General features: G+C 40.2%; 1 protein-coding gene and 1 non-coding gene across 2 annotated transcripts; one reads left to right on the top strand and one right to left on the bottom strand.

Moving 5' to 3' along the window:
* Positions 1–33,437: 33,437 nt before the first annotated feature.
* On the bottom strand, positions 33,438–34,040 carry LOC111890450 (uncharacterized). Its single transcript, XM_023886568.2, has one exon. It carries the CDS (start codon positions 34,038–34,040, stop codon positions 33,438–33,440), a length of 603 nt encoding a protein of 200 aa, XP_023742336.1.
* A 946-nt stretch (positions 34,041–34,986) lies between these two features.
* LOC111890484 (small nucleolar RNA R71) lies at positions 34,987–35,093 on the top strand. Its single transcript, XR_002849885.1, has one exon. It is a non-coding gene; the product is annotated as a small nucleolar RNA R71 (small nucleolar RNA).
* Positions 35,094–72,089: the final 36,996 nt, after the last annotated feature.

A 72,089-nucleotide genomic window follows, 5' to 3' on the forward strand; every position in this document is an offset into this window, starting at 1 on the left:
CCCCTTAGAGACATGGGCCATGGGCGACCGCCCGTGTTGCCCACCGTCTGGACCGAGCTTACGGGAGTATTATTGACATTACATTTAGCTAGAAAGGGTTTCACCAAGTCAGTGTCATTCACGGGGGGCGAAGAGGCAAACGAGGACAATTGCAGACACTGATTTACATAATGGCCATTGGTACAAAATAGTTGCCAATAAGGGGGAATGACGCCCATGGCCATGCCCACTGCGAGCGCCGCCACCAGGAGAAGCCCCACGACCTCGCCCAACAGCCGATGAGTTGCACCTGGGAAGAGTTTCGGCAGCGATAGCAACGGGAGGCGGCGACGAACCATGAAGCGAGGTAAGAAACATTTCATGCCCCTCTGCTTGGGCAAGCAAATCACGGAAAAAGTGAGCATGACGGGACGCACGGATCGCCACAGAAAAGGATTCAAAAGAGCCACCAAGACCACATAAAAACCAATGGCACTTGTCCGATTCATCCACTGTGTGACCAATGGCTACTAGTTGATCTCAAATAGCCTTAAAACGACGACCATAATTTGAACAGAAGTGGTACCTTTAGAAAGGAGACGGAGTTGATCACGAAGATTTTGAACACCCGCTCCATAGAAGAGTTTTCGTAGGAGGACTCGAGAGCCGTCCAAACAGCACGGGCGGTGGAGAGACCCACCACCTCAGAAAATGTCTCTTCGGTGAGAGATGCTTGAAGCAAAATGAGGGCACATTGGTCTGCGGCTTGCCGCTCCGCAAACTCCGGGTTCACGGTGGTCTTGTTATCAGTCGTAATAGATGATGGCGGGGCATTAGAAGAGCAGTCAACATGGCCAATAAGTTGTTGATAGGAGAGGAGTGAGGTCATTTGATTCATCCATAGAAGGTAATTAGTGGAGGAGAGGCGGATTGTGATGATGTGAATGATGGTGTTCATGGGAACGGTGGTATCATTGGGGTTGGATATTGGCATGATGAGGCGACGGTGGTGATGGAGTTCCAGTGAGAGGGGAAGAAGAAAACCGAAAAGAAGAGAAGAGGAGAGGAGGAATCAAAAGTTTAATGAGGGAGAGGAAGTGAGCGATTGGCTCTAGATACCATGTGTAAATAAATCTCCATATCAAAAGACATGGGGTTATGAGATAATTACATATAACCCTCACAATGAATATAAAGAGACATACAATAATTGCATATAACCTACACAAAAAATACAAAGAGACATACAAATAAATGTAGTCTAATAATGTTTACGCAGAACAAAACATTAACAATGGTTATTCATTTTGAACAAAACATAGTACATTTTACTTCTCCGAGAATGATTACTGAGTTCGTGAGAATAGTTTCCAACAAAATACAGTACAAACAATAGTTCAATGGTTTTATCATGTGAATGGTTACTAAATTCACGATAATCATATTAAACAAAATGCAATACGAACAATGGTCTTTGTTTGCAACAAAACACAATAGGAGTGCTTCAATCATCCACAAATGATTAACAAATTTGTGAGAACCATTTTAAACAAAAATACAATACGAACATTGAGTTTTTTTTTAGAATAAAAGACGATACAAACATTTTAATCTACGATATGTTATATACTTGTTATAATGTCATATCTCCCAAAAACACCAAATTATCTGATTATTCATCGGGGCTTAGAGGGGGGCAAAGTGGACAGTTGGGTCTAATTTTTTTGATTATATGTTTTTATTTAAAAATACAAAATTATAATAAAGATAAGGCTCTTTTTTTCTTGTTCGTCCTGAGTCTTTAAGAATATTTCATTTTTTAGGACGTGACTGTGATTATTCATAATCTATGTGTTGTATCTTCTTCTTAACATTGAAAGAAAAATGAAAGAATTAGTTAGTGAATATAAGGGACTGCGTTGGGAACGTCAATCATAGATTCACGATTAGTATTTCATGGAATAAGTGGTCATTTGGTTGTAGCTTTTAGAAAGTGAAAATTAAAAATAAAAAAACAAAATAAAATAAAATAAAATAAAACTCATAACTGATATTTTAGGTGATAACTCTTGAAATTATCCCACGTGTTACTTAACTAAAAAAATTAATAATAATAATAATAATAATAATAATAATAATAATAATAATAAAAGAGGTATCCACCAAAATAAATAACTAATCATAATTACGTAATTAACTGATAAAATACAATGGATTAATAATCACGTTTTAAAATCACTATCTTATAACTTAATACAAAACTCCAACATTACTTGCATAAACTTCGTCAACGGTCTTTTCAGTTTTGAATTATGTTTTCGAAATATAATTGGATTGGTTTCACATTGATAAGGTATTGTTTAAATAATCTCGAGATCTCTACGATTTGCAACTTTTTTATTCGGGTTCTTCCAGAAAACAATTGTATTTTTTGAAAACGTGTCAATTTAGGTTTAATTTTTACAAATATTTAAAATTTTAATTAAATCAATTAATTAAGGGAATACATTTTTACTTGACATAGTTATTTACTAGCAAACAAACCCCATCTACCCCACATATAACATATCAACTACTACCACATGAAGCATCCGCCACAACCTAGCTAGCTGACGATGCCCATGTTGAGGGGCACATCCTCATGTTCTAATCATAATCCTACCTAATAAATGAAAATACTTTTGTCATTTGTCATTTTCTTCTTTATTTTGACAAATATCATTTTATAGGATTTTTAAAATTGTGATTTTCCACTTGTCATATTTTTAGGGATTTTAATTTTTTTAAAATAAATTTCCAAAAAATTCTAATGGGTTATATATATATATATATATATATATATATATATATATATATATATATATATATATATATATATATATATATGTTAGGTTATCATTTTATTAATTTGATAATAAATTCTCATAAATTCTCCAAAAAATTTGATTTCTTTCATAAATGCTCTAAAAGATTACATTTTGTTATTGAGAAATATTATTTTATTAAATATTTAATGTTTATATATTCATATTAAATTTTTATTTTTAATAAACTCGTGTAATAGATGGATGTTACACCTAATATGTACAATATATTTCTATGTAACCCAATTTTTGTAAAAATAAACTTTGATTCAGTGATTGTCACCATTCAATGCATATCATGTTATGGGGTATGCGCTATAAATTTACGTTTTCTTAGAAAACAAAAAAACATATTTTATGTTTACATATGTGCATTGCGTTTGCGTCTATGCCAGAAAATATGTTTTTCTATTTACCATCGAACTCGTTAACTCCACGCAACAATATATGAGTGGTGCTAGAAAGCTTGATTGCTTAAAGTAACACAAATCGCATAGCATTTACTCTATTACCAATATTATGATTTATTTGTAAGACACTAAGGCCTTATGGTATACTTATAACGAGTATGTTCGTGGTCTATGTGGCCACGAACAAAAAATGTGAACACCATCTCATACTCTTAGTGGTGGCTAATGGTGTAAAAATTCGTGGTCAAATTTGATGGGGAGAACGGACAACAACATCCAATCAATTTTTTTCTCTCTCCATGTCTCTCTATCTCTCTCTACCTCTCTCTACATTTTAATTAATTAAAAAATATATATATTTTTTAATTTAAAAATAAAAAAATAAGAAGCATATAATGGTGGGTATCCCATAGGTTTAGTGGTTGAATGTGGTGATGAGGTGGCACCCACCACTACAGTGGTTAGTGGTGGGTATAACGGATGGCCTAATAATATCACTAGATGACATGCATCTGTCATTTGAACCCTATAGGGGGGGGGGGGGGGGCTATGGCCCCCTAATTTTTTTTATTTATATAGTCCACAACTATTAAAAATGTTACATATTATGTCGAAAACTATAAAATTTGATTTTGGCCTCCCTGTTTTTCAATTTTTATACGTATTCTATTTTTGGCTGCCAAATAATAACTTAAAGCTTTATACATCCACCAATAAATACACGATATACAACTTATTTTTAATAGACAAAACTCATTAAATTAAAATCTATTTATTCATAATCACCATTTTATAACTCCACTCCATGTCATACTTATTAAATCCTAATCATCATCTCACCATCAAATTCACCTTGTATCCCACTTGCATTATATGCCCTAAATAGAAACTTTGGCATCCACTAATCCGGTTTTTACTTGTTGTAATTTTCTTTCAGGCGATAAATTATCGGCAGATAATATCCGTTTGACAAAAGAGTATTATACAGTTAGCTATGCAATATTTGTCATTAAGTTGTCGAAAATAGTCTTATAATAAAATAAAAAAATTTGTGAGATTAGTGTGTGACGGATGTTTTGCCACGTAAAAAAAATTCCGTTAGTTAATAATAATAATAATAATAATAATAATAATAATAATAAATAAATAAAAACTGTTACTAATTTTTGCCAAGATGCATATTGCTATTTAAACATCATTGGTGTCCTTTAATAACATGGCTTTTAATAACATGGCTGTTATCTTTGTACGCATTTAGTAATGAATTTCCGTTGCTAATACTATAGCTATTTAGTTCCGATGGAACTTGCTAATTCTACTACTATTTTATTGTTATAATTGATGAATTTAAATCGATATTTTAACATCATGATAGATGGAAACACTATGAGAAATTTGAGTATTAGCGATTTCAGCCCATAGGTAATGTGATGCGGAAGCTATGTACCAACAAAATATGACATATAGTTCTTTTTAGAGATGGAAATAGGGCGGGTTGACCATTCTTATCCCAATCCACGAGTGTCTAACCTCGTCTCCATCCCCATCCCCATCCCCAAGAGATGCGGGGAATCAAATCTCCTTCCCTTTGTATTTTGGGCTTTTCCCCAGCCCATCCCCAACCCATCCTTAATCTATCGACATAATAAATTCAACTTACAAAAAAAGTTTAAGAAGTGATTAAAACCATATGCCATAATCAGATTCTATTTACATCAATCATACAGTTTAACAAGCATCAAGACGAAACGTAACAATTTGGTATATAGATCGTCGAAGAAAGTGACGATTGATGAACTCTTAGAATTGGGAACATAATTTGATATATGGACTCTATCTCTGATGGTCTAATATAGATCAATTCCTTTTAGTGGACTTAATTCAAATTCAATAAATAATCGATATACTAATATATATATATATATATATATATATATATATATATATATATATATATATATATATATATATATATATATATATATATATATATATATACACACACACACACACACACACACACACACATCAAAGCGGGGGCGGGGCGGGTTAGGGATTGTTATACCCGACCCCTGTCACACCCCCAAACCGGAACGACGGAAACGTTCGGGGGCGGATGACTTCATGTGGTAACGTAACAAATGAATACATAGTAAAGAAAGCAATACAACCATCATATATATAATTGAAAGTTTACATTTGTCAAAAGTTACATGTTCAAAACCAATTACAATATGATGTCAAAATATGAGATTAAACTGGCGCCGCAGCATCCCTTCTTCAAAAGCATATTAGTACCTGAAATTACTGAATCCCTGGGACATACAAGTAATTTTGAAAGAGTAGATCAACATTTAAGCTGGTGAGTTTCATAAGTATTAAATAACAATGTTTGTATGAAATGAAATGTTTTGTTCTTGTTTGTTTGCTTCTAGAAAATCCTATATTTTCTACTAGTATAAATGTAGCCTTCTCTCAAGACCAATGTTTGTTTCTAGAAAATGTATGTAAGTATAAAATTTCCAATACGTCTAAAAAACCCCGTAAATCAATGTGTTTTCAATACTCCATGTGAGTTTTATAACCATGCTATTGACTAGAAATGCCTATACACAACGTTCTTCAGGCGTTGGAATGTTCTGATGTTTGTCACCCCAAATGGTGGACTGTAGCTAACAGTCAGGGCGCGGGTTGTCAAGCCCGTATAGATCTATACACAAACACCATGCTCCCCCTCCAAGGGATTTTGGTATATAATATAGGACTTGAAATGCGTACTCGAACGTACGTGAAGTTGATGTTTCACAAAACTTAGTATAAAACAGATTTACGTGTGAAAATGTTCGTTTAAATGATCATCCCCTAAGAATGGGATAGCTATGAAAAACGACATGAAATTTTTAGATATGCATTTGACAATTTTTACCCTTTGCTCAACAGGATACAGATGGAGTAGAGTTTCGTAAACTATATATGTATATTTTTGATGTAGAAGACAAGTTTGTAAACAAAACATATATATATATATATATATATATATATATATATATATATATATATATATATATATATATATATGTATATTTTCGATGTAGAAGACAAGTTTGTAAACAAAACATATATATATATGTATATGGTTATATATATGTATCAATTTTAAAAGATGATTTGGTATGTTTCGTAATTGTTGTTCATATTCTTACGTTTTTATTAGAAACTTTGCATGAAATAATCCTTAAGTTTGATACTAAAGACCTTTTTGTACTTATCACTTTTGTAACAACTGTAATTAAACATATTTAAATGATTGTGTTTTAACTTCCTCAATGTATAAACATTGCTCAAAAATGTTAGAAGGTGTTAATAAATCTATAAACCACTTTTGACAGTTTTACCCTTTACTGTCCCTGTTTTTAGAAAACTCATAGAAAAATCATCGTAAGAAAAAAACTAAATCCGTCACCTCTGAGAGTTTATAAAATGAGTCTACTTTGTTCCTAATTTTTATTATGATTTTTAGTGGTCTCAAACTAGTGTGAAAATGAACATTTTCACAGACTGGTCCGAAATCACTTCTGAAATGACAGACAGTTTTATAAAAATCGCCATAAATTGTAGAAAAATCATATGAATGCGTACGAGTAGTCCTTAGAAAGGTATAAACTTGAACTATTTTCATATTGTACAGTTTTGAAAGATATTAAGTTTAAGATGGTCAAAAAGTCCGTGAACAGGACTCAACTTTTCTGTAGAAAGCTGTCATTTAAATTTAAGTTATGTTTAGTGTTCTAACTTGTTTCCCCCCCCCCCCCCCCCCTTAAAACTTGAAGAAAACATGAAAATGTAGGGGTATGAACTCACCTTATGTGAATACTTGAAGAATGGAAGGTTGAAGATGAACTTTTGGTTGTTGGTTTGATGCTCCAAAACAGCCACTCTTTTGGCTATGTTGCTGTCACGAAAATTTCACAGCAAAAGAGCAAGAAAAGGGGTAGTTTACTCACTGTTTTGAATCAATAATTTTGAGTATCAAAACAAGTAACTTCCAGGGGTATTTGGTGCTAAAAATATCAAGCAAAAGGAAGGTGTAGATTGGTGAAATGGTGGCTGAAACACAAAAGGGACAACAGCCCTTTAGTTCATGGTTTTGATGGCTTTGGAAGGAAGTTCTTGTGCTTGAAAATGAGATGAAGGTTGAGAGTAATTCCCTGGAGTATTTGCTGGTCAAATGAGGGTAAAATGAAGATGAAATTTCGTGATTATGAAGGAGAAAAGAGTGGAAGAGGATAAGGGGACAAAACCTAGACTAGCTTGTGATGGGATGTGAGTTTAAGTGATGTGATCTTGTCTAGCCACTTGCTTGGGTGGTTGTTTAGAGATAGAGTTAGTTAACTAACTAACTACTAGTTATTTAGTTAGTTAGGAGTTCTAGTTAAGGAGAGGGAAGGTCTTAATCTCGAAAATTAGAAGAGGGATTAATAAGCATTCTTAGTAAAATGTCTTAAGTGATTAAGCACTTATTAGTTAAGTTGGCACTTATCTCCACCAATTCTCTTATCTTAATTGATTTAGAAATCATATTCCTTACATGAAATCACTTTAATTCATGACCCATAACTAGTCATTCACTAGATAATAATACATATATACAAATACATACATGTATATTTAGTATAAAATAACAATGTAGTTTTTGTGTATTTGAACTTTAATGTTTATGTTTTATTCTTTTTATTCAAAAACACTTAAATACATTTTAATTATACCTTATAATAATTCATTTTATATTTTAATTTATTTAAATATAAAATTTATTGAGCAATGTATAATTTCGTGACATTTAACCGGTTAACCATATCGTTAAACACGTTTTGTCACTTTGGTTCGTATATTTGTCAAATTTAGATCCTTCACATCTATTAAACAAACGTTTTACATAGAACCTAACTTACTTATCAACTAGAGACATGTTGATACAAAAATTAAGTTTGTTGCGTTTAAATGATGTTATATGCTAATTTCACAAACCGGTGATGGTTCGTAGTCATACATCATAACGAAATTATCATTAGTTACTTGTTTTATATTTCACAAGAACTTATTTAAATAAAAGAGGTTAAATTCTTTCAACCATTCTTGATAAAATACTCATATTGTTTAATAATCAAAACATAGCATCGTACGATGGTTCCTATTTTTACCAATTGTTACAGCCCCGAACCCATCCCCGGTTTTAGCATAATGAGGATCCTCAGCCCCGTACCCAGTACCCGTTTTGGCGAGGAATACGCGTCCCCGATTGGGGCGGATCAACCGGGTTCCCCATCGGATCGGGTGAAATTTTCATCCCTAGTCCTTTGGAAGTTTGACTACGTTGCAACTTTAGCGATTGATGATGTATTTGCGACAATAGCGATTTTATTTTTTAACAACTTAATGATTTTATAAAACAAAAAGAACCAACATTAGCAAAGAGCTAGTGGTAAAACATTTATTTGTTTATTTGTATTGTGTATATATTCTCATAACAAAGGGGTCCTTTATGTATAAGTTTTGTATTGGTTGTATAATATAAGGGCATGGAATACAATAGAAACCCTAATCAGTATTTTCACTACCAAACATGGTATCAAGCTACGTATGTCTTAACCCTACTAACACATATGCTCTCCCTTCTTTTTCGACGTAGCCTTCCAGTCAGTGTTGATCTCCTCCACGCAACAACGGGGATTTTGTTTCTTCAGCTGGAAGTCACTCCAACTTGTTTTATTGGTTGTGTCGATCCTCGAATGCATGTTGTCGCCCCCCCTCCTATACACCCCTCTCCGCTGCAATCGGTCTCCATCAAGGGTTTACAATATCGTATTCTTTGCTACAATCTGTCTGCCTACGGTAAGTGTTATAATATTATTCTCGATTTTTTCTCACTTGTGTTTTGATTTTCCGAAATTATGTCCATTCCTACCACCTCCTCATCCGTCGTTCCCACTGCTAAACAACTTGTATATACGCTTAAAAATGTTTACAATCAATTCGGCTTCAAGCTAACCATGAGCAGGTACAAGTACAAGTTATGGTGCATGATTTTTCAGGATATTTGCAAGAGTGCTAAGGTTATTGGTCATATTAATGGCAAATCAAAGCCCATTAGTGAAGATGATGAAGATTGGAAATCCATTGATTCCTATGTCAACTCTTGGTTTTATTCCCCTTATGACCCGTATCTACTACAAATAATTTCAAATGACAATTGCACTACCAAGGATATATGGGAAATGCATCGGTCTCCTTTATCCGGGATCTTCTCCACAACAATCGAACTTTTTTTTGTGGACATGCATCGGTCCCTAAGCTCCTTAGAAGCCAATGGATTTAGCTTCTGTTTTCCAAGCCATGTTGGTTCAACCGCCTCTAGACAATCAGTTTTACATGGACATGGGTGGAGCTCTAACATGTCTTTTAACCATGGTATAATGTCTTCCCTTACTCCGTGTAATTCTATGTCTATTATGGTTGTTAACAATATTATTATTACAATTACTTAGATTGGTCATTTCTCTCTCCTTTCTGTTAAATCTAATTTTGTCTTAAATAATATTCTCGTTTCAAATCGTATGGTCAAAAATTTAGTTTATGTTTATAAATTTACTCATGATAACTGTCTCTATAGCATTGACCTATTTGATTTTCCATAAAGGGTCTTGATTTGGGAAAGCTTCTTTAGCGTTGCAACAGTGTTGGTTATCTTTACCCATTTAATCCGCCTTCACTCCTCACTCTCTACTCAGAACCTTGTTCAGGTGACACTTCCCACATGGCATCGGTGTCTTGGTCAACCCATCTCGTCTGTTATACATTTATGTATTCTCGTAATTTTTTTCTAGCTCGTCAAATAAATTACCAATTTTTCATGCTTGTCAAACTAGAAAAATATTGCCGTTTACCTTTTTCTTTATCCTCTACAAAAATTTCTTGTGTGTTTAAACTTATTCACTTTGACTTATGGAATTCACATGTTACAAGTACGAGTGGTTTTAGATATTACATCTTATTTCTTAATGAATTTTCTCATTTCTTGTGGGTTTTTATGCTACGTGCTAAATCCAAAGTTTACTCGGTTTTTTTCAATTTTCATATTTATGTCAAAAAAACCAATTCAAAACTAACATTCAGTCTCTTTAGTGTGATAATAGACGTGAATTCAACAACCATCATCTCCTCTTTTATCTTCATTCTAATGGAATTATTATTCGCTTCTCTTGTCCATACACATCCAACTAAATGGCAAAGTCGCACGATCCATTCACATAATTAATAATGGCATGCACAATATCCTCTTTCAAAACTCCTTACCCATTAAATTTTATCTTGAATCTCTACCCACTTCTTTTCACACCCTCAATTTCCTCCTTGTACGACTTTGTCATACACAACACCATTTTAAGTTTTATTTGTCTTTTTTTCCCACTTATGATCACCTTGATATTTTTAAGTGCCTCTATTACCCAAACATTATCTCAACCACCCCACATAAGCTCGATCATCGCTCCTCGGTATACACATATTTAGGCCCTAATCCTGATCACAAAAGTCAGAAGTTGCTTTATCTCATCACTCAGCATGTAATTATCTCCTGACATATAGATGAACATCATTTTGTATATTCTGATTTTCACTATCCTCTATCTTTTTCTGATTATGATTCGCATGTGTCTCCACATGAAATCAATCCTTCTCTCATTCCTCCCTCCTTAACCGTCAGTACATCTACTAATGTCTTTACACCTCCCCACTCCCCTCGTTCTAGTGCTTTAGGTTCTACTTCTTCATGATCTTTTCCTTCGAGCGATTCTTCTTCTCCTCACCTCCTAGGATTATTGGTCATCTTGTGGTTAGTCATTCCAGAACTAGTAACTTACAACCCTATAATCTTATGAACCTCTCTGCCATTACTGACGTCTCTCCCATTCCTATATCCACGCCTCAAGACAACATGATACTAATTATAAACTATCCATGTATATTGAGATGTTTTCTCTCAATTCCAACCATACTTGGAATGTGTTTCCTTATCCCCTTCTGCAATATAGTTTGGCTGTCGTTGGCTATATTGGTACAAGTTTGACTCTCACGGGAAACTCGATCACTACAAAGGACATCTTCTTGTGTAGGGTTTCTCTCAATGACAGGGATTGGACTTTGATGAAACATTTATCCTAGTTTTCAAACCCATAACCATCTGTATTGTTCTTAACATTGCTATCTCTCGGTGATGTCCCATCCATCAACTTGATGTTAAGAATGCTTTCCTTCATCGCAATCTTACTGAAGACGTTTACATGAAACAAACTCCTAGTATGTTTACCATAATCATCATGAATACGTTTCTCACTTGCGAAAGGCCCTCTACGGTATCAAAGAAGCACCTCATGCCTGGTACCATTAAATCGCCCATTTACATCTCTTATAATGGTTTCTAGAGTAGAAGATCTTACACCTCTCTCTTTACTTACCATAATCATTCGGAGACTATATATCTTCTCTTATACATTGATGACATCATTCTCATGGCCTTCGGTTCTTTTTTGATTCAATGAGTCATTACTCGTCTATCTTTAGAGCTCTATATGATGGATATAGGCCCTCTATCTTTCCTTCTCAACATTAACGCTACTTGCATCACTCATGGTCTGTTCATTTCCATGACTGTGTTCACTAAGGAGATTATATCGTAGGCCAATATGACCTCCTGTAATCCTTGTAGCACTCCGACGGAAACCAAATAAAAACTCTCCCTCTTTTGAGAAATTGGATAGTAATCTAACTCTTTGTGAAAGTCTTGTTGGAGCCATGCAATATCTGACATTCACCCATCCAGATGTTTCTTATATTATTCAACGAGTTTTTCTCATCATGCATGACCCTTGTAAACCGTTTTTTTTATCTAAAATGTATCATATGTTTTCTCAAGGGAACTCTTGATCATGACCTTTTTCCTCGTGTGTCTCATACCGATTGTTTGGGTTTTTATTCTAATTCTGATTGGGCTTGGTATCCTTAAAGATGTTGTTCTACCTCTATGTTTTATGTCTATCTTTGTGATAATCCCATCTCTTGGTCCTCCAAACATCAAGATGCCGTTTCTAGGTCTAGTGTCAAAGAGGAGTATAGGGGATAGCTAATATTTTTATTGGAGCTACTTAGCTTCACAATCTTCTTCTTCAACTCTCTTTCCCCGTAATTCAAACTATCATAATGTTATGTGACAATGTGAGTGCTATATACCTAGCTTCTTATCTAGTTTATCACCAAAGAGCCAAACATTGGAAAATAGACTTACACGTTGTTAGGGAAAGTTTTTCCATTGGTCAGGATCATGTTTTACATGTTCCATCCGCTCACCAGGTTGTTGACATTACCAAAGGACTTCCCACTCAGTTACTTCTTGATTTTAGAGACATTTGAAGCATATGTGAACCTCCTGCTCAAAGTAATGAGTGAAAAACATTTTTTTTTATTTGTATTGCTTATTCTCATAGTATAGGGGTCCTTTGTGCATATGTCTTATATTGGTTGTATTATAATAAGGAATGAAATACAATAAAAACCCTAAAGGGTATTTTCACTACCAAACAACTTGCAATAAATTCTGAAATATTTAAAGTGTTTTGGAGCCAATTGACCCATTTGACACTAACTTTACAGTTCCTATTAGTAAACCATAAAAATGTAAAACCAACTATGGAATCACAAATCCCCTCTTGTTTCTATTTGCTATTAAACATGGTATTATTTTAGAATTCCCAATGTACCCAATAAGTTGTTATGACAATAACTATAATCACATCCTTCTTGATCCATGATACTTGTAGCGGATCCACTAAATCTATAATATGTAAAACACTATCATGCCTAGTGAAATCAGGCACGAGCCATCTGAATAAGACATGCCATGTCCTTGAAGTGATCTCACACATACCAAACTAATGTAATAAGGATTTGATTTATAGTGAACATAATAGAAAAATGACCAAAGAGACATCAATTCTCTTTGATGCCAAGTTTGTTCTAAGCGAAAGCCTATTTAAAAAATATGCCAAAAGAAGATATTGAACTTACTCGGGACAAACATGTTCCACCTCGTTTTCTACTTCCCCCGAAAATAAAAAGTCTTATATTTTCTTTCTATTATCCCTTACTATAAAGACACCATCAGTACTCAAATCATACCAGTAAGTGTATTCTTGAAAATATAATAAAAAATCTGCCCAAAGAGTCATCAAATCATAAAATTGATCTTAATCAACACAATTTCTAACCTTAAGGATCCACCTCCAAACCCACCATTCTCAATTCCACTGATCTTTGATAACACAATCCTTATTAACATCAAGGAAAAAAGAGTCAGAGCGCACACCAAAAGTGAGATATTCCAAACCCAAACGTCCATTCAAAAAAGAGATACCTCACCCTTCCTACATGTCTATAAAAAGAAGATTGGGGAACAACTCTATTCTTATACATTTTGCTAGTCAAGAGCGTGATCCTACCCCAAACCCCACTCGATTTCCATCAACCACCATCCAAAAAACCAACATTCTTTCCATGCATAAGTTTAATAATGTTATTATTAAGCCTCAATTTTCGTTTACAAACCTTCACTTCCACTTTTGTAACAAAACATATTTTAACCATTCATGTAGCATCCCAAAATTCAAGGACAAAAATTTCATTTTTAAATAAGTTATTACATAAAACCATCAGTATAAAAACATTCATTATAATATCTCGTGACAAACCAAAGTATCGGTAATCAAAACATATTATCATAAAACCATATTAGAGTGTAATCCCAAAGATCTCATGTGCGGAAAACATAGTGTGATGCGCTGCGATCGAGCCGACTCCTTTCCTTGAAAACAAAATCCCTGAAGCCAAAACTGAAAGCCGTAAGCACGAAGCTTAGTGAGTTCCCCAGATACCACATACCATACAAACCAACTGATCCATACATGCCATACATAGCCAAGAGCCATACATAACCAACATATCCATAATCAAGTAAGGTGCTATGTGCCAAACATAGTCTTGTGGTTATGCCACGGGCCGCACGTGGTCTTCCTGGTCAAGCCTGGGGCCACTCTATGGGTCTTACAAACAAGTGCCAAGGGCCACCCCCCGGTCTTTCATGCAACTATCACAAAGACAACTATACATACTACTCTACTAGGCTACTTCCCATATAGTGTGCCAGGAACCACCTCCTGGTCTTCCGTACACAATAGCATACAGTGCGCCAGGAGCCACCTCCTGGTCTTCCTATCATATTGCCTAGGGCTAACCCCAGGGTCTTCCTATCATACATTATAAAATATTGTGTGTTAGGAGCCGCCTCCGGGTCTTTCATGCATAATGCCTAGGGCTAACCCCCGGGTCTTCCTATCATACAACACTACATGGGCCGACATTGTGGCCGTAGACCCATACAACAAGTGAGGAGACTCACCTCGCACTGTTGAACTTTGCTGATAAACCTCTGGTTGCTGACCGACAACTATGTGAACCGCTGCCCCACTAGCTCCTCAAGCTACTAATATCAATATAACACTTAGTTTCAAACTGAACTCTAGAAGTCAAACTAAGTCAACTCTGGTCAAAGTCAAAGTCCTGATCAAATTCAACCTTCCAGGTCAACCCTACTCGCCGAGTCTGCCTACTGACTCGCCGAGTTCATACGCTCAGAATCCTTTCCTTCGCGACTCGACTCGTCGAGTCAGCCTGTGACTCACCGAGTCTACCGATTTCCGAGTCCTGTCCTGTCCAACTCACTGAGTCCCCACTCAACTCACTGATCTGAGTCTTAACTCGAAGGGTTTGGGGGTTCACGACTTCACTCGCCGAGTCCAAGAACAGACTCGCCGAGTCCAAGGCAATCTTCAACAGACTTTCCGAGTTGTTCATCCAACTCGTCGAGTTCATCCCCATACTACTCGCCGAGTCGCTTAAGCTCTTAATCCATACAGTGGCTTTTCGAGCCATGCTGGGGCTCCAAACTGTAGATCAATTCTTCCCAAGCCTATTCCTCACGTAAAGTTGCAAACTTTACATGAAACCAAGGAGATATGGGCTTAAAACACTCTAGGGCTAGGGCTTGGGGCAATGTTTCTTTACCAACACACCAAAAACTGATACTTTATGGGTCTCTAGGCCAAGACACACCTAGAGCTGAAGGGATCCATCTTGAGGACGTCCAAATCCCAAAATGCATCATACTTGGTCCAAAATCTCATAAAGATGGACATGAAGAGATCTAACAAATAACAAGACAAGGAGGAAACTTGGTTACCAAAATGAGCAGCAAAAGAGATGAATCTTCTGGATCCACAACCTTCCTCTTGAACCCTCAACCCCTTCTTCTCCTTCTAGGCTTCAAGAACACTCAAAATCCTTCAATATTGGCTCATACACTCAAAGCGAGCACTAGGGTTTCGTGGGATAACTTCTGGACAATGTGAAACGACCCAAAAATACGACCCAAAAATTTTGTTTTTAATATAATCAAAACTGCAATCAGAGTATCATATAATAAAAACCATACGTGATGTATTCCCAATCATAATAAAATACTGTGCGGAAAAACTATATCATACTACATCAGATCAAACATCTAAATCAATCCCAGGCTAAATCTGAGGCGGTGGTGTGTGCGATGCCGTCATCCAGAGCTCCTCCCTTTGCTTGCGGAACTACCTGAAACCAAAACTGAAACTGTAAGCACGAAGCTTAGTGAGCTCCCCCAAATTACCACATACCATACAATAACACATAAACACATATTGGGCCTTGCCCTCTGCATCGGGCCGAGGCCCGGAAACTGCATCGGACCAAAGTCTGGAACTGACTGGGACCTTGTCCCCTGCATCGGACCGAAGTCCGGAACTATCTGCATCGGACCAAAGTCCGGAACTGACTGGGACCTTGTCCCCTGCATCGGACCGAAGTCCGGAACTAACTGCATCGGACCAAAGTCCGGAACTGACTGGGACCTTGTCCCCTGCATCGGACCGAAGTCCGGAACTAACTGCATCAGACCAAAGTCCGGAACTGACTGCATATAGCATAGCATATCATAACCATTTATACTGCATACTGCATCGGGCCGTGGCCCGGAACATAAACACATACACATAGCACATAAAACATGTCTGAACCACGAAGGCATCAAACATACGAACTACTATATCGGACCAAGGTCCGGAAACTACTATTAACTGAACGGGCCGGCATTGTGGCCTTAGACCCGTCCCTACTGGGAGGAAACTCACCTCGTAAGCTAGCGGATGAGTGTGTGGCTCGGAAAGCTAACGGCTGCTGCTCCTGAATCTCCTTGGCTACAAATCCATAAACACACTCGATCAATCACTAACACTACACTCAGGGTAAAATGACTCTTTTACCCTTGGTCAAAGTCAACTTACTCAGGGCTGACTCGCCGAGTCGGGATACCCAACTCGCCGAGTCCTAGACTCTCCGCTCAACTCCTACACGCTGATACTCGTCGAGTGTGGCATCGACTCGACGAGTACCCTCTGGATCCAAGAACTCAGATGATCTTCATCCGACTCGCCGAGTCGGATGAACAGACTCGACGAGTTGTTCTTGATCCCCAAGAAGATTGCCTTGGACTCGCCGAGTCGTATGAACAACTCGCCGAGTCCCTCCATCACTGAGTCTACCCTCAACTCGCTGAGTCCACTCTCTAACTCACTGAATTCACTCGACACTGATCAAAATGAAGGACTCGGGAACTCGCGGCCCAACTCGCCGAGTCGTTGTTCCCGACTCGCCGAGTTGCCACCATGCAACTGATTTTTACTCGATTTTGTTTGAATCCAACACATGCAATTGATAGATCTGAGTCCAATAAGCTGATTTACCACGTAAAGTTTCCAACTTTACGTGCACAACCTCATGAATAAGGGAAATAAGGCTAAAAGATACATAAAATGGGTAGATCTATGATTTATATGCAAAGTAACTCCAAAAAGACAGTAGATCTGGGCTCTACAACTCCCCATCATTCAGATCTAAAGATATCACGACTTATTAAGGCATTCATGCAAACATAAGGCTTGGAACAAGCATCAACTAGCTCTTAGAAGAGCCCTAATGGAAGTTTAAGGCATATAACAAGAGGGGAACTCCGAAAATACCTCAAATAACTCGGATTTGCCCTTGGATCTTTGCACTACAACTCTTTTCCTTGCTTCTTTCTTCTTCTCCTTCTTCACACCTTCACAAAATGGCACCAAAACACTTATAAGCTCTCAAGGGAAGATTAGGGTTTTCTCACTGAGTTCTCAGGGTGAGGGAGGCGAGAATGGGGCTATAAGGTGGTTTAAATAGTGGGCAACCCGGGGATTTAGGGTTTCACCCAGACGGATGGACTCGCCGAGTCCAGGATATGGACTCGCCGAGTCCCCGGCTCACGCGTGCTCACAGGCACGACCCTACTCGGCGAGTCAGGCTATGAACTCGCCGAGTCCCCCTTGCAAAACTTACAACAATTACAAATAAATTAACATACCGGGAACGGGTCGTTACAATTCTCCCCCACTTGTCTTAGACTTCGTCCTCGAAGTCTGCTACGGCTGGGTCTGCAAATAACTCCGGGTAGTGCGCTCTCATTTCCTCCTCAGTCTCCCACGTCCATTCAGACCCCTTCCGGTGCTGCCACTGCACCTTCACTAGCTGAACTACCTTGTTCCTCAAGGTCTTGATCTTCCGATCCAGAATCGCGACCGGCATCTCGATATAATTTAGGCCACTATTGACCTGAATGTCCTCTAGGGGAACAACTGCTGATTCATCCACCAAACACTTCCTCAACTGAGACACATGGAAAGTGTTGTGGATCTGACTAAGCTCTTCAGGGAGATCTAATCGATAAGCAACCCGACCCACCCGGGCCAAAACCCTGAAAGGACCAATAAATCTGGGGCCCAATTTGCCCCTCTTCCGGAACCTGATGACACCTTTCCAAGGTGAGACTTTCAGAAGAACCATGTCTCCCACCTGGAACTCCAAGTCTGAACGCCTCCTGTCGGCGTAGCTCTTCTGCCGACTCTGCGCAGTCTGCAGTCTACTACGGACCTGCTGGATCAGTTCCGTCGTCTTGAGCACCACTTCGGTGCTCCCCATGACCCGCTGACCGACCTCGCCCCAACAAATCGGGGTCCTGCACTTCCTGCCATACAACATCTCAAAAGGAGGTCGATCAATGCTCGCATGATAGCTGTTGTTATACGAGAATTCCGCTAAGGGAAGATACGTATCCCAACAGCCCCCAAAATCCAGAACACATGCCCTAAGCATGTCCTCGAGAGTCTGGATCGTCCTCTCGCTCTGCCCGTCAGTCTGAGGATGAAAAGCGGTGCTGAAATGGAGACGAGTACCCATCTCGTCGTGGAACCGCTTCCAGAATCTGGACGTGAAGCGAACATCTCGGTCCGACACTACCGATACCGGCACTCCATGACGTGCCACAATCTCTCGCACATAGATATCGGCTAACCTTTCCGCCGATATACTCTCCTGGATCGGAATAAAATGGGCACTCTTCGTCAGCCGATCCACCACTACCCATATCGAATCTACTCCACGTGCGGTCCTGGGAAGCTTGGTGATGAAATCCATGGTGATGTCCTCCCATTTCCACACGGGAATATCCAACGGCTGCATCTTGCCGTGAGGTCTCTGGTGCTCCGCCTTGACCTTCCGGCAGGTCAAGCACCTCTCAACGTACCAAGCGACGTCCCGCTTCATGCAGGGCCACCAATAATCAGGTCGAAGATCTCGATACATCTTCGTTGCCCCTGGATGGATAGAAAATCGAGACTTATGAGCCTCGTCCATCAATACTTGCCGTACCCCACCCCAGTACGGTACCCACACCCTTCCATGAAGCGTCATCAAACCCCGACTGTCGTAGTCGAACGAAGCTACTCGACCCACTATCCTCTCGCACTTCTGCCTCTCCTCCTTGAGACCCTCCATCTGAGCCTCCTTGATCCGCTCCAACAAAGGAGTGATTACCGTCATCCTCATACACAAATCCCTGATAGGGGCCGCCGACACCTTGCGGCTCAGGGCATCGGCCACCACGTTGGCCTTCCCGGGATGATACAGGATCTCACAGTCATAGTCCTTCAGCACGTCCAACCATCTCCTCTGTCTCATATTCAAACTCGGCTGATCCATAAGGTATCGTAAACTCTTGTGGTCCGTGTAGATAGTACAGCGGACCCCATACAGGTAATGCCTCCAAATCTTGAGGGCAAATACAACTGCCCCCAGCTCCAAATCGTGGGTAGGATAATTAGCCTCGTGAGGCTTCAACTGTCTCGAAGCATAAGCCACCACATGGCCTCGCTGCATCAACACTGCTCCCATACCTGTGATCGAAGCATCACAATAGACCACGAAATCCTCAACGCCCTCTGGCAAGGTAAGGATCGGAGCCTCGCACAATCTCTGCCTGAGAGTCTCGAACGCCGCCTGCTGCTCAGGCCCCCAACGAAAAACTACCGACTTCTTGGTTAGTCGGGTGAGCGGCACTGCTATCTTGGAGAAATCCTGAATAAACCTCCGATAATACCCTGCCAATCCTAGGAAGCTCCGAATCTCAGATGGAGACCTCGGGACCTCCCACTGCATCACGGCCTCAATCTTGGCCGGGTCAACCAAAATACCCTTCTGGTTAACGAGATGCCCAAGAAACTGCACCTCGCGTAACCAGAACTCGCACTTGGAGAACTTAGCGAACAGTCTCTCCCTCCTCAAAGTCTCCAACACTTCCCGCAGATGCTCCTCGTGCTGACCCTGCGTCTTAGAATACACCAAGATGTCATCGATGAACACTATCACTGACCGATCCAGCATCGGTCTACACACGCGGTTCATGAGATCCATGAACGCGGCTGGGGCATTGGTGAGCCCAAATGGCATCACCACAAACTCATAATGACCATACCGGGTCCTGAAAGCAGTCTTCTGTACATCCTCATCCCTGACCCTCATCTGGTGGTAACCGGAGCGTAGGTCGATCTTGGAGAACCAAGACGCTCCCTGGAGCTGATCAAACAAGTCATCTATCCTCGGAAGTGGGTAACGGTTCTTCACCGTTACCTTGTTCAACTCCCGGTAATCAATACACATCCGATGCGACCCGTCTTTCTTCCTCACAAATAAGATCGGCGATCCCCAAGGCGAACTGCCCGGTCGAATGAAACCCTTGTCTAACAGCTCCTGAAGCTGTGTAGACAACTCCTGCATCTCAGGGGGAGCAAGTCGATATGGTGCTTTGGCTATCGGAGCCGCACCAGGAACCAGGTCGATCCTGAACTCAACCTGCCTCTCAGGAGGTATCCCCGGCAAATCCTCGGGAAACACATCCGGGTAATCTCGAACAATAGGAACATCATCGATTGTCGTCTTGCCCTTATCCCGGGCATCCAAGACGTAGGCTACGTAACCGGCGCAACCCTGCTGAACGTAGCGTCTCGCCCTAGCGGCAGAGCAGAAGGTCAATCCTCGCTGGGGCCTCTCGCCCTGAATCACTATCTCTCCCCCACTGGGAGTGCGAACCCTCACTAGCTGAAGTTCACAATCAATCACTGCTCCATTGGGGCTCAACCAATCCATGCCCATAATGACTTTATTCCCGCGCAGGGGAATCGGAACCAAATCCACTGGAAACTGCTCCTCAAATATCTGAAGGGAACATCCTCTGCATACTCTGTCGACCCTCACGGTCCTATCATCTGCTATCTCAACCACTAATGGACAATCCAGCTCCCCTGGAGCTATGCTAAATCTCTTGCTTAGCGCAAGCGATACAAATGATCGGGTGGCCCCCGAGTCAAACAATACCAAAGCAGGGATGCCGTTCACCGAGAACGACCCTAAATAAAACGTACCATCAAATAATACTCAATCGATATATTAATATTTAAAAGATGAAAGAAATACACATACCCGTCACCACATCAGGAGTCGCTCGCGCCTCCTCTGCCGTCATCTGAAATGCCCTGCTCTTCGCCACTGGCGCATCAGTTCGGCCCTGACGGCCATCCGTGATCCTCAAAGTGGCAGGGGCGGGTGCATGCACCTTCCCTGCTGCAGCTAAACTGGGACACTGGGACCTTTTGTGTCCCCTCTGATTGCACTGGAAGCAAATCAGATCCGATGCTGTAACCGTAGTGGCAGGGGCCGTACAATCCCTACTCATATGCCCGGTCCGACCGCACTTGTAGCAGCCGGAACTCCCTGCCTTGCACGCCCCCTCGTGCAACCTCCCACACTTGCCACACCGACCGTGGCTCTGCTGACCCCTGGACCTGTGATCTGAAACCTTGGGCTTTTTGCCCACACTGCCTGTACCCGGAGCCGCCTCCGGTTTCCTCTTCCTCTCCATCTCGAGATCAATTTCCCTCTCTCTGGCTCTAGCAATCATATCGTCCAGTGTTTTGCAACTGGACCGGCTCACGAACATACGAATGTCGCTCCGCAACATCTCGTGATAACGGGCCTTCTTCATCTCCTCATCTGCTGCATACTGTGGAACAAGAAGGGCCCGCTCCCTGAACTTGGCGGTGATCTCCGCCACTGTCTCGGTAGTCTGGGTAAGATCCTGGAACTCCCTGGCTAACTGTTGCACCTCAATGACCGGTGCGAACTCCGCTCTGAACCTGGTAGAAAAATCAGCCCAGGTCATGGCATCCAATGCCGCATCATCCCCGATGGTATGTCCTACCTCCTCCCACCAGTCACGTGCCCTGTCCTTCAGGAGGCAGGACGCCAATCTGACCTTGTCCCCCTCGGGACATCTGCTAGTGCGGAATGCGTTGGCCACATCCGCCAACCACCTGGTACTTGCTATGGGGTCCCGTGCCCCGTGGTAGTCAGGAGCCCCGCACGCCCTGAACTCCCTGAAAGTGAGTGTGCGCGACCCCATCACGGCCGCCATCTCAGTACGGAAAGTACTCAGTCTCTCATCCATCATCTCCAAAATGCCCTCCTTGATCGAACCGAAGATCACAGGAGTCTGCTCAAGTATGATGCGAGTAATCTCAGAGGAAAGGAACTCTCTGGTCTGCTCATCCATCTGTCCGACCTCCGGGTCGGATCCCGATCCTGATCCTCCTCCGGCATCTGAACTGCCGGCTGCTGGCCTCGGACGCAAAACTACCATTCTGACACATATCATAACAATATCAGAACATTGAAATATTTTCAAGGGGTCATAATACGACTACTAGCTTCCTGGTCTAATCTTGGCCTTCCTTGATTCAAGTACGGATCCTCTGTTTCCAGTAGTATGGGCCCCTACTACCTTCCACATCTATCCGTACTTTCCTCAAGAACTGCCTCGACTTCCCCAAGTCACTTCTACCGCTGCTATTTTCTGCTACTCTCACCCTAGGCTTGCCCTAGAGAAAACTCGAGCTCAATACGACTGGTCCTCAGCTGCTGTAGGCCTCCTTGCACTGCCAGTTGGCCATTACCTGAACACCATCACATGTGATGAGGGTCGGATAATCCTTCAAGTAAAAGATCCGTCCCTACAACGGTTGGACTCAAACAAGAGCTGCGCAGTAGGGCCAGTTCCAGCACTCTGGGATTATTCAAACCTGATTACATGTGGTGTGACGTGTCCACCTAATGGCTAACTCCCATTACTCGGAGTCCCACAAAGCACAAAGCAAGCAGCATTCGGATAAAGGAGACATACTCAGGCAAAACTATTCTCATAACGAGAAACTACACTAGCATACAATGCTAAGCTCGTGCTACCAGGCATAACCTAAACAGGCTATCCTACTGCTGTCTACTCAATACTAGCATGCAATTCTCATAAAACTGAACACATAAAGCAGGCACATAAGGCATTATCTTAGATCCTTAGTCCTATTCTAGCATGCTGTTCTACTGAACTGAAATTGAACAAATAACTTGTATGGGTAATTTGGGAGTACTTACTTGAGCTCGGTTGACCGCATGCACACACCTCTATCTTAAAACAATTCTTTTCCTTCTAAGTGTTTTCAAAATTCTTTTGTAAAAACATTTTATTAAAAAATCTTTTATTTCCCCTTAGTTTGAGTTCAGATACACCCGAGAGTGTATCCGAATCCCTCAAACCAGGGCTCTGATACCAACTTGAAACGACCCAAAAATACGACCCAAAAATTTTGTTTTTAATATAATCAAAACTGCAATCAGAGTATCATATAATAAAAACCATACGTGATGTATTCCCAATCATAATAAAATACTGTGCGGAAAAACTATATCATACTACATCAGATCAAACATCTAAATCAATCCCAGGCTAAATCTGAGGCGGTGGTGTGTGCGATGCCGTCATCCAGAGCTCCTCCCTTTGCTTGCGGAACTACCTGAAACCAAAACTGAAACTGTAAGCACGAAGCTTAGTGAGCTCCCCCAAATTACCACATACCATACAATAACACATAAACACATATTGGGCCTTGCCCTCTGCATCGGGCCGAGGCCCGGAAACTGCATCGGACCAAAGTCCGGAACTGACTGGGACCTTGTCCCCTGCATCGGACCGAAGTCCGGAACTATCTGCATCGGACCAAAGTCCGGAACTGACTGGGACCTTGTCCCCTGCATCGGACCGAAGTCCGGAACTAACTGCATCGGACCAAAGTCCGGAACTGACTGGGACCTTGTCCCCTGCATCGGACCGAAGTCCGGAACTAACTGCATCGGACCAAAGTCCGGAACTGACTGCATATAGCATAGCATATCATAACCATTTATACTGCATACTGCATCGGGCCGTGGCCCGGAACATAAACACATACACATAGCACATAAAACATGTCTGAACCACGAAGGCATCAAACATACGAACTACTATATCGGACCAAGGTCCGGAAACTACTATTAACTGAACGGGCCGGCATTGTGGCCTTAGACCCGTCCCTACTGGGAGGAAACTCACCTCGTAAGCTAGCGGATGAGTGTGTGGCTCGGAAAGCTAACGGCTGCTGCTCCTGAATCTCCTTGGCTACAAATCCATAAACACACTCGATCAATCACTAACACTACACTCAGGGTAAAATGACTCTTTTACCCTTGGTCAAAGTCAACTTACTCAGGGCTGACTCGCCGAGTCGGGATACCCAACTCGCCGAGTCCTAGACTCTCCGCTCAACTCCTACACGCTGATACTCGTCGAGTGTGGCATCGACTCGACGAGTACCCTCTGGATCCAAGAACTCAGATGATCTTCATCCGACTCGCCGAGTCGGATGAACAGACTCGACGAGTTGTTCTTGATCCCCAAGAAGATTGCCTTGGACTCGCCGAGTCGTATGAACAACTCGCCGAGTCCCTCCATCACTGAGTCTACCCTCAACTCGCTGAGTCCACTCTCTAACTCACTGAATTCACTCGACACTGATCAAAATGAAGGACTCGGGAACTCGCGGCCCAACTCGCCGAGTCGTTGTTCCCGACTCGCCGAGTTGCCACCATGCAACTGATTTTTACTCGATTTTGTTTGAATCCAACACATGCAATTGATAGATCTGAGTCCAATAAGCTGATTTACCACGTAAAGTTTCCAACTTTACGTGCACAACCTCATGAATAAGGGAAATAAGGCTAAAAGATACATAAAATGGGTAGATCTATGATTTATATGCAAAGTAACTCCAAAAAGACAGTAGATCTGGGCTCTACAACTCCCCATCATTCAGATCTAAAGATATCACGACTTATTAAGGCATTCATGCAAACATAAGGCTTGGAACAAGCATCAACTAGCTCTTAGAAGAGCCCTAATGGAAGTTTAAGGCATATAACAAGAGGGGAACTCCGAAAATACCTCAAATAACTCGGATTTGCCCTTGGATCTTTGCACTACAACTCTTTTCCTTGCTTCTTTCTTCTTCTCCTTCTTCACACCTTCACAAAATGGCACCAAAACACTTATAAGCTCTCAAGGGAAGATTAGGGTTTTCTCACTGAGTTCTCAGGGTGAGGGAGGCGAGAATGGGGCTATAAGGTGGTTTAAATAGTGGGCAACCCGGGGATTTAGGGTTTCACCCAGACGGATGGACTCGCCGAGTCCAGGATATGGACTCGCCGAGTCCCCGGCTCACGCGTGCTCACAGGCACGACCCTACTCGGCGAGTCAGGCTATGAACTCGCCGAGTCCCCCTTGCAAAACTTACAACAATTACAAATAAATTAACATACCGGGAACGGGTCGTTACACAATGGGGGCTACAAATGAGGCTGATAGAAGAGGAATCAGATGCTTAAATTGGGTACAAGTCCCGGAACTAGGTTTTTTCCAACCCAGACCATACTCGCATAGTCAGTCTCCCCGACTCGCCGAGTCGGTCACTTAAGCCGCGACACGGATCACGCTCTGACTCGTCGAGTTCCTCCTTGGACTCGACGAGTTAACCCCTTGACTTAGGGTATTCCTTCCTTTCTTGGTCTTTCTGATTATGGGCGTTACAATTCAAGTATTCAAATGTCAATCCTATATTTTTCTTTTGAAGAAATAACCTAATCCCAACTCACCTAATGTATTATTCGCAAACCCCATTTTTCACCAAATTTGTTTTAGTTCTAAAAGCGTCCAATCTATTTTTAATCTGAATTGGTATAAGGAAAAAAATCAAGAATTAAAGAGAAAAACATGGATCTAATTACTATAGAAAGCATATTTACTTTCCAATTTAAAAGTTTCTTTTAAAATCTATGAACTTATTTACCAACGTTGAAACCTGGCCATGTTCCACCCAATCAGGATACCAAGGTATGTAAAAGGAAATTTGTTGGGAGAGCACCTTATAGTTTTGCATATTACTTTGATTCCTTGAAATCCACCCCTACCCCCATACAAATTAGAATTGGTAATGTTCAACCTCTGACTAGAAACTAACTAGAAACAATTCAAAGAGGCCACATAACCCTAGTCAACTAGATTCCCTCCAAGAGGTCTGTCTCTAGTTCACCTAATATTGAACATATCCCTCCGCGAGGTATGTCACGGTCTTGACCACTTCCCTCCAACAGGTCTTTCATGGCCTTGCATCATTTTAGTTTAACTAGATTCCCCGTGAAAGGTCTATCTCTAGCTGTTATACACATATTACATAGTATATATAATACGTAAGTTCATGAGAATTCACTTGATTGGAAGAAAATAAGGTAATATAATCCACAACTCAAGCTAGAGGCATCAAGTCTTCCCCTAAAACTACGCGTTAATTAACCCGAATTCAATAATTAAGGCAAACACATAATTCACATTTCCTTAACAAGTCTTCGTCTAATAAAAGATAATGTAGGAGTAAATCTGTCTTTAGAACTTCCACATGGTACAGGTGGCACTGGAGTATATCTTCCGAACTTTGGTCCTCCAAACAATTGTGCCACTGAAGAAATCATTTATGAGACATACGGACATGACTCGAATCAAGCTAACTCATTTTGGGCATCCCTTGATAGTGATTTTGATGAAGTAATTAGATGTAATGATGATGCGTAATGCAAACCCTTATTGTTTGTGAAGGCGTTGCCATACTCATCAATGGACATGTTTCCCTTTTTCAATGTCAGAAACTGGTTCTCCAGCTCCATCATGTTTTGGGCTGAGCAGAACTTGCATTTAAAGTGTACCAAGAATTCTGCCCATGTCAGTTGTAGTGGCTCATTGGATTTTATGATCTTTCCCAAGGTGTTCCACCAACGAACTGCCCCAACCCTTAGCTGACGCACAACATAAGTGGTTTTTGTAGCATGCCCTTACAACCACATGTTATGAAAGCTCGCTCCATTTTAGAGATCCAGTCCATAACTCTGATTGAATCTTATTTCCTAGTAAAATTTGATGGTTTGCAAGTTGTGAAGTGCTTGTACGTGCATCCATTTCTTTCAATCCCTTTGTCTTGCAAATTTCTTTTAACCACTGGCGGTTAATCTTGGTGAACGGTTCTACAATAGTTTCCTTCTTCTGGATAACCCTCATTTAGTTCAGGCTATAAAATGGGTACAACATGTATATCGCTATTCAGCAACATTTGCCTCATATCCTCCCTTTATTCGGCCATTATAGCGTGAATCATTTCTTCGACTACTGCTATTGATGTGTGCAAACTCACTTTGTTTTACACCTACTTTTAATTATAAAATAAACACACAAAGGCAGTGGACCTATCAATTGTGGTATAGTTAAACAAGTAGGGTATCGAACACAGGGAACGGTAAATTAAAACTAAAAACTAATTTTATCTAAATTAATTAATAAGTAGGAGGTTTTCTCTAGTTTTACAAGACTAGAAACTTACTAACTATTACTTAATCTAAAAACTAGAAAACAAAGAATTGACTAGATTCAATAATGGGAAGGAACTTCTGTTGAGTTCAATTCAATTGATCCTATGGTTGATTTCAAGGTAGTGGTGCAATGGATTAATTCTTTTGTTGGTTACCGATTCAAGTGACTAGATTCGCGTTCACAACACTAATCCTTAGCAAATAAACTAACTTAAACAATGGCCAGTTGTCTAATTTAATTGAATTCACTAGATTAATTATTCAGGTTAATTTAGACTTGCAATAGTTAACTAATTTGGTCCTTTAATTAACTTCTTGTTGATGGTCATCACACAAGCTTGTACATGAATTTACTCAATTTTTCTTATTAATTCTAGTTTCATGTTCATTAATCCTAGACATATGACAAAGTGGTCACATAGCATATGAGGTTGATAATTAAAAGATGTTCATGCTATTTAATTACCTTCCTATTAACAGAAAATTAATTATCATCCACACACAAGGTTCTTTAGCAAGCTAAAGTAACAAAAATCACCAATTTAGAATTAATCCTACCAATAATCAAACCATATTATCAATTTTGTATCCCCAAACAGAAGTCTAAAAGTTTTAGCTCATGATTGAAGTAAATAACAGCAAACAAACAGATTCTAATTGTTTAACCATAATGACAAAACAAAAGATTAAGTAGAATGATGAAATTTGCCTCAATTCTTCCTTCGGAATTGGATTCTAGCTTGTATCTTCGTCCTCTAGGATTTTTTCTGACTTCTTAATTGCAGCTAACCTCTCCAGAATCGTTCCAGAATTCCCCCCCCCCCATCGTTCTGAGGAGTTGTCTTTATATATGCGAATCGACTCGTCGAGTCAGGTGCCGACTCGTCGAGTCCATCTTTCAATCCCTGTATTGTGATAAGTCTCTGGGTTTCCGAGTCTTTATCTTCTCGAATATTCGTGTGGACTCGCCGAGTAGTCGACCTTACTCGCCGAGTAGGTGTTATTTTTAGTGTTTTTCTTCTTTGTTCCATTCTCGAACTCTCAACCGCTTCTCCTGCTTCCTTTTGCTTCCGAGCTTCACTTTTGGACTGAAAATATAATTCAAACACTTTTAAGTACCTTTTGTCCATGAAATGCAATAATTTAGCTAATAAATGAATAAAAATCTACACTTAATATGAACTAAATATGCACATAAAAAATACCCCACACTTGATTTTTGCTTGCCCCCAAGCAAAACTAAATTTTAAGACATATTAGAACCATATATGACAACTCCAATCTAACCCAGCCATTATGCCAAGACCGCAACGCATACATTTGTTTCTAAAATTGTCCTAAGTACCCCCCATACTCAAAATACTCACAATCCTCATAAACATTCGCCCACTCACCCCGAACTATGCTCATTTTATGCATCCCTCCGAATCCATCCTCAGAAAACCTCTTACCCTCAAGGTATTTTTAGTTGAGCAACCCAAGCATACATAATCTAGAATTACAATTTATGATACCACTATTGAGCTCTTTCGAATTCTTCACTTCCTTGATAATTTGATCTTTGATTTCTTTGAATTCACCACTTTGTTGTTTGCTTTTTGGTATCTTCAACTTTTTGAATTTCTTGGAATTTTGATCTTTTGATCTTCACTTTATTTGCCCCAAAATTCTTCAAAATTTTCTTGCAATTCTCTCTCTCTCTCTCTCTCTCTTTCTTTCTTTTTTTTTTTAAAACATGTACCTCTCTTTTGACACTAAAAAACCTACATGCTTAAGTAGGGGCGCTCAACCTCAACCTTTATTGGCTAACGATAATAATTTTCCTGGATACATTTCAGGTTTAGGCTGCTAAACATATTGCATCCCTCAGGCTGAGCGGGGTCGTGTTTTTGTCCCATGATTTCACTAGAATAAGGAAGCCACAAATGCACTAGAACGTGTATAGGCTCAACTAAACATTTGGGTTTTCATGCAATTATCAACACAATTCTAACATGGAATCCTAATTTGCTTTTACCAAAGTTTTCTAAATTAAGTCCTAAGTAATATTTATTTTTGGTATGCAACAAATTTTTTTTTTAAATTAGCCTAAATTAAGATTCTAAATTTTCTAATATGTGACCAACCCCCTACCCCACACTTATTTTATGCAATGCCCTCATTGCATATTATGCAAAAAAATAAAAAATGCAAACATAGAGAGAATTGGAACAAACTCCCCTGGGGTAGCAGTCGATAGGTTGATAACTCTCCTTTCAGCTTCATCTTCACTTGACCTTAGACATGGGAACATCTCATCCATGTCTTGGGCACCAAAATCTCGTGTGGCAGCTCCAAATAGGCAGGGAAAACAGTGTAAGATCTTCAAGAATCGATATGGAGGAATAAGTGGTCAAGTAGCACACTCGGCAGCATCAAATCAGCAATCCTCTTGGTATATAAATGAATGACTCGTCAAGTCATATATGCGACTCGGCGAGTAAAAGCGCGGACAGTTTCGAATATGCGAGAATACAAGGTGACTCATCGAGTCAGTTTAGTGCACTCGACGAGTAGACCGCTGGGTGAAAAAAAATCGCATTCTGTATTAGTTCTAGCTTCTGATAAATCTTCAAAACCTCTCACAAATTCTAGACTCATTCGCTCATGTCCCTTAGGACCGGACTTGACACTTTGACTCTAACGCCGCCCTTTCTTGACTCTTTCTTTCACTCTTTATAACTCTCTTGACTCTACAACTCTAAACCCTTCTATGCAAGCACTCCTAATCCATTTCTAAAAATCATCAAGGCAATCAAACATCAAGCATAAAAGTAAAAGTTTTAACAAATCCAAAAACACACCAAATAAGAAAAAAAACAAAAATAAAATTTGTTTAATAAAAACATAAAGAACTAATCCTCCTCCTCATCGTCATGATCCTGTGCAGCTCCACTTCCACTAGCGCCACTCCTTCTTGCATTGATCACCTCATCCCACAACGGAATATATGGGAAGTTACCACCATCGATATGCGGAATATTGAAGTGGTCAAAAAGTTGAATGTGGGATTGATTGCTAAAGTTTATACCCCGTGCCATTTGATCTTGTAACCGCCTCATCTCAACATTTTACCAATCCATTGGTACTTCATCATTGTCTACCGGAATCACCGGCGGTTCCTCCTCTACATCTCGCTCTCGGCTCGATCGGACCCTCCTTCCCGGCGCCTCGGGACCAACAACAGGATCATCATGCGGAATAGCATAATGACCTCCACCATAGTCTTCAATAATCCTAGCCCTCCTAAAAAGAATAGGATTGAATGGAGGGGTAGGAATCATTGTCATCAAATTCCACATGTCGCGGGTCATCAACCCAAACGAGTTGGCAAGCCGGGTGACAAACATACCACCATTAATCTTCGATGTCATGCGATCCTTGACCGCACCCTCCGCCGAATATGAAGCCAAACACCATGGAATGTTGCAAAAAAGTGTCTGGTGTGATAATGCTCCATAAGTAAAAGACATCAAGGTTAGAAACCTTGTCATCATCCTTTCGTTGGTTGATGGTGGTGGAGATAAGGCGATGAATGAGATGGTGTGTAGGCGACCGAATACTTCCCTCCTGGGCTGACTTCGGAATGTACACTTTGTTGGTGACTGTGTTCCACTAACGCGTGCTCGTCACACCATCAGGAAACACCTTGTCAGAGCGTTCCATAAAGGCGCGGAAAATAGCGGTCGAGACCAATGACCAGTCATAAATACCCATCCGACAAGCAAGATCAACAACGGAACACTGATGAAACTCGCCCCCAAGGCAGAAATTGACACTCGTCGAGTGATAGCAGTCATCCCCTCCACGAAAAGATACCGTGGAGAAAAATTCCACGCAAAGCTCCCGGTACACCGGATCTTGAATACGAAAGACCCGGCTCCACCCATCGCAAACCATCGTCTCCCCCTCGTAAGTAAACTCCTTTAAAAGATGAGGAACCAACTCCTCTTCATACCGCACACTTCGCAACCAATCCCAATCAATTCTGTAGGGCACGTATATCTCTTTATTTCTGACTTCAGCTAATTTCTTCTTCCATCTTGTCATGGTTGAAACTGATTTGATTCGAGGAAAATTTAACCAAGGAAAATCTCCTTGGTGTCCACTAGAACTTTATCCCCTGTGAAACATTGTCCCTGAAAAACAAAGAACATAAAACCCAGAAAACATAGAAAATCATCAAAACAGATCACGCATGGGTCCCCGATTCGACTCGTCGAGTCCATGAACGACTCGGCGAGTCACAACAACTGTGCGAGTCAGTCGGCAAGTCGGTCAAAATTCAACCATGAAATCCCAAAATTAACTCAAGGGTTTTGTCCAGGGATGTTCCTAAGATGTATTAAAGGAGAAATAACTATCCAAAACAACATAATTGATGTAAAATCAAAACCCTAGAAATTCACTATACTAAAAAATCGGGTATTATATGAAATTACTACCATAGATCATCTAAAAATCATTGCTTTAACAGAATAAAGGAGGAAACTAGTTACCTTTCGTGATAGAAATTGATAATCTTGAAGAAAAATTGAAGAAGATGATGAATGCTTGAGAGAGAGCAAAAGTAGAGGCGCACGGCGAGTGAAGTGGGAAACAACTGATTTCATTAGGGTTAAAACCCTAGTTACCGGTTGTAAAAACTAATTTTATTATTATTTTTTTCTGTAAATAAAACAAACTCGTCGAGTTAGGGTCAGACTCGGTGAGTCTGGTCGCGACTTTTATTCTTTTCTGAAATCAAAATGGACTCGTCGAGTCATGGTCAGACTCGGCGAGTCTCTTGCCAACAATTCAAAAAAATTATAAAATTTTGCCATTTATTTAGAAAAGAAAATTTATTCCACCCCACACTTAGTCCATACGCACTCTCAAGCAGACATGTCCGATGATTTGGAAAATAAAAAAGACGAAAACAAAACTTAAAAAGATTAAAGAAAACAAACTCTAAATAACGGGTTGCCTCCCGCCAAGCGCTTCTTTTTAAGGAGTCGTTAGCTGGACTCCTTCCCATCTATGTCTCGTCATCCTCCAGCATCGGGAATGCACGCCTAATTTTTTGTGGTTTGTACTTTGTCTTGTAAGCTTGAATCTTCTTTTTGTAAGCCCGTTTTAATTCCTCTCTCTTCTTTTTTACAGCATCATCCTCAGCTGCTTGGGATTCCATTCTCCTCTTTTTCTTCTTCACCCCATTCTTTTTCACCTTCTCTTGCACCTCCTTTTCCTCAAACTTAATTACTTCATATTTTGTGAAAGTTCGTGCTCTAGGTTTGGTAATGAAAGGTTCATCAGCATTAACTCTCCTATCCATCGCCTTTTCCTCTTTTTCTGTGCTTACCCCATCTTCAAGCGGAATTGCATCAAGACATGCTATATGGGCGTGTTGAACTTCCATGTCCATTTCTCCTTCTGCTGTTTGTTCTTCTAAAGAATGATGAAAAATATCCAAGTCCAGCATATGCAGAGAACTAGCAACAAGCAGATCTAACTCGTCCAAGTTGTTGGCAGTTTCGACTGGACTCGTCGAGTCCAGGAAAGTGACTCGGCGAGTCGGATCGTATTTCATCGTTTCCACTGTGTTTTCCGATTCGGCTCCTTCCAGTAGCTTTTCTATCTCCTCCAAGTCCTTGTTAACATCTCCATCTTCTCCAGAAGGTAGCAAAAACTTGCTTGGATCTTCTTCCTGCAAAAGTGCAAGTTCTTTTTGTAGTATCTCATCATCCAAATAGATAAATGAGATCTCTTCTTTTCCTTATTCTTCTTGCTTGACTTCTGGTACAACTCTAAATATTGCTGACTCGTCTCCTACTCTTAACGTTAGTGTAGACTCACATACATCAATTAAAGCACATGCGGTGTTTAAAAATGACCTCCCCAAAATAATCGGAATTTCGGGGTCTTCTTCCATATCAACCACCACAAAGTATACTGGAAAAATGAACTTGTCAACTTTAATGAGAAGATCCTCACAAACGCCTCTTGGATGAATTGTTGTCCTGTCTGCCAAATGGATCTTCATGTTTATCAGCCTTGGCTCCGGTAAATTCAGTTTCTTGAAGAAAGAGAAAGGCATCAGATTGATGCTTGCACCCGAATCGGTCAACGCTTGAGTGACAAATGCATTTCCAAATTGGCACGGAATTATGATACTCCCCGGATCGCCCTTCTTTTCGGGTAACTCACTCAATATTATTTCCGCGACTTCAGCCAAATCTTTCCTAGTAGCAAAGAGACCCTTTAGTAAGTTGAAGTACTTGGGTGTTTTAAGCATTGTTTCTACAAATGGCACATTGACTTGTAGGGCTTTAACATGCTCCATAAAAGCTCTATAAGCTTCAACTTTTTCAACAGGCATGGCTTTGATTGGGAATGGCAAAGGGGGATTATATGGCTTTAAGGGAATGACAGTTTTGTCATTTACGCATGGACTCGTCGAGTCCATTAGAGGGACTCGGCGAGTCTGGTCGGGCTTAGCTGGAGCCAATTCTTCTACCTTTTTTGTGTTCCTATTGGAGATCCTCTGTGCATGTGTGAAACTTTCTTCATTGCTGGAAGTCACTGCACTCACATTCTCCATTCTTGGATTGTTTTCGATGTTACTTGGAAGTTGACCCAGTCTTCTTTCGTTCACTTGATGTGCAAGTTGTCCCAGCTGTTTCTCAATGTTGAGAATGGATGCCTGCTGATTCCTTAGCATATTTTTGGTTTCGTGTATTGCAGCATCATGATCATTGTATCTCTTTTCGGACGCGGCTATGAATCTAGTGAACAATTCTTCTAAATCGGCCTTCTTTTCCATTAACGGTTCTTCCTTTTGATAAAATCCCCTCTCCTTCTGCTTGTATTTCTCCTCCTTAGCCTTCTTGTATTCTTCGTATGGGAGCCATTCCTTCTTCGGTTTCCGCCAATTCTCGTCGTATCTATCGCCACTTGAGTAGAACACTTGAGCCTTCTTGTTTCCATTTTCATCCAAATCACAATCCTTTGTGATATGGGGCCCTCTACAATTTTCACATCCAACCCGAATAGCATGGATTGTTTGATCCATTTTTGTCATCCTTCTATCTAGACTATCGAGCTTAGCTATCACCGCCGCCATGCTATCATTTGCCGAGTTCACTACCCCTCGACTTACTTCATTTCTTGGATTTTGGTATTCTCTATAGTGCTTAGAGAATTCTTCAATTAACTCCTTGATTACCGGGGGCGCCTTCTTCGTGAGCGGGCCTTGTGAATCTACCAATTGCCTTGTGGTGACATTGACTCCATCATAGAAAATGGAGACCTCTTGTTGGCTATTGAGGTCATGGTGTGGGCAATTTCTAAGCAAGCTCTTGTACCTTTCCCAAGCTTCATAAAGAGATTCTCCGGGTTGTTGCTCGAAGTTGGCAATGGCTTTCTTTAGCTTAGCTATTTTGGAGGGCGGGCAAAAGTGGTCTATGAACTCTTCTTTCATCTTGGCCCATGTGGTGACCGATCTGGGAGGAAGTGACTTTAGCCAATCCTTTGCAACACCTTTGAATGTGACTGGAAGCATGCGAAGAAGTTGGGCCTCGCGTGGAACATTCGGTATATTGAAGTAGTCAGCCACATCATTCACTTTGTCCAAGTGCTTGTAGGCGTCTTCATGATCCTTCCCATAAAAAGGAATCTCCTTGAGTTGAGAGAGAATATGGCCTTTTAGCTCGAAAGTAGCGGTTGCGGGAATTGTGGGCTGCACAAGTCCCGGGCCGGTGTCATCGCACATTCTCTTCTTCCATTCCCCCATGAGGACTTCATCGATATTAACCATGGTGATAGCTAAACCGTCTTCAAACTCGGATTTGTGCTCGTATGTGGGTTCTTCTTCTTCCTCGGTCTCGTACTCGGTGTCTTCTTGAATTGGGTCTCCGATTGTCAAAGAGGCACTGGATGCTCCTGATTTGCTGCTCTTCTTCTTGCTGAAAACGGACTTTAGGTTTTTGAGTGGTGAGTTCTTTGAAGAAGCGGATTCTCCAATGGTTTTGCCTTTGCTCCTCCTTAGTGCGGATTCCGGGTCTTCAAGAGGAGGGACCAGAGGTGTATCAGATCCTCGGGTCATGAAACAATTGTAAACAAAACAAAAAACGCATCAAAAGAACAAAAATAAAATAAAAAATTAAAACTGTAACAACGATGTACTCGCCGAGTCGGCACGAGTGCACTCGGCGAGTTCAAGGCAAAAACAGAAAAAAAATTTCTAGTGACTTCAAAAACGGATTTTTATTAAAACTTACACTACTTACTGAATTACCTTTTTAATTAACTTTGTGTAAGATAAATCCCACACAAAGGATCGATTAAATTAGAATTTAACGTTAATTTTAGAACCGTTCCCCGACAACGGCGCCAAAAACTTGATGTGTGCAAACTCACTTAGTTTTAAACCTACTTTTAATTATAAAATAAACACACAAAGGCAGTGGACCTATCAATTGTGGTATAGTTAAACAAGTAGGGTATCGAACACAGGGAACGGTAAATTAAAACTAAAAACTAATTTTATCTAAATTAATTAATAAGTATGATGTTTTCTTTAGTTTTACAAGACTAGAAACTTACTAACTATTACTTAATCTAAAAACTAGAAAACAAAGAATTGACTAGATTCAATAATGGGAAGGAACTTCTGTTTAGTTCAACTCAATTGATCATATGGTTGATTTCAAGGTAGTGGTGCAATGGATTAATTTTTTTGTTGGTTACCGATTCAAGTGACTAGATTCGTGTTCACTACACTAATCCTTAGCAAATAAACTAACTTAAACAGTGGCCAGTTGTCTAATTTAATTGAATTCACTAGATTAATTATTCGGGTTAATTTAGACTTGCAATAGTTAACTAATTTGGTCCTTTAATTAACTTCTTGTTGATGGTCATCACACAAGCCTGTACATGAATTTACTCAATTTTTCTTATTAATTCTAGTTTCATGTTCATTAATCCTAGACATATGACAAAGTGGTCACATAGCATATGAGGTTGATAATTAAAAAATGTTCATGCTATTTAATTACCTTCCTATTAACAGAAAATTAATTATCATCCACACACAAGGTTCTTTAGCAAGCTAAAGTAACAAAAATCACCAATTTAGAATTAATCCTACCAATAATCAAACTATAGTATCAATTTTGTATCCCCAAACAGAAGTCTAAAAGTTTTAGCTCACGATTGAAGTAAATAATAGCAAACAAACAGATTCTAATTGTTTAACCATAATGACAAAACAAAAGATTAAGTAGAATGATGAAATTTGCCTCAATTCTTCCTTCGGAATTGGATTCTAGCTTGTATCTTCGTCCTTTAGGGTTTTTCTGACTTCTTAATCGCAGCTAAACTCTCTAGAATCGTTCCAGAATTTCCCCCCCCCCCCCCCCATCGTTCTGAGGAGTTATCTTTATATATGCGAATCGACTCGTCGAGTCAGGTGTCGACTCGTCGAGTCCATCTCTTAATCCCCGTATGGTGATAAGTCTCTGGGTTTCCGAGTCTTTATCTTCTCGAATATTCGTGTGGACTCGCCGAGGAGTCGACGTTACTCGCCTAGTAGGTGTTATTTTTAGTGTTTTTCTTCTTTGTTCCATTCTCGAACTCTCAACCACTTCTCCTACTTCCTTTTGCTTCGAAGCTTCACTTTTGGACTGAAAATATAATTGAAACACTTTTAAGTACCTTTTGTCCACGAAATGCAATAATTTAGCTAATAAATGAATAAAAATCTACACTTAATATGAAATAAATATGCACATATCAGCTATCGTGATTGGCTCGGGTGCAGCTGCTACCTCTGGTGCACGCTTAATCACTCGTGGTTGTTGGTTTCCATTACCATTTCCTAATCTGCTGCGGGTTGTCACCAATTCGATCTATACACCAAATCAGACGTTCAGTGTGCATAATGCCCGCGTTTCCAGGCTAGGCATTATCATTGATGTAATAGTCTTGGTTAACCCTTGTAACTCTTTTTGAAGTATTAATGATGAAATATTTTAGTATTATGTGAATTATGTGTTTATTTTCTTAATTATTATAATTTAATGAATTAAGAATAAAATAAGGGTCAAATTTGAAGTGTGGGATAATCCCAATATCTTTGCATAAAGATGTAGTGGTCGAAACAAGGATCCCGAAGATCTAAAGATTGCCGAAATCCAAGTTATAACAAAGAAGTTATGACATGTCGAAGTTTTGCGACAGAACCGACAACGCTGAATGACGTAAAAAGTGAAATTTACGTTAGAGCAATATTTAACCTTAGTGATCTAAACGAAAGTCGTAGAGTTCATTAAACCGAGAGCGTACATAAAAAGAACGCCCAAATCTGACTTCGTATGAGGAAGTTATGATTTTTCGAAGTTTCGACTTAGCAGTATGCAGCCCGAATACTCGATTTGAGATCGAGCGGTTTTTAGCCGAAACAATCTAAATGAGAATCGAAGGTCTCGTTAATAGGAGTAAAACGATAAAAAGATAGGCGAAAACGGACGTCGGATGAAGAAGTTATGAATTTATAACGGAATTTTCCTGTCCCGGCCTACTAAAAATAAATAATAAAAATAAAGTGAAAATTAGCCGACAGAGTCTAAACGAAAGTTGTAGATCGTAGTCTCACCTACGCGTGGATATAAAGAACGTCGAAAACGGAGTTCGTATGAGGAAGATATGAATTTTTGAAGTTTATTAAATATTTTCGATATTTTATTTATATATATATTCCGATATTATCCTAAGGGGGGGGGGGGGGGGGGGAGTCAGCGATCTTATCGTCATTACGCCTAGCGTAATCTCAAGTTACGCCCAACGTAATTCGACCTTGTAGCCCCTATAAAAGGGTGTCGAGGGCAGCCGAGTAGTTTGCTCATTTCTTCCCTTTTTCTCGTGTTTTTGCATCGTTTTTCGTGCAAGAATTATCACGAAGCCCCGATATCATTCCCGAGCCCCGAAGCAAGTCCCGAGGTCTTGAAGATCCCGAGAAGTAAGATTCCCGAGCCGAAGCTCTGCGCGCGAGGAGTCCGGTTTTGGTGAAGATCTTCCAGATCTGCCGAAGAATACTACTTCTACACGCCGTAGTGTTGTCCGATCATCTTCTGATCAAGTGAGTGTGTAGTTACTTTCTTCTAACGCATAATTATGAAGTATTTTATATGAAATACGTGTTATGTGTATAATTTTGTTGTTATATGTGTGAATGTATGTTCATTCTCTTCTATCTCATAGATCTGATTTATTTTCTATGAAATACGTGTTATGTGGGTGTGCCTCATCTGTTATGTGGAATATGTATTGAATGAAAATGTTATATAGGTTTTAAACTATGTATGAAAAGATATATTTTTATCTACTAATATGTTGGGTAGAACATGGGTAGATAGTTGGTGTGTAATAAACAGATAAGAGGCCTCGATGTTGTTGTTGATCTAGTTATTCAGCGGAGTATGGATAACGACCACGGACTCTTTCTAGACAGTCCAGTGGAACGCTAGCAGGTTCATAACCTATAGGTGTTGTGAACGATGTGTTCACCGGTGTACTCTATCCCCCTCATGGTTGCCTTTAGGATATCTATTGTTGAGGAAACCCCTTAGCAGCAATGTTCGTCCCGATGAAAATCCTAGATTAGGTCCCTTGAGATAGATGTTGTTTTAGGGACGTAAAGTGAGGATAACGGGAATGGGTAATCGGGATAGTGATTGGTTGGTGAAATTAAATATAATTTATTTATTGTGGGTTGAAAACCCTATATGCTCACCAGGCTCCCAATCCTGACCCACTCAGTTTTATTTGTATTACAGGAAGTGGCACAAGGGCGTAAGATGGATGAATCATCGAGTTGTTTTGTTTTCAAGTCTGTAAATGTATATATTTGTTGAATGACTTGTAACGTTATCGTTTATCCTTTATGGTCTGTATTGGAAGATGACATCCCGAGTTTTGATTATATAATGAAAATGCATCTCTTGATGAAATGCTTTGATAAATATTATTTTATCATGTCTTGTTTTGGGAACAAATTCCACAACACTTTTAAATCAAAAAGATTTACTCTGAAATTATTTTAAAAAGCATAAATGAAATCGGTCTTTTCTGGTCGTGATTTTGGGGATGTCACAGTTGGTATCATAGCATTTGTTTAAGCAAACTAGGAATTTGTAGGATTTCTAGACTTAAACATAGAATGCTAAGTGGAATTTTGAGATGTGTGTCTGTTGGATTTTAGACACGAGCACTAGTTTATTTTTAGGAAAGTTTCCTAAAATGCTATTTATGTGCTAAATGTTATATGTTGCCATATAAGATATTATTTGTTGGGATCTACGATTTGTTGCCAACCGGATTTGAAGGTTTATGTGTTTAGGATTCTAAGCGTATGTATACGATATTAGATCTAGCATGTAATCGTTGCAGAGTGATAAGGATGATTTGAAATCTATCGTGAATGAAGATCTAAATTTTACCTTATTCGGTGTGTAGATCAAAAATGGTAAAAACAAGGAGTGGCGTTGGAAACGCGGATGAAAACAGGAATCAACCGCCAGTGATTGAGCAAATACATGTTGTAGCAGCAGCACCAGAACCAATAACAATGGCTGGGGTGCAAGCCATGATTCGGGCTATGTTAGCCGAACAAAGGGATGAGATGCGATAGATGTTGCATGATAATAGGGACGAACCTATCATACCTATTGAGGAACCTAAATTGACTCCCGAGCAATCAGAGGAAGGGAACAATAGTCTGATTATGAGTCAAGTTGGGACTCAAGGAGAACAAAGGAACGATCCGGAAAGGAGAAACAACAAGGATGGGCGAATGTACAAGAACTTCTTGGGCGCCAAGCCGCCAAGTCTTTCTGGGAGCCCAAAGCCAGGGCACTATGCCAATGAATGCACCCTCTCTAAGAAGAAGCATCATGGAAAATGTGAGGTAGTGGCCACGTGCTACAAGTGTGGAAAGCCAGGGCACTATGCCAATGAATGCACCCTCTCTAAGAAGGTTTGCTATGGTTGTGGTGAGGAGGGACACATGTCGAGGGACTGCCCGGAGAAGAAGGAGGCAGCTAGACCCAACATTCCGCCAAAGCCAAAGGCGAGAGCATTCCAGATGACACTGGAAGTTGCTAAAGATGAAGCTGATGTCGCTTCAGGTACCTTTCTCGTAAACACATTGCCTGCCCAAATTTTATTTGATTCTGGAGCCAACTACTCCTTTATATCGCATGAATTTGGTAGAAAACTAGCTTTGACAGTTGTTAGACTAGATAATGCCTTATTAGTCGAAGTTGCTAGTGGCAAGTTTGTACCTGTTAGCCATCGTATGAAAAACATCTTAATTGATCTGAATGGGAATATGTTCCACGAGGAATTATTGCCTATCGAACTTAATGGTTTCGACAATGTGCTTGGAAGGGATTGGCTTGGCGCCAATGATGCCGAAATTTTATGCAAGAAGAAGATAGTGAAAGTGAACTCACCTGGGAAGGAATCGTTTATGGTGTATGGAGATAAACGCAGAGTAAATTCTGGAATCATTTCTCTAATGAAAGCCAGAAAATGTTTGACCAAAGGGTGTACATCATACTTAGCATTCATAATCGATGCTAAGAAGGAAAAGAAGGTGATGCAGAATATTCCCGTTGTGTGTGATTATCCGGAAGTATTTCCCGAAGATCTTCCTGGATTACCGCCTGATCGACAAGTGGAATTCCGTATTGACTTGTTGCCCGGAACAACACCAATTGCAAAAGCACCTTATCGATTAGCATCGATGGAGATGAAGGAGTTGATGATGCAACTTCAGGAGTTATTGGACAAAGGTTTCATTAGACCTAGTTCATCACCCTGGGGAGCTCCGGTGTTATTTGTAAAGAAGAAAGATGGAAGTATGAGAATGTGCATTGATTACCGAGAGCTGAATAAGGAAACAATAAAGAATAGATATCCGTTGCCAAGGATTGATAACCTGTTCGATTAGCTACAAGGTTCAAGTTATTTTTCAAAGATCAACCTAAGGTCAGGATATCATCAGCTGAAAGTAAGAGAGCAGGATATAGAGAAGACTGCATTCAGAACCCGATATGGACACTACAAGTTTTTGGTTATGCCGTTTGGACTAACCAATGCTCCAACAACATTCACGGATTTAATGAACAGAGTTTGTAATCCGTTCCTAGATAAATCTGTGATAGTGTTCATAGATGACATTCTGAGTTATTCAAAAAGCCAAGAGGAGCATGGCACACACTTGCGAGAAGTGTTAGAAGTCTTGAAGAAGGAGAAGCTTTATGCTAAGTTCTCCAAATGTGATTTTTGGATTCGTGAAATCCAATTCTTGGGTCACGTGGTCAACCAAGAAGGGATAATGGTTGATCCAGTGAAGATCGAAGCTGTGATGAAGTGGGAACAACTGAAAAGTCCCACGGAGATCCGAAGCTTTTTGGGATTAGTCGAATATTACCAAAGGTTTATCCAAGGCTTTTCTTCGATCGCTACTCCGTTGACAGCTTTGACCCACAAAGGAGCTACTTATGCTTGGAATGATAAGCATAAAGAAGCATTCAAGAAGCTAAAGAAGAAACTATGCGAGGCACCGATACTTTCTCTACCCGATGGAGTTGAAGACTTCGCTGTTTATAGCGATGCGTCTGGGGTTGGATTGGGTTGTGTTTTGACCCAAAGAGAAAAGGTGATAGCATATGCGTCTCGACAGCTGAAAGAGCATGAAAAGAATTACCTGACTCATGATTTGGAGTTGGTAGCGGTAGTTTTCGCTCTAAAGATATGGAGGCATTACCTCTATGGCACAAAGTGCAAACTTTTCACTGATCATAAGAGTCTCCAATATCTCTTTGGTCAGAAGGAATTGAATATGAGGCAACGACACTGGCTAGAATTACTTAAAGACTACGACTGCGAGATACTTTACCACCCCGGTAAGGCTAATGTTGTTGCTGATGCTCTCAGTCGGAAAGTCAATCTTGAAAGGAAAAGGCCAAGAGCGTTGAGAATTGAAGTTGTCTCGACCATTGTGGAAAGTATAAAGAAAGCTCAAGAGGAAGCTTCTGAAAAGAATGACCGAAAGGAGAAATGTTTGGGCAAAACGTTGGTGTTCGGTGTAAACAGTCATGGACTGAAGGTGTTCCAAGATCGGATTTGGATACCTAAGACAGGAGGAGTTAGAGATCTTCTGATGGAAGAATCTCACAAACCATGTACTCGATTCATCCCGGTAGCACTAAAATGTATAGGGACCTAAAACCCTACTACTGGTGGCCGACGATGAACCTTGATGTTGCAAAGTATGTGGCTGAGTGTGTGACTTGTGCGAGAGTAAAGACACAACATCAGAAACCGTACGGGAGTTTAGAACCATTGCCTATGCCTATGGGTAAGTGGGAAGACATTGCTATGGATTTTGTCACTAAACTGCCCAGAACAAAGAATGGTCACGACATGATTTGGGTGGTCGTTGATCGATTCACTAAGAGTGCGCATTTCATAGCAGCCAAGGAGAAATGGTCTATGGAAAAGCTTGCGAATTCTTACGTGAAGGAAATTGTGAGGCTTCACGGTGTTCCGTTAACGATTGTGTCGGATCGTGATAGTCGTTTCACCTCGAGGTTTTGGAAAAGTCTACAAGAGGAATTGGGTACCAAGTTGTGTTTAAGTATAGCTTACCATCCGCAGACTGATGGTCAGAGCGAATGAACAATACAAACACTTGAAGATATGCTGAGAGCATGTACTCTGGAATTCCTAGGTAACTGGGATGAACATTTACCTTTGGTAGAATTTTCCTACAATAATAGTTTCCACTCGAGCATTAAGATGGCACCTTATCAAGCTTTGTATGGACAGAAGTGTCATACGCCGTTTTGTTGGCTTGAGGTTGGGGAAAAGTAGTTTATGGGACCGGAGATGGTTCATCAAACTGCTGAAAAGTTGAAAATAATTAGGGAAAGAATGTTAGCAGCTCAGGATCGTCAAAAGAGCTATGCTGACAAAAAGCGAAGACCGATGACTTTTGAAGTTGGGGATTCGGTTTTGCTTAAATTCTCGCCGTGGAAGGGACTTATAAGATTTGGTAAAAGGGGAAAGTTAAGTCCAAGGTTTATTGTACCGTTTAAAGTTCTTCAGAGGATTGGGAACCAAGCTTACAAGCTCGAACTACCAGAAGAACTGAATGGAATTCATAACACTTTACATGTGTGTTATTTGAGGAAGTTCACGGGGGAAGTTCCCGACATGATTCCACTTTCGGAGTTGAGAATTGATGAGAACAAAAGGTTGATTGAAGAACCAGAGGCAATTGTTGACCGAAAGACTAAGAAGTTTCGACGCAAGATGGTCGAATTAGTGCTTGTCCGTTCGAAACATTCGAATGGGCCAAATCTCACTTGGGAAACGGAGAGCGACAAGTTGATTCGCTATCCACATTTGTTTGTTGATGTATGATTTCGGGGACGGAATCATTCTAAGGTGGAGAGAATTGTAACGCCCGCGTTTCCAGGCTAGGCGTTATCATTGATTTAATAGTCTAGGTTAACCCTTGTAACTCTTTTTGAAGTATTAATGATGAAATATTTGAGTATTATGTGAATTATGTGTTTATTTTCTTAATTATTATAATTTAATGAACTAAGAATAAAATAAGAGTCAAATTTGAAGTGTGGGATAATCCCAATATCTTTGCATAAAGATGTAGTGGTCGAAACAAGGATTCCGAAGATATAAAGAATACCGAAATCCGAGTTATAACGAAGAAGTTATGACCTGTCAAAGTTTCGCGACAGAACCGACGACGCTGCATGACGTAAAAAGTGAAATTTACGTTAGAGCAATATTTAGCCTTAGTAATCTAAACAAAAGTCGTAGAGTTCGTTAAACCGAGAGCGTGCATAAAAAGAACGCCCAAATCTGACTTCGTATGAGGAAGTTATGATTTTTCGAAGTTTCGACTTAGCAGTATGCAGCCCGAATACTCGATTTGAGATCGAGCGGTTTTTAGCCGAGACAATCTAAATGAGAATCGAAGGTCTCGTTAATAGGAGTAAAACGATAAAAATATAGGCGAAAACGGACGTCGAATGAAGAAGTTATGAATTTATAACGGAATTTTCCTGTCTCGGCCTACTAAAAATAAATAATAAAAATAAATTGAAAATTAGCCGACAGAGTCTAAACGAAAGTTGTAGATCGTAGTCTCACCTACGTGTGGATATAAAGAACGTCGAAAACGGAGTTCGTATGAGGAAGATATGAATTTTTGAAGTTTATTAAATATTTTCGATATTATATATATATATATATATATATATATATATATATATATATATATATATATATATATATATATATATATATATATATATATTCCGATATTATCCGAAGGGGGGGACTCAGCGATCTTATCGTCATTACGCCCAGCGTAATCTCAAGTTACGCCCAGCGTAATTCGACCTTCCAGCCACTATAAAAGGGTGTCGAGGGCAGCCGAGTAGTTTGCTCATTTCTTCCCTTTTTCTCGCGTTTTTGCATTTTTTTTCGTGAAAGAATTATCCCGAAGCCCCGGTATCATTCCCGAGCCCCGAAGGAAGTCCCGAGGTCCCGAAGATTCTGAGAAGTAAGATTCCCGAGCCGAAGCTCTGCCCGCGAGGAGTCCGGTTTTTGTGAAGATCTTCCAGATCTGCCGAAAAATACAACTTCTACACGCCGTAGTGTTGTCCGATCATCTTCAGATCAAGTGAGTGAGTAGTTACTTTCTTGTAATGCATAATTATGAAGTACTTTATACGAAATACGTGTTATGTGTATAATTTTGTTGTTATATGTGTGAATGTATATTCATTGTCTTCTATCTCATAGATCTGATTTATTTTCTATGAAATACGTGTTATGTGGGTGTGCCTCATCTGTTATATGGAATATGTATTGAATGAAAATGCTATGCAGGTTTTAAACTATGCATGAAAATATATATTTTTATCTACTAATATGTTGGGTAGAACATGGGTAGATAGTTGGTGTGTAATAAACAGATGAGAGGCCTCGATGTTGTTGTTGTTGATCTAGTTATTCAGCGGAGTATGGATAACGACCACAGACTCTTTCTAGACAATCCAGTGGAACGCTAGCAGGTTCATAACCTGTAGGTGTTGTGAACGATGTGTTCACCGGTGTATTCTATCCCCCTCATGGTTGCCTTTAGGATATCTATTGTTGAGGAAACCCCTTAGCAGTAATGTTCCGTCCTGATGAAAATCCTAGATTAGGTCCCTTGAGATAGATGTTATTTTAGGGATGTAAAGTGAGGATAACGGGAATGGTTAATCGGGATAGTGATTGGTTGGTGAAATTAAATATAACTTATTTATTGTAGGTTGAAAACCCTATATGCTCACCAAGCTGCCAAGCCTAACCCACTCAGTTTTATTTGTATTACAGGAAGTGGCGTAAGGGCGTAAGATGGATGAATCATCGAGTTGTTTTGTTTACAAGTCTGTATATGTATATATTTGTTGAATGACTTGTAACGTTATCGTTTATCCTTTATGGTCTGTATTGGAAGATGACATCCCGAGTTTTGATTATATAATGAAAATGCATCTCTTGATGAAATGCTTTGATAAATATTATTTTATCATGTTTTGTTTTGTGCACAAATTCCGCAACACTTTTAAATCAAAAGGATTTACTCTGAAATTATTTTAAAAAGCATAAATGAAATCGGTTTTTTCTGGCTGTGATTTTGGGGATGTCACAATGTGCAGTAACGAGAATTAAGATAGGAAAGCTTTTATTGACTTGTATATCTCCTTATTACTCCGAAAAGTTACACGCTAGTACTAATGCCAACGTTTTGAAGTGTGAACACATAAAATTTCCAGATCCGGTCGGCAATAAAACATAGATCCGATCAGATAATGGCATCATAAAGCATCATAAATTATTTAGAACATAAAAGCATTTTAGGCATCTTCCTTAAATAAGCAAGTTCTTGTGTCTATTTAGGTGTGCTACCTAAAATATTTTAGATACACTCCTTTAATCTCTTAATGTAATGTAGCTAAATTGAGTGGGTCAAGTTGGGAAACATGTTGAGTATATAGGGTTTTGAATCCCACAATGCTTTAACACACACATACACACACACACACACACACACATATATATATATATATATATATATATATATATATATATATATATATATATATTAGAACTCGTAATATAAAATTTCACCTCATATAAGCAATTATACCCCACCTCGTCGATCCTCACAACGACATGATCCATACTCTCAGATCTAATATTAATAGCTTTACCTAATCCATACTCTCGGAGTAGGGATGAATGACTATGACTAATCCATGTTCTCTGATTAATGACAAATGACTATGCCTAATCCATACTCTCGGACTACGGATGAATGACTATGTCTAATCCATGATCTCGGATTAATGACAAATGACTATGCCTAATCCACACTCTCGGACTAGGGACGAATGACTATGTTTAATCCATGCTCACGGATCAAAGACAAATTGTGGAGTTCCACCCCCTGTTTATATCTCACTCGTACTCATAAGAAGGTACTACCTGATATTCATCTCAATTAATTTAGGTTTACTCTATATCCTAAACCATCATATATTATCACATATGCTCTTTACACGTATTTTAGGCAATAACAAATATTCCTCACACGAACATACATTTAATACTTTAATCAAGACTTGTATTAAAATCATGTTCATGAAAGGTACTATGCACTTACTTTTTAAAGTGATGGCTCCAAACTCGGGCAGCACTGTGCTTCTAATGATTCTATCTTTTTTTTTTTTTTTGACGAAACCTAGTATCATTACCGCTAGATTTTAGTCTAATATTTATTGCGACTATTTACGAGCGATATCATTTTATAAGTGTTTAAACAATACTTTTCAACCACTATGTACAGACATGGGCCAAATATGAAATGTCGGAGGGCATGATCATTTTGGCATTTAAGCACTTCTGAAATCCAACAACTCAGGCGGCCCTTCAAACCGGATTCCTCGTACCTCGAGCAGTTAAAAAGATATTATAACACTTTGTATAATTCAAAATTTTTAGCTCGTATATGGATTATAAGTTCATAATAACGATAATAAAATTAAACATAAGTTATACTTAGAGTAGGATAAGAATAACTCACTTATAGAGGGGTTTGGCTAAAAACCGGGCTCTACGGGGGCAGAGAAATTTTTAGCCGAAAGCTCTTCTTCTCGGAGCCTTTTGACGCTCCAGGGATTTCCTCTAGCAATTGGGAGTTACTAGGGATTAAGAGTGGTTTAGAGAGAAGTTTAAGAGAAAGAAGGGTGAAGGTGTGAAGAATTGGAAGAAATCTCGCATCTATTTGTAGCCTACAGCTTCGAACTACGCTGTGCGTACTCCTCGGAGTATGCTATGCGTACGAGGCTACATTCGACATATGAGGGGGAAGGTGTTGAGATCCGAAGGGAAGACCATGGGGAGCAAGCAAGAGCTGAGATTCGGCCACGTCACCCTCCTCGCATCAGCTCATTCCCGACTTCTAAATTCCGTAACTTTCGTATACGAGCTCTGTTTTCGACGTTCTTTATATCAATGCGTAGGTGGCGAAATAGTCTAAAACTTTCGTTCACACTCGATCAGCTAATTTTGACTTTATTTTTAAAGTGATATTTTAACAGGCCTGGACAGGAAAAGTCCGTAAAAAAATCAAAGACCTACCTATTAGGCCTATTAGGCCTGCGGGTTCTCACCAATTCGATCTATACACCAAATCAGACGTTAGGTGTGCAGTGACAAGAATTAAGATAGGAAATCTTTTATTGACTTGTATATCTCCTTATTACTCCGAAAAGTTACACGCTGGTACTAAAACCATAGTAAAACATTTCGAAGTCTGAACACATAAGATTTCAAGATCCGGTCGACAAAAGAACATAGATCCGATCAGATAATGGCATCATAAAGCATCACAAATTATTTAGAACATAAAAGCATTTTAGGCATCTTCCTTATATAAGCTAGTTCCTGTGTCTATTTAGGTGTGCTACCTAAAATATTTTAGATACACTCCTCACGATCATCGCTTATCATTCTAAGTTTAAGTCTAGAAATAAATCTGTATTCATAGTTTGCTTAAACTAATGTTCTGATACCAACTGTGACATCCCCAAATTCATGGTCATTTTAAAAATTTCATTTATGCTTATTTGAATATCAGAGTATTCATTTTAAAGAATGATTTTTCGGAATTTATTCCTAGAAAAACATGATAAATATATTATCAAAGCATTTTCGAAAAAATGTATTTTGATTATATAAAGACCATGGGATGTCATCGCCAATACAAAAACATAAGCATAGACCTAACATTCATTTACACTAGTGATTTGCGTCTCCTTTAATCTCTTTGTAATGTAGCTAAATTGAGTGGGTCAGGTTGAGAAACATGTTGAGTACATAGGGATTTGAATCCCACAATGCTTTAACATATATATATATATATATATATATATATATATATATATATATATATACATATATATATATATATATATATATATATATATATATTAGAACTCGAAATATAAAATTTCACCTCATATAAGCCATTATACCCCACCTCGTCGATCCTCACAACGTCACGATCCATACTCTCAGATCTAATACTAATAGCTTTACCTAATCCATACTCTCGGAGTAGGGATGAGTGACTATGTCTAATCCACGTTCTCTGATTAATGACAAATGACTATGCCTAATACATACTCTCGGACTACGGATGAATGACTATGTCTAATCCATGATCTTGAATTAATGACAAATGACTATGCCTAATCCACACTCTCGGACTAGGGACGAATGACTATGTTTAAGCCATGCTCACGGATCAAAGACAAATTGTGGAGTTCCACCCCCCGTTTATATCTCACTCGTACTCATAAGAAGGTACTACCTGATATTCATCTCAATTAATTTAGGTTTACTCTATATCCTAAACCATCATATATTATCACATATGCTCTTTACACGTATTTTAGGCAATAACAAATATTCCTCACACGAACATACATTTAATACTTTAATCAAGACTTGTATTAAAATCATGTTCATGAAAGGTACTATGCACTCACTTGTTAAAGTGATGGCTCCAAACTCGGGCATCACTGTGCTTCTAATGATTCTATCTGTTTTTTTTTTTTTTTTGACGAAACCTAGTATCATTACCGCTAGATTTTAGTCTAATATTTATTGCGACTATTTACGAGCGATATAATTTTCTAAGTGTTTAAACAATACTTTTCAACCACTATGTACTGACATGGGCCAAATATGAAATGTCGGAGGGCATGATCATTTTGGCATTTAAGCACTTCTGAAATCCATCAACTCAGGCGGCCCTTCAAACCGGATTCCTCGTACCTCGAGCAGTTAAAAATATATTATAACACTTTGTATAATTCAAAATATTTAGCTCGTATATCGATTATAAGTTCATAATAACGATAATAAATTTAAACATAAGTTATACTTAGAGTAGGGTAGGAATAACTCACTTATAGAGGGGTTTGGCTAAAAACCGGGCTCTATGGGGGCATAAATTTTTAGCCGAAAGCTCTTCTTCTCGGAGCCTTCTGATGCTCCAGGGATTTCCTCTAGCAATTGGGAGTTACTAGGGATTAAGAGGTGTTTATAGAGAAGTTTAAGAGAAAGAAGGGTGAAGGTGTGAAGAATTGGAAGAAATCTCACATCTATTTGTAGCCTACAGCTTCGGACTACGCAGGGCGTACTCCTTGGAGTATGCTATGCGTACGAGGCTACACTCCACATATGAGGGGGCAGGTGTTGCGATCCGAAGGGAAGACCATGGGGAGCAAGCAAGGGCTGAGATTCGGCCACGTCACCCTCCTCGCATCAGCTCATTCCCGACTTCTAAATTCCGTAACTTTCGTATACGAGCTCTGTTTTCGACGTTCTTTATATCAATGCGTAGGTGGCGAAATAGTCTAAAACTTTCATTTAGACTCGATCAGCTAATTTTGACCTTATTTTTAAGGTGATATTTTAACAGGCCTGGACAGGTAAAGTCCGTTAAAAATTCATAACTTCGTCATCCGATGTCTGTTTTTGTCTGTCTTTTTATCGTTGAGATCTTATTAACGAGATCTTTGATTCTGGTTTAGATTGTGTTGGCTAAAAGTAGGTCGATCTAAAATTCAAATTCCGGGATGCATACTATTACGCCAAATGTTATAAAAAGCATAACTTTCTTATACAAATTCGGATTTTGACGTTCTTTTTATGTCCACTCTCGGTTTAACATATACTATGACTTTTGTTTAGATCGTTAAGGCTAAAAGGTATTTTATCACAAACTCACTTTTAACGATACTCGGTGTTGTGTCAGTTTTGCCGTAAAACTGCGACATGTTGTAACTTCTTCGTTATAACTTGGATTTTAGCATTCTTTATATGTACGGAAACCTTATGACATATATTCAACTTGGTTAAGATTATTTATTATAAAATAATCTTCTATCAAAAAGTCATTTTTGACGCTTATTGCCCCTAAATTAACTAGCTCGAGTTTGCGGGCATTACAATATACTTATCATTGGTTGTTACGAGAAGATTATAAGATCCACAAAGTATATGTTGAAATCCAGGTTCAAAATGAAAGATACGGGTTTAGCGGATGTGATTCTTGTAGTTAAGATCACAAGAACCCAAAATGGTTTGCTTTTAAGTCAAACACACTATGTGGATAAGATTCTTGAAAATTTTTCTAAGGGAGATACTAGCATAGGCAGAACTCCAATTGACACTAGTCAACATCTATGTAAAATTAGAGGTGAAAGTGTTAATCAAGTGAAATATTCGATAATTATTGACAGTCTGATGTATCTAATGAGTTGTGCCTGACCTGGCTTAGCATATGTTGTGAGAAAACTAAGTAGATATACTAGTAAACCCAGTTCTGAACACTAGAAGAATATTACTAGGCTGCTAAGGTGTGTGAGATACACGTGAGAATATAGACGGCATTATAGCAGGTATCCAACAGTTATCGAAGGATACACTAATGCAAATTGGATATCCGACATAAAAGATTCCAGATCTACAAATGGATATATGTTACACTTGGAGGTGTTGATATAGCTTGGAAATCGTCCAAGCAAATAGTTATATCCAAATCTATAATAGAATCTGAATTGATCGCCTTAGATATTTGTGTTGAAGAGCTGGAATGGCTACGTCAATTTGTAGAGGACATTCCTAAATGGCAAAGGCCAGTAACGGCCATATGTATACATTGTTGTAACACCCAAAGTTTTAAAGGCCAAGAAAAGAAAGAAAACCCTAACTTTAAGGGGAGACTCGGTGAGTCCAAGGAGGAACTCGACGAGTCCAAGCGGGATCCAGGTCGAGGAGTAAGTGACCGACTCGGCGAGTCGGCCAAGGAGACTCGGCGAGTAAGTTCTGTTCGAGGAAAACCCTAAATCAGGGACTTTGGGCGCTATTTAAGCTCCTTATTCTCTCCATTAGGGTTCCTTAGAGCCTCCCTCATACAGAAAACGAACCCTAAGCCTCCTTTGTTGTGCATTCAAGCTTCCAAGCCATTTTTTTGGGTGATTTAAAGGAAGAAGAAAGAGGGGAATCAGTGAAGCTTCAAGGATTGGCTTCAGATCTGGAGTTTGTGGAGCCTTTCTGAGGTATTGAAGGTATTAAGTCATTTCCTTCCTTTAGATCTTCTATGGTTGTGAGATTTGGGGCTTTTTAAGCCATGATTAGTTGTCCATTTGAGTTAGAAGCCAGATCTGGAGTTGCTACTTCAGATCTAAGTCGATTTTGGTCTTGGGAAGCATAAAGTTTCAGCCCTTGAGTTGATTATGGAGCCTCCTTGCCTTAAACCCTAGTTTATGGTGTATTTTGCCTAGATCTCCTTCTCTACACGTAAAGTTTGCAACATTGCGTGAGGAATGGGCTTGGGAAGGATAGATCTATAGTTTGGAGTCCATGCATGACTCAAAAGTCCTTTGCATGTATAGAGATCTGAATGGACTCGGCGAGTCCTTTGAGTGGACTCGACGAGTAGCATGAAGACGAGGAGGAACTCGACGAGTGGGATGAACAGCTCGTCGTGTTAGATGAAGTTGGGCAGGAACTCGGCGAGTTGGATGAACAACTCGGTGAGTCTATTGAAGGTTGTCTTGGAATCGGTGATTCTGTTCTTGGACTCGGCGAGTCAGGTCGCGAAACCCCAAACCCTTCGAGTTTAGACTTGAATTAGTGAGTCAATTGGAGACTCGGTGAGTTGGACAGGTCAGGACTCGGAAATCGGTAGGCTCGGCGAGTCATGGACTAACTCGGCTCGCAAAGAGAAGGACTCTGAACATATGAACTCGGCGAGTCCCTAGGGTGACTCGGCGAGTAGGGTTGACCTGGAAGGTTGAATGTGACCATAGTTGACTTGGTTGTCTTTCGGGGGTTAGTTAGACTCAGTGTTGTATTGATATTGGTAGTTTGGGGAGCGAGTGGAGCTAAAGTTCAAAGAGTTGTCGTGCAGCAGCTAGTGGGTTCATCAGCCAGTTTAGCCAGTGCAGGTGAGTTTCCTTTTGTATGAATAGGTCTACAACCACAATGTCGGCCCATGTAGTTATGAGTAGAAGACCCGGGGGTTAGCCCTAGGCATAGTATGCAAGTATGATATTTGGGACGAGGTCCAATGACATAGGGCGGGTGCCCAAGGAATGGTTTATGTGATAGTTTATACTTGTTGTCTGTGTGATACTTGTATGTGCCTTGTAGGGAGGTGAGTATAGGCGAGGTCCCGTATCTCACCAATAGCAAAGTGTGGATGGTGTTCCACATCTCAGTAGAAGCAGATCAGGGATGAGGCCCAAGTTAGGGAAGGAGTGAGGGTGGGCTGGGCCCGTACCTTACTATCAGTAGGAGTATGGACGGGGTTCCATGACTCATCAACAGCAGGACAAGGGCGGGGCCCAGAGATAGGCGAGGCCTTAGGACAAGATCTGTTAGTATGTGCTTAGCTTATGTGATGAGATGTGATATGTTTATGTGCTATTATATGTTAGTGGGCGAGGCCCTGTGACAGGCGAGGCCTAAGTGAAACAGATCTGTATCCGAGCGGGGCTTGAAGCCAGGCGGCGCCTGGAGCGGCGGGGCCGTTGTAGCGGGCGAGGCCCGAGGTAGGTAGGCGAGGCCCAGGATAGCGGGCGTAACCCAGTATGTGCAATATCTGGTTACGCATGGTATGTGGTAGGGTGGGGAACTCACTAAGCTTCGTGCTTATGATTTTCAGTTTTGGCTTCCGGTACTTCCGGTAGCGGAGGGAAGAGCTCAGGGTGATCGCATGACACACACCATATATTAGACAGCCTGAGAATGTTTACTCTGATAACGAACATGTATTTTGGAAACTAATACTCTGCTTATGTTTTGAAATGATGAATTTGCTTTAAGTAATGTTTTATTAAAAGAAATTTTTAGTCTTAAATTTTGGGACGTTACAAGTTGGTATCAGAGCCTTGGTTTGAGGGATTCGGACATGCTCTCGGGTGTGTCTGAACTCAAACCGAGGAATTGGTATAGAAGTTTTCAAAATGAAAAGGCAGTTTTGTAAAAGAAGGTTTTCGGAAAGAAAAAAGTTTTAGAAAAGCAAAAGTAATTCAAAAAGAAAGGAACTTTGAAAAGAGAAAAAGGGTGTGGTGCATGCAATCAACCGAGCTCAAGTAAGTACCCCAAAATACCCATACAAGTTTATATTATGAATATCAGTTAATAGAACAGCATGCTAGAATAGGACTAAGGATCTAGGGATGATGCCTTATGTGCCTGTTATTTGTGCTTTTGAGCTGCATAGTAGTGTTGATTAGACAGTAGTAGGATAGCCTGTTTAGGTTATGCCTGAGTCTATGAGCTTGTGTGAGCCTATGATTTTGCGTTGCATGCTAGTTCAGATTCTTGCTATGTGGATACGATTGCTTGAGTATGATGCGGTTAGATTTTCCCTTGTCTGAATGCTGCTTGCTTTGTGCATTGTGGGATTTTGAGTGATGAAAGTTAGCGATTAGGTGGATACGACGCATCACATGCGATCAGGATTGAATAATCTCAGAGTGCTGGATTTGGTCCTATTGCGCAGCTCTTGTTTGAGTCCAACCGTTGTAGGGACGAGTCTTTTACTTGAAAGATTATCTGAGCCTCGTCACATGTGATGGTATCCAGGTGATGGCTAATTGGCATCACAAGAAGACCTTCAGCAGCTGAGGACTGGTATGAGTTGAGTCAGACGTTTCCCTAGGGTAAGCCTAGGATGAGATAGTGTCGGGCGCAGTATTAGTGGATAAGGGACCTGGTGGAGTCAACGCAACTCCTGAGGAAAGTACAGATAGATGTGGAAGGTAGTATGGGCCCGTACTACTAAAAGAAGAGGATCCGTACTCGATTCGGGAAAGGCCGAGACCAGACCAGGAACCTGGTAGTGCGTGTGTTTGGTCTCATAGCAGTGATGGGTATTCTGATAATGGTTGTGTTATGTGTTTCAGCATGGTGACGTTGCGAGAGAGACTAGTGGGCGGATCAGGCACCAGAGAAGGATCAGGCTCGGGCTCAGGAGCCGAGCAGCTCGAGGAGCGAATGCGGGAGTTGATATCCGCCGAGGTTGCACGCAGTATGTTAGATCAGACTCTTGTGATCGTTGGCACGGTCAAGGAGGGTATATTGGAGATTTTAGATGAGAGGCTGGGAGCCTTCCGTACTGAGATGATGGCCTTGATGGGAGCGCGTACCTTGACATTTCGGGAGTTCAGGGCTTGCGGGCCACCAGATTATCATGGAGCTAGGGACCCCATTGCTAGCAGCAGATGGTTGGCCAATGTTGCCAACGCATTCCATACGAGCCGGTGTCCTGAGGGGGACAAGGTCAGACACGCTTCCTGTCTTATGAAGGACAGAGTGAGAGATTGGTGGGAGGAGATTGGTCATGCTTTGGGGGATGATGCCACGTTGGATGCGATGACTTGGAGCGATTTCTCGGCCAGGTTCAGGGCAGAGTTTTCGCCGATTATTGAGGTGCAGCAGTTGGCACGGGAGTTTCAGGATTTGACGCAGACCACTGAGACTGTGGCGGAGATCACTGCCAAGTTCAGGGAGAGGGCTCTTCTTGTACCGCAGTATGTCGCGGATGAGGAAATGAAGAAGGCCCGATATCACGAGATTTTGAGGGCCAACATCAGGGAGTTCGTGAGTAGGTCCGGCTGTAAGACGCTGGAAGATATGATTTCTCGGACCAGGGAGAGGGAAATTGATTTGGAGCAGATCCGGAAGAGGAAGCCAGATGAGGTTCAGGTGACCTCGAGTTCGAGCAAAAGGCCCAAAGGATCGGATTCGAGGTTGAGGGATTATCAGGACCGCAGCCGATGCGGGAAGTGTGGCAGGGCGCACGGGGGTGCGTGCAGGAGTGGTAGCGGCGGTGAGTCTGGCTGCTTCAAGTGCGGTCGGACTGGTCATTTTAGCAGGGATTGTACAGCTACCATGACACAGGGATCAGACTTGATATGTTTTCACTGCAATCAGCGGGGCCACAAGAAGGCCCAATGCCCCAGTTTGTTTTCAGCAGGACGGGTGATGGCACCTGCCCCTGCAACTTTGAGGATCACAGACGGCCGTCAGGGCCGTGCAGAGACGCCTACGGTAGGAGGCAGAGCTTTTTAGATGACTACCTTGGAGGCGCGATCAGCACCGGACGTTGCAAGTATGCGATTTCTGTTTTCAGTTCTTTTATTTGTGCATGATTATATTGTTACGGTTCTGCATCATTATCGGTATGAGTATTTTATTTTTGAGCATTTGATTGTGATCGAGTTATATGCCATCTGCATACCTTGGTTATTCGAAGGGTAGTGAGGGGATGTGCCCTACTGGAAAAGGTTACATAGGATACAGTAGCGGTAGCATGTTTGGGATGGACTTGGTATGTCTCGCTAGATCGGAGTTGTATAGTGTTAGAGATGGATTGGTTAGATCCCTAGCTATGGTAAGCTTGGGTTCCTCAAAAGGTTGATTATGGAATGGTAGCAAGGATTGGGATTTCTTTTTGAGTATTGAGCAACAAGGGGTAAGCAGGATCGAAGTGGGGGAGAATCCTCCGAGTGTGCAAAGGTAGGAGCACGCAGACCCAGAATGAGTGCGCGACCTCCGAGAAGGAAAAGAAGTGGTTCAGCGTTTGATGGATTGAGGACTTCAGGGTTGGGAGTTTGAGAAACTCCCCATCAGCTAGTGCGTGTAATGGCAATTGTTAGTACATGGTTGGGAATTCAGGTTTTGAATCGCCCGTATGTGACATCCCCAAAATCACGGCCAGAAAAGACCGATTTTGTTTATGCTTTGTAAAAATCAGAGTACTTCTTTTCATAAAAACGTTGCGGAATTTGTTCCCAGAAAAACATGATAAATACGTTATTAAAACATTTTCGAAGAAACGTATTTTATTCATCTTAAAACGTTTGGGATGTCATCATTAATACAGAAACATAAGCATAAACAGAACTTACAATTATTTACACTAGTGATCTACATCTCTTTAAATCTCTCAGTGTAATGTCACTTCATATCGTCACCTGTGATATAAATAAACTGATTGGGTCAGGTTGGGAAACCTGGTGAGTACATAGGGTTTTCAACCCACAATAATATAGTTATTATGTTTAAACAATCAAATAATCAACCCAATTACCCATCCCCATTATCTTATTTTAGTCTTCCCTAAAGATATTATCTCAAGGGTCATCTCCTATATCATATTTACTTCTCATCTCCTTACATCATATTTCCTTATATGATTGTTCCTACGAACTTTATCTAAGGATCATCGCCTATATTGCATAAACAATACGAATCCGGGGATTACTCCCTCAATATGTGTCTAGCAAGAGTTAGGGTATCATCGCATGATTACGCAGCCACAACATCACCTGGACTTGTAAATCATGATAAGGGTTAGTCTATCATCGCATGAATACGTAGCCACAACATCGCCTGGACTCGTAATTCATAATAAGGGTTAGACTATCATCGCATGAATACGTAGTTACAACATCGCCTGAACTCGTAATTCATCACCTACAGGTTACTAGCATGTTGGTGTTTCCACGGGGTTGTCTATAATAGTCCATGGTCGCCATCTATACTCTGGTAGATGACTATATCTCCAAATTTTCGGACAAGGTTGTAGTATCCTACATCACCGATTCATAATCACCTATCTATCATCACCTTCCTATCATCACCTATCTCTCATTATTTTATTTCATCACTCACCAACTATTTCATCTACCCATGTTTTATCCCAACATATTTGTAGATATAAAATAAATATACAGTTTAAATCATTTAAAACATGTATAAATCATTCATCCAACATAGACAAAAAGTATTCAAACAATATGCACACATAGCATGTAATTTATATTAAAATGCTTCATATCTATGTGTAAGATGAAAAGGACTATGCACTCACTTGAGTAGGTGGTGACTCGGCGCTTGGACAGCACTTCGTTACTCTTAACACACTTTCCTTCGACAAAACCTAGTATCATTGCCACTAGGGTTTAGTCTAATATTCACCGCGACTAATTAGTAGTCTAGCTATTATTAGTATTATATAAGCGTTAAACCATACTTATATAACCCATAATAATAGCCCAATTACTTATTATAAGGTCCTAATAACATTACTATATTAAAACATAAGCCAAACTAAAGATAGGTTAGACGTAGCTCACTTACAACGGGTTTTCTCGAAAACCGGGCTTTGCTGGAGCAGCGTTCCCAAGCCGAAAGGCTCTTTTCTCGAGACTCCGGGAGCCTCGGGACTTCCTTCGGGTGCTAGGGGGTTTACCTAGGCTTTTAGGGGGGTTAGGTAGGCTAGAGAGAGAAACTAGAGAAAGAAAGTGAGTTTGGGAGGTGTGAAGAGAAGGCTAGACCCGACACCTCTATTTATAGTGCAAAAATCTGATGGACTCGCCGAGTAGGGGGGACCTACTCGCCGAGTTGACCCATGTGGTGGCCTTCTGGTGGTGCCACGTGTCCAATTCTGGTGGTGCCACGTCACCCCCTATCGCGTATCAGCCTTCGAACTTAGAAAAATCATAACTTTTGCATACGAGCTCCGTTTCCGACGTTCTTTATATCCACGCGTTGGTAAAATCAAGATCTACAACTTTCATTTAGACTCCGTCGGCTAATTCTCGACCGATCTCAAATTTAACAGTAGGAAGCGTTTAGACTGTTAAATGACCGCGAAGAATTCGTAACTCCTTCATACGAACTCCGTTTTCGTCCATCTTTTTACCGTTGAGTTCCTATTAATGAGATCTTCAACTCTCATTTAGGTCGCGTCAGCCAAAAACCGCTCGAACTAAAATTCGAGTTTCGAGCCGTGCACTGCAAAGCCGAATCTTAGAAAAATCATAACTTCCTCATACGAAGTCAGATTTTGGCGTTCTTTTTATCGACGCTCTTATTTTAACGTATTCTACAACTTTTGTTTAGATTGCTAAGGCTAAATCTTGGTCTATCATAAATTCACTATTTACGCTTCCCGGTGCCGTGCCAGTTTTACCGTAAAACTTCGACGGGCCATAACTTCTTCGTTATAACTCAGATTTCGGTGTTCCTTATATGTACAGAAACCTTGTGACATATTCCACAACTTGGTTAAGATTATTTATTCTAAATAATCTTTTGTCGAAAAGTCGTTTTCGACCCCTATTGCCTCTAAATTGACTAGCCCGGATTTACGGGCGTTACAATTATCTCCCCCTTAGGATGATTACGTCCCGGAATCATCAACGAAACATGGTCGTATAATGACTCCATACGTCATCTCTTCATCCTAGGTAATAATTATAACTTCTACATTCCTTCAAGTCTATCTCTCAGACTTATTGATTGTATGCAGTACTCGATCGTGCACCTGCTCTCTACCTCAGGCTAGACTCCCAATTATGACCTTCAAGTCACAATCTCGATCCTTATTGGATACGAACTTGAGATGATTTCTTTTATTACTACTATGGATCGATGTGTCATATTCTAATGACCTATCATCGTATGTTGCAACACTTAGACTTAGGTCTTTTAGAGTTAAATTCTAAAACAGACTATGCCTTCCTTCATGTTCTATTGTGATATAATCACACTTTAACATTTGGAATTTCTAGCTACCAACTTCTTTAACAACGAGCGCGATATTTCTATTGATCGCTTTGATTTCAATCGTTTGGTTTAAGTCGGACACTACATCGATCTTGATTTTCTAAACCACATAGCATACTTAGCGTAGTCGGACTCAATTCGATATGACCACTAGGGTTGGAACATCAACAATCTTCTTAGTCATTACCGAAACGATGGTAACGACACACTTGAATAAAACGAAATCAATTTCTAGCTTCTCGGTAACCTTGTGACTTTCCCTGATCCAAGTGTGAGTCCTGTGCTATCGGTAGTATAGGCCTCTACTACCATTCACACCTACTCATACTCGTCCCAAGTATTGTCTCGCAGTTTCCCAAGTCACCATGCAGCAAATCATACAATCATTCAACGCATCAGATAACAAAATGAAGGTTTTATATTATTTCTTGAAACGATTACATAGGTGTTCAACTTTACCCTGGACTATGCCTCTAATAGGCTACATCATAAAATACTATGGCTACTACATAACTTGATCTTCCGATATGAAGTCCTCATTCTTGATTCCTCGCACGGTTTTCTGCTTCGTCGAGGATCATGTGAAATGCCCTTGGCCTTGGTGGCGTTCTGGTCTTGCTGCTTTATTTTTCTTTGGGCAGTTCTTTGAAATATGCCCATCATTTCCACATTCGTAGCACTTCTTGTTGTCGAATGTACAATCTCTGGAATAGTGACCGGTCCTACCACACTTATAGCACGTCACTTCACCATCGCATCTTCCGAAGTACTTCTTCTTGCACTTCTCACACCACTTGGCTTCATTCCTTCGTTCGTCCAGGTTAGACTTCGAGAACTTTCCCTTATTATCAGGTCTTGAGGATCCTTCCAACTTCCTCTTCTCACCAACTTCAACTTTCTCCAGACCCTTTTCCCTTATTTGGGTCTCAACATTCTTGGCTGCCCAGATGGCGACTTTCAAAGTGGTTGCTTGTTTGACCATTGGACCAAAGTCTGCTGGTAATCCATGGGCAAACTTATTGACCTTGGAGAGTTCAGTTGGAACTAGATAAGGAACAAGCTTCATTTTCTCCGTAAAACTTGTAGCATACTCGATGACACTCATCTTTCCCTTCTTTAGATTCTGAAACTCGTTGTTGATCTCTAGTAGATCCTGCTCAGAGCAGTACTGCATTTTTAGCTGCACCAGAAAATCCTCCCATGACATCTTGCTCGCTTCTCCTTTGGGCATTGAATCAGCTAGTAGCTTCCACCAGCTTAGTACTCCAGATTTCAACAGAGGAACCGCGAGAGCTGTCTTTTGCCTGTTGCTACACTCACAACTCTCAAACATCGTCTCCATCTCGGAGATCCAGTTTATGACTTCCACCGACATCGGGCTTCCAGATAGACTCGATGGTTTGGACGCCATGAAATCCTTGTATTTGCATCCACATCCATCATTTCCTCCATGCTGGTGGTTTTGCCTAACTATTGGTCGGTTGGCTTGACTAACAGTCCCACTGTAGTTTCCCTCCTCAGTCTGCCCCTCGTTCAACTCGGGCTGTTCGATCTGAATGGTTGCTTCCTCTCGATTTTGCTGGAGCAAACGCCTGGTTTCCTCCATTTGACGATCCAACATCGCTTCTATCATCGCTTGCACTCCGGCCATTGTGACTAGCTCAGCAGCGGCTTCCATCACCGGTATTTGCTCAATCACTGGGGGTTGGTTTCTGTTCCCAATTGCATTCACGTTTCCGCTACGGGTTCTTGCCATCTTGATCTATACACCGAATAAGGTGAATCTAGATCTTTACTTAGGATTGACGGTTAAATCATCCTTATCACTCCGAAACGTTTATATGCTATTTCTAATATCGTAGTCGTACGTTTAGAATCCTAAACACATAAGGTTTCCAGATCCGGTCGGCAACAGACCATAGATCCGAACAATTAACAACATATCATGCACAAAGCATTTAGCACATAAAAGCAATTTAGGCATCATTCCTAAAATAAGCTAGTGCTCACACCTCACAATCATCGCTTAGCATTCTAAGTTTAAGTCTAGAAATAAATCCATATTCCTAGTTCGCTTAAACTAATGCTCTGATACCAACTGTGACATCCCTAAAATCACGGCCAGAAAAGACCGATTTTGTTTATGCTTTGTAAAAATCAGAGTACTTCTTTTCATAAAAACGTTGCGGAATTTGTTCCCAGAAAAACATGATAAATACGTTATTAAAACATTTTCGAAGAAACGTATTTTATTCATCTTAAAACGTTTGGGATGTCATCATTAATACAGAAACATAAGCATAAACAGAACTTACAATTATTTACACTAGTGATCTACATCTCTTTAAATCTCTCAGTGTAATGTCACTTCATATCGTCACCTGTGATATAAATAAACTGAGTGGGTCAGGTTGGGAAACCTGGTGAGTACATAGGGTTTTCAACCCACAATAATATAGTTATTATGTTTAAACAATCAAATAATCAACCCAATTACCCATCCCCATTATCTTCTTTTAGTCTTCCCTAAAGATATTATCTCAAGGGTCATCTCCAATATCATGTTTACTTCTCATCTTCTTACATCGTATTTCCTTATATGATTGTTCCTACGAACTTTATCTAAGGATCATCGCCTACATTGCATAGACAATACAAATCCGGGGATTACTCCTTCAATATGTGTCTAGCAAGAGTTAGGGTATCATCGCATGATTACGCAGCCACAACATCACCTGGACTTGTAAATCATGATAAGGGTTAGTCTATCATCGCATGAATACGTAGCCACAACATCGCCTGGACTCGTAATTCATAATAGGGGTTAGACTATCATCGCATGAATACGTAGTTACAACATCGCCTGAACTCGTAATTCATCACCTACAGGTTACTAGCCTGCTGGTGTTTCCACGGGGTTGTCTATAATAGCCCGTGGTCGCCATCTATACTCTGGTAGATGACTACATCTCCAAATTGTCGGACAAGGTTGTAGTATCCTACATCACCGATTCATAATCACCTATCTATCATCACCTTCCTATCATCACCTATCTCTCATTATTTTATTTCATCACTCACCAACTATTTCATCTACCCATGTTTTATCCCAACATATTTGTAGATATAAAATAAATATACAGTTTAAATCATTTAAAACATGTATAAATCATTCATCCAGCATAGACAACAAGTATTCAAACAATATGCACACATAGCAGGTAATTTATATTAAAATACTTCATATCTATGTGTAAGATGAAAGGGACTATGCACTCACTTGAGTAGGTGGTGACTCGGCGCTTGGACAACACTTCGTTACTCTTAACACACTTTTCCTTCGGCAAAACCTAGTATCATTGCCACTAGGGTTTAGTCTAATATTCATCGCGACTAATTAGTAGTGTAGCTATTATTACTATTATATAAGCGTTAAACGATACTTATATAACCCATAATAATAGCCCAATTACTTATTATAAGATCCTAATAACATTACTATATTAAAACATAAGCCAAACTAAAGATATGTTAGGCGTAGCTCACTTACAGCGGGTTTTCTCGAAAATCGGGCTTTGCTGGAGCAACGTTCCCGAGCCGAAATGCTCTTTTCTCGGGACTCCGGGAGCCTCGGGGCTTCCTTCGGGTGCTAGGGGGTTTACCTAGGCTTTTAGGGGGTTAGGGAGGCTAGAGAGAGAAAGTGAGTTTGGGAGGTGTGAAGAGAAGGCTAGACCCGGCACCTCTATTTATAGTGCAAAAATCTGATGGACTCGCCGAGTAGGGGGGACCTACTCGCCGAGTTGGCCCATGTGGTGGCCTTCTGGTGGTGCCACGTGTCCAATTCTGGTGGTGTCACGTCACCCCCTATCGCGTATCAGCCTTCGAACTTAGAAAAATCATAACTTTCGCATACGAGCTCCGTTTTCGACATTCTTTATATCCACGCGTAGGTAAAATCAAGATCTACAACTTTCATTTAGACTCCGTTGGCTAATTCTCGACCGATCTCAAATTTAACAGTAGGAGGCGTTAAGATTGTTAAATGACCGCGAAGAATTCGTAACTCCTTCATACGAATTCCGTTTTCATCCGTCTTTTCACCGTTGAGTTCCTATTAATGATATCTTCAACTCTCATTTAGGTCGCATAAGCCAAAAACTGCTCGAACTAAAATTCGAGTTTTGGGTCGTGCACTGCTAAGCCGAATCTTAGAAAAATCATAACTTCCTCATACGAAGTCAGATTTGGGCGTTCTTTTTATCGACGCTCTTAGTTTAACATATTCTACAACTTTTGTTTAGATTGCTAAGGCTAAATCTCGCTCTATCATAAATTCACTATTTATGTTTCCCGGTGCCGTGCCGGTTTTGCTGTAAAACTTCGACGGGCCATAACTTCTTCGTTATAACTCGGATTTCGGCGTTCCTTATATGTACGGAAACGTTGTGACATATTCCACAACTTGGTTAAGATTATTTATTCTAAATAATCTTTTGTCAAAAAGTCGTTTTGGACCCCTATTGCCTCTAAATTGACTAGCCCGGATTTGCGGGCGTTACACCGTAGGACTCGTGGGAGTCGAAATGAGGATCTTGAGAGCTAATGGCACATGGGCGCCTTCGTATTAGCAGTTAGTGGTGGAAGTGTTGTAAGACTACGGGGCAGCCGTAGCATTCACTAGCAGTCAGCAATGGATGGTGATGAAGGACTACGAGTAAGCCGTAGCATTCCTTAGTAGCTTCATTGGCGGAGTTGGGGCGAGGCCCTTACCTTCTAGTGATCAGATAAGGATCAGGAAATGGTAGTGAATGAGGATGATAGGGAGTATGCCAGTATAGCCCTAGAGATGTGAGATCTTGGGAGAGGCCACTTCAGGATATAGCTGGGTGAGACCCGTGGGCGAGGCCCGTATGAGATTAGCAGTGTAGACAAGACCTGAGAGCAGGGTTGCTCAGTAGTGTGGTTGGGTGGGACCCATGGGTAAGGCCCAAGCGAGAGTGTTTAGACTAGTGGGACTAGAAGGATAGAGGCGGGTGGGATCCGTGGGCGAGACCCGTGAGTTTTAGCAGCACAGGTGGGACCTGGTAGGGACCTTAGTGTCAAGTTAAGGGATCGGGGATCCCAGGTTTGTAGTGCCTGAATGGCAGAATAGATTGAGCAGTTATAGGTAGTCGAAGTTCTTCGGAATTTGCTGGGAGCGACTAGTGGTGGTGTTGGGACTAGCTACCGGTGGGAGCCGGTAATCCATATATTGATAGGTTGTTAAGGACCAAAGTGGTCTCAGTTCATCCGGAAGGCAGATGAGGAATGGCAAAAATTTCCAGTCAGTAGTGGTGCGGGCAAGCAGTGTATGGTTGAATTCAGTTAGTTGGATCGAGGGGTGCTCGACACCAAGTTTTGATAGAGAAGAGTGTCAGTGGTTACTGACGGTGATGACCTGTACTGGAAATAGCAGGGATGATGGATTGGTGAAGAAAGGATCTTCACAGTGACAGAGGAAATAGTTGGTTGTGGAGCATCGCCTTGGGAAGGCAAGAGAATCACGAAAGGAAAGAAGGGGTCAACCCCTATGAGTTCAAGTGCAGTACTCGGAGAGCACCAGAAGGATGGTCGGTTGAGTAAGTTGTGTTTCTAGGTTGTTCAGGGTCAGGTTTGACCCGAGGTTTTTATCCGCGAGGATTATGTTAGTCAAAATGACCGGGTGGAAGACCAGCAAAGGTAGGCGGCTGGTGTTGGGATAATTGGTGGGTTTTTGGAAGCAGAGCGCAGGCGGTGGGCCATAGCAAACTTCGAGGATGAAGTTTAGTTTAAGTGGGGGAGAGTTGTCACACCCAAAGTTTTAAAGGCCAAGAAAGGAAAGAAAACCCTAACTTTAAGGGGGGACTCGGCGAGTCCAAAGAGGAACTCGGCGAGTCCAAGCGGGATCCGGGTCGAGGAGTAAGTGACCGACTCGGCGAGTCGGCCAAGGAGACTCGGCGAGTCAGGTCTGTTCGAGGAAAACCCTAAACCCGGGACTTTGGGCGCTATTTAAGCTCCTTATTCTCTCCATTAGGGTTCCTTAGAGACTCCCTCATACAGAAAACGAACCCTAAGCCTCCTTTGTTGTGCATTCAAGCTTCCAAGCCATTTTTTTGGGTGATTTGAAGGAAGAAGAAAGAGGGGAATCAGTGAAGCTTCAAGGATTGGCTTCAGATCTGGAGTTTGTGGAGCCTTTCTGAGGTATTGAAGGTATTAAGTCATTTCCTTCCTTTAGATCTTCTGTGGTTGTGAGATTTGGGGCTTTTTAAGCCATGATTAGTTGTCCATTTGAGTTAGAAGCCGGATCTAGAGTTTCTACTTCAGATCTAAGACGATTTTGGTCTTGGGAAGCATAAAGTTTCAGCCCTTGAGTTGATTATGGAGCCTCCTTGCCTTAAACCCTAGTTTATGGTGTATTTTGCCTAGATCTCCTTCTCTACACGTAAAGTTTGCAACTTTGCGTGAGGAATGGGCTTGGGAAGGGTAGATCTACAGTTTGGAGTCCATGCATGACTCAAAAGTCCTCTGCATGTATAGAGATCTGAATGGACTCGGCGAGTCCTTTGAGTGGACTCGGCGAGTAGCATGAAGACGAGGAGGAACTCGACGAGTGGGATGAACAGCTCGTGGTGTCAGATGAAGTTGGGCAGGAACTCATCACGTTGGATGAACAACTCGGAGAGTCTATTAAAGGTTGTCTTGGACTCGGCGAGTCAAGTCACGAAACCCCAAACCCTTCGAGTTTAGACTCGAATCAGTGAGTCGATTGGAGACTCGGTGAGTTGGAGAGGTCAGGACTCGGAAATCGGTAGGCTTGGCGAGTCATGGACTGACTCGGCGAGTCGAGTCGCAAAGAGAAGGACTCTGAACATATGAACTCGGCGAGTCCCTAGGGTGACTCGGCGAGTAGGGTTGACCTGGAAGGTTGACTTTGACCAGAGTTGACTTGGTTGTCTTTCGGGGGTCAGTTAGACTCAGTGTTGTATTGATATTAGTAGTTCGGGGAGCGAGTGGAGCTAAAGTTCAGAGAGTTGTCGTGCAACAGCTAGTGGGTTCATCAGCCAGTTTAGCCTGTGCAGGTTAGTTTCCCTTTGTATGAATGGGTCTACGGCCACAATGCCGACCCATGTAGTTATGAGTAGAAGACCCAGGGGTTAGCCCTAGGCATAGTATGCTAGTATGATATTTGGGACGAGGTCCAATGACATAGGGCGGGTGCCCAATGAATGGTTTATGTGATAGTTTATACTTGTTGTCTGTGTGATACTTGTATGTGCCTAGTAGGGAGGTGAGTGTGGGCGAGGTCCCGTATCTCACCAATAGCAGAGTGTGGATGGTGTTCCACATCTCAGTAGCAGCAGATCAGCGGCGAGGCCCAAGTTAGGGAAGGAGTGAGGGTGGACAAGGCCCGTACCTCACTATCAGTAGGAGTATGGACGGGGTTCCATGGCTCATCAACAGCAGGACAAGGGCGGGGCCCAAAGATAGGCGAGGCCTTAGGACAAGATCCATTAGTATGTGTTTAGCTTATGTGATGAGATGTGATATGTTTATGTGCTATTATATGTTAGTGGGCGAGGCCCTATGACAGGCGAGGCCTAACTGAAACAGATCTGTATCCGAGCGGGGCTCGAAGCCAGGCGGGGCCTGGAGCGGCGGGGCCGTTGTAGCGGGCGAGGCCCAAGGTAGGTGGGCGAGGCCCAGGATAGCGGGCGTGGCCCAGTATGTGCAGTATGTGGTTATGCATGGTATGTGGTAGGGTGGCGAACTCACTAAGCTTCGAGCTTACGGTTTTCAGTTTTGGGTTCCGGTACTTCCGGTAGCGGAGGGAAGAGCTCGGGGTGATCGCATGGCACACACCATAGATTAGACAGCCTGGGAATGTTTACTCTGATAACGAACATGTATTTTGGAAACTAATACTCTGCTTATGTTTTGAAATGATGAATTTGCTTTAAGTAATGTTTTATTAAAAGAAATTTTTAGTCTTAAATTTTGGGACGTTACAATTGTGTTCACCAATCAGCAATTGGTAGAGATCAAAGTACAATGTATAATGGGAAATCAAGTCACATTAGACATAGACATAAAATGATACAACAGCTAATCTCTACGGGGGTTATCATGGTTGACTGGGTGAAGTCAAAGGATAACATTGCAGATCTGCTTACAAAAGGCCTGAGTAGAGATGTAGTTTATAAGTTGTCAAGAGGAATAGGACTAAAGACCTTGAATGAATAAATTCATTCGAAGAAAACCATACCTAGAAGACTGGAGATCCCAAGATTTGAGTTCAAAAGGACAACCTAGTGGTATGAGTAAGGTAGGTCTGTGTGTGTGTGTGTGTGTGTGTGTGTGGGTAATGATTTTTGGAATCATCTATGTGAGAGAGAAGTGGGGTCGCTTCGAAGGGAAATATGGGGGCACAATTCTTAAAACACTTGCAGAACCAAGTTAGTGTTCATGGCCAAAACGAACACATTTATGAGGATGTGAACTTGTCAGGGAGAGCCATGTGAGAATTACATTGTCGTCTACACAAAAGGATGCTAAGTTCAAAGACATTGAGATCTATTAACTGCTAAGAGATTAAGTATAATTCTTAAGGGAGTGTTTAAGGGATAATACCTACCTATCATATGTAGGATTCAACTGTCTAAAATTCTGCTTGAAAATTTGATGTGCATAGATTGATCTCCATTCATATGGGGGATTATTGGAAATTTTAGTATACATATGTGTGTTTTTACAAACTTTTGACATATCTTTAATATCTTATAAAAGAAATCTCACTGTTTCTATAAATAGATTGAATATAATAATAATATACTTTTAAGACGTTCAAACCATTAAGCTAATAGTACAAGTAATCATCAATAAAATAATAGTATTTTTTAAATAGTACAAAACATTAAGAATAAAGTACAACAATCCATATGCATACATGTATTTAACAACGCCTTTGAATTAGTATGCCTTACTTGTAGGGATTGAATCGTAACCCTCGCTCGCTTGCAGCAACTTTCACCAATTGAATCGGTCAAACACACCAGATACGCATTATATAAAATCATCTCCTCTCCCAACCAATTAAAAACCTAAAATTCTGAACTCTCTCATTCAGCCCGCCTGTTAAAGATGCAGACGATGTCTCTTTTGTTTTGATCGATGTCAAGTTAGACTTTCTCAACTTGAAGTATTGAAGAAATCCTCTCATGGCTTCCGTTTGTTCTTCGTGTTTGTTTGTAGGTTATCGCCAAACTTGTTTAAGGTTTCTTAAACCGTTCATGGCTTGTGATTGTTCGTTTTTTATGAATATCTTCTAATTATTGTCAAGTAAGTTCACGTTTTCTTTTTCTCATCTTCAATATGTTTGTTTGATTTTGTTGATATAGTTTCTTCCATAATGGATTCTGATTGATGCTCCATAACGTAATTTTAAGGACACATAGGTAGCCGAAACTTCTATTCTTTTTTAGAATTTCCCAGTAAAAAATGTTCGTGTCTCTCTTACCTTATACCCTGTTTTCTCAAGGCAAGTTTTGTGTTATTGTTACTCAAAGTCTCAGACTATAAGATGGTTCCATTATAAATCCACTATGTTAAAAAAAATATTAGGATCCAAGAGTGATGAAAAAGGTGATGAGATTGGCTACACCATTGTGGTTTTTTCAGCATATAAGGTTGTCCTCTAATAAAGTTTTTTTGTGTGTGGATTTTCCATACCACTTCTGTTATATATGGTTGTTTAGCTTTTATTGATACTTAAAGACAAGATTTTGTGGTTTGCATATTTCTCCTTAGCATTAGAATACTTGCAATAGGAAGGGCTTATATTACCAAATTAATGCTATTTCTTTCTTAGAAAACAACAGGTATGTATTTTGTTTCTCAAAATTAATTTTAAATCATCTTATTGTGCAGGGTATCAATTCCTTATTGAGAGGCTATATTGAGAACAATTAATATCTAAATCTAACCATTTCCAACTACATTTTCATAGAAGGAGCAAGAGATAGAAATGAACTTTAGTTGATTGATTTAGTTAGAATTTTAATTTCATTTCTACATTGCACTTCTATTTTTTCTAAATCGGAATTTTCATTTTCTGTGTGTATATTATAGGCAAGGGAGGAGAAGTGGAATACCCTGTTGAGTATGAGATCAATGGGACAAGTGCAGTAGAGGCATGTTCATTTTTACAAAACTGATCAATGAGGGGCATTATAGGTAATTTGATTGGTTACCATTTTCTTAATTTGGGCATCAGGTTTATACATTTTATAAACTCCATATTTTTATAATACCCATCAATGAGTGTATTATATTTCACTACCAAAGGCATCCGCTATAGCATCTGATGCTATTTTACGTTTTAACAGTGTTTTTCCACTTGATGGGTTAATTACATCAATCTACATTGATAATCACATATTCTTACATGATCCTTTGCTACTTGATGGTTTTGTTATAACAATTTGATAAGGGAAAATTACCGATTTGCCACCTGATGTTATGTTCTGCTACGTTTTTATAGATAGTTGTTTCAACAACTGAATCAGAGCTAACCGGATGAAAAGCCAAATGGTGGGGCTAATAAACATTGTGGCTACAATGAAGGTATATATTCTAAACGAATTTCTTTTCTTATAAGTTAATGTCAAATAATGGGTTTCATTACTTCCTAATCTAGCATGGTACTCAAAACATCTACCCGATTAAAAAAATAAAAAAACTGGAATGGGTTTTTAAAGCGGCCATTCAATGGTTTTTGTTGTAATTTGCAATAATTTATATCTTTTTAGCCATGACCATTGTGGTACTCTTCAAAAGTAACTCTTTCCTCCTAACTATTACCCAATTCTATGCCAAAATGGTCGTGACAGTGATATGTATATAACTATGTGAGTGAGATTGTGTATGTGTATGTTACTGTATGTGAAACTATATATGTGTGTATGTGACTGTATTGTGTCATTGTGTGTATTATGTAGAAAGTTGGGTTGCATCAGATTTGTTTGAGTACTTAAAGAAGTCTTTGGTAATGAGGAAACTTTGGTTTGTCAGGCTGTAGCCAATGTTTAATTGGTTTATTTAAAAAAAAATTGCAAGAAAAGAACATTTAGTTTTTATGATGTTCAGTAGGAAGGAGTAGTTTGGGAACTATACCTATATGGCTAATGCAAATACATGCATCGGATTTGAGAGAAGTGTAGTTGCTTACTTTGGTTTACTCACTATATGGGTGTCAAATGAAGCATGCTCATACATATATGGATCCTTTATTGTTAAATTTATCTCAAATTAATGGAATGAATTATAGTATTGAATTGCGTGAATCATAGTTACTAATTTATTACATAATTTAGAAAACGAGTGACCGTCCACATCATTAGTTTACAAATTTACTTTTTATAAAATACATTTCCTTATGCCGTTTCAGTTTTTCCTATTGCAGCTAAGGAATGTCTATGACCTAAAATTACAGCTAAAGAATGATCCACACAAATGACTTTGATGCATCATGTCCATTTTAATACTCTTTTATAACATTGCATACATTATTTTTTTTATTTTTTTTATAAAAATCAAACTAGGTATAAACATTAATATATAAACTCATTGATCTTTTAACCATGCTTGACATAAAGCATGAACCGAAAAACCAAAACTTTACTACTTGGGTTAATCTATTAAAAATAATCAAAAAGTACATTATGATGGCATTAAAATACATATTTTGAAGAGTTTTATGTTATAACTATCTACAAACACTTTGTGGAAATGTTATACATTTTCTTATAGGTTTTGTGATATTATTATTATTATTATTATTATTATTATTATTATTATTAACATTATCAGATTTTTATATGATCATGTTTCATTAAATATTATTTTTTATCGTTATTATTGTTATATAAATTGTGGCATATTTTTAATTAAAACATATACAATATTGTATTTATTTATTTTAATTTTCTTGTTGACGATTAAAAATTCAAGTTATTTTAATATTTTGAATCGATAACGAATAAAATCACCCAATGAATCCTTGAAGAGTTTTAATGTGTTCAATAAATAAAAAATCATTTGA

This window comes from Lactuca sativa, chromosome 5 (genome assembly GCF_002870075.4).
Source record: "Lactuca sativa cultivar Salinas chromosome 5, Lsat_Salinas_v11, whole genome shotgun sequence".
Taxonomy (NCBI): Eukaryota; Viridiplantae; Streptophyta; class Magnoliopsida; order Asterales; family Asteraceae; genus Lactuca; species Lactuca sativa.

What these genes read in the sequence shown, in the direction of transcription:
- LOC111890450 (XM_023886568.2), bottom strand. Translation starts at nt 34,040, where the DNA reads ATGCCTGTTGAAAAAGTTGAAGCTTATAGAGCTTTTATGGAGCATGTT.